This window comes from Strongylocentrotus purpuratus, unplaced genomic scaffold (genome assembly GCF_000002235.5).
Source record: "Strongylocentrotus purpuratus isolate Spur 01 unplaced genomic scaffold, Spur_5.0 spur5_scaffold_5, whole genome shotgun sequence".
Classification (NCBI taxonomy): Eukaryota; Metazoa; Echinodermata; class Echinoidea; order Camarodonta; family Strongylocentrotidae; genus Strongylocentrotus; species Strongylocentrotus purpuratus.
The window spans coordinates 19,287,321-19,359,409 of record NW_022145611.1 but is presented as its reverse complement, the minus strand read 5'-3'; the positions used below and the strand labels follow the sequence as shown (position 1 = coordinate 19,359,409).

The 72,089-nt window shown below is 37.8% G+C and overlaps 4 protein-coding genes across 5 annotated transcripts; 2 read left to right on the top strand and 2 right to left on the bottom strand.

Moving 5' to 3' along the window:
• Nucleotides 1-20,228: 20,228 nt before the first annotated feature.
• LOC582971 (barrier-to-autointegration factor) lies at nucleotides 20,229-28,139 on the bottom strand. 2 transcript variants are annotated; one of them, XM_782899.4, is made up of 3 exons: nucleotides 28,014-28,139; nucleotides 23,217-23,353; nucleotides 20,229-22,155 (listed from the first exon to the last, which is right to left on the bottom strand). In XM_782899.4, exons 2-3 carry the CDS (start codon nucleotides 23,343-23,345, stop codon nucleotides 22,009-22,011), a joined length of 276 nt encoding a protein of 91 aa, XP_787992.1. In that variant the 5' UTR covers nucleotides 23,346-23,353; nucleotides 28,014-28,139; the 3' UTR covers nucleotides 20,229-22,008. The 2 variants fall into 2 exon arrangements, with proteins under 2 accessions (XP_787992.1, XP_030855108.1); XM_030999248.1 differs by having other exon boundaries at nucleotides 22,009-22,155; nucleotides 23,217-23,356; nucleotides 28,014-28,121.
• A 3,366-nt stretch (nucleotides 28,140-31,505) lies between these two features.
• LOC579719 (ribosomal protein S6 kinase delta-1) lies at nucleotides 31,506-57,102 on the bottom strand. The gene is made up of 13 exons (XM_030998495.1): nucleotides 56,900-57,102; nucleotides 46,860-47,068; nucleotides 45,879-45,914; nucleotides 44,486-44,603; nucleotides 43,900-44,015; nucleotides 42,729-43,131; nucleotides 41,077-41,646; nucleotides 40,665-40,786; nucleotides 39,635-39,781; nucleotides 36,604-39,077; nucleotides 35,223-35,433; nucleotides 34,467-34,562; nucleotides 31,506-33,688 (listed from the first exon to the last, which is right to left on the bottom strand). The coding sequence occupies exons 2-13, from the start codon at nucleotides 46,959-46,961 to the stop codon at nucleotides 33,578-33,580; spliced, it is 4,506 nt and encodes a 1,501-aa protein (XP_030854355.1). The 5' UTR covers nucleotides 46,962-47,068; nucleotides 56,900-57,102; the 3' UTR covers nucleotides 31,506-33,577.
• Nucleotides 48,250-52,094, top strand: LOC579782 (3-oxo-5-alpha-steroid 4-dehydrogenase 1). The gene is made up of 5 exons (XM_003728361.3): nucleotides 48,250-48,703; nucleotides 49,764-49,930; nucleotides 50,493-50,594; nucleotides 51,171-51,321; nucleotides 51,734-52,094. The coding sequence occupies exons 1-5, from the start codon at nucleotides 48,381-48,383 to the stop codon at nucleotides 51,798-51,800; spliced, it is 810 nt and encodes a 269-aa protein (XP_003728409.2). The 5' UTR covers nucleotides 48,250-48,380; the 3' UTR covers nucleotides 51,801-52,094.
• Nucleotides 57,103-61,025: 3,923 nt separating the features above from the next.
• Nucleotides 61,026-67,285, top strand: LOC579901 (choline transporter-like protein 4). The gene is made up of 2 exons (XM_779993.5): nucleotides 61,026-62,190; nucleotides 64,967-67,285. Exons 1-2 carry the CDS (start codon nucleotides 61,569-61,571, stop codon nucleotides 66,517-66,519), a joined length of 2,175 nt encoding a protein of 724 aa, XP_785086.3. The 5' UTR covers nucleotides 61,026-61,568; the 3' UTR covers nucleotides 66,520-67,285.
• The last annotated feature ends 4,804 nt before the right edge of the window (nucleotides 67,286-72,089 follow it).

Genomic DNA, 72,089 nt, shown 5'->3' with positions numbered 1-72,089 from the left:
AATTGATATCAAAGTGACTTGGCACTGGTGGAATTAATAGATGAGTTTTTTGAACAATTTTGAGTCAAACTGAACGGGAAACAGTATTGATCAAAGAAATTGAGTCAGCTCTCCCATTTGAAAAAAAATGGGGAAAACAAGGAGAGAGAGAGAGAGAGAGAGAGACGTCATTAGAGAGAGAGAGATGGAGAGAAAGAGAAAGAGAGAGAGAGAGAGAGAGAGAGAGAGAGAATTAGTTTGATAATAGATAATACTGAAATGTTAGGGGTTAATTCTATATGATATGAAAAGATAATGATCATATTCGTGATAACAACGACAGGGCGGATCCAGCCGGTGGCAGGGGAGGGGGTCAAAGAGGGGGCCCAATTCGTGAGAGAATATTATATCGGCGAAACAGCAAGCCGGTGAATAAGCGGGGGGGGGGGGGGGGGGGGAGGTAAGGAGCACAATTTTTTGGGGTGGCCTTCGAAAAATTTAAAAAATCGCACCCCCCCTCCCCTTGAACGCCAGAGTAGGGGGCCCATCTCAAAAAAAGGTAAAATTTACGTGTTTTTAACTGTATTTTTTCCCAGGGGAGGTTCCACCACTGGACAACGATGCTGCTGCCGTTGATCATGATAATGATCATGATAATAATAATAATAAGAGGAACAACAACAACAAGAATAATAACAACTGCATGTAACTATGTAGACATGTTTACCCATCCCGAGTAATGCTCAATGTGCCTAGAACGTCCTACTACTACCAATCTGGCTTTAGCCTACCTGTCCATATAGGTGCAAAATGAATTTAAGGAATGGCAATCCGGTGATCTATCGATTTGACCACAACATAAATATCGAGAGAGAGAGAGAGAGAGAGAGAGAGAGAGAGAAGGGGGGGGGGGAGGAGGGGAGGTAGAAAATGAACCAGTTACGGTAATGGCCACACTAATCTTGTTGATCTTGACAGAGCCAGAAGTCAAAATCTACGATGAAAACTGTCGCTGCTAATAAAAATAAAAGTAAATAGTAATGTAATTTAGATAAAGGTTTGGGCATCACAATTTGCCCCCAAAAGTCAACTTTATGGGAGAAAAGATCACAGCTTTCACGCTAATATTTCCAGTATCTGGCAATTTATTAACGGAGCTCTTGGAAATCAAAGAAAATCTTTCTGTTGGGGCCATTCAAAAATCATTTACGCGGGACTAAAAATAAAAATGTACTTGCCTGATAATGAACATTTGACCACCGGCTATTATAAACAAATCCGATGGTGTTGGTAATGGTATCTGCCAACATGATGTTTGCTTGAAATATGTTATGCTGTTTCCAGAGTTTTCTGTTAAATAGGAACATCGCCAAAGTTATGGATGTTAGCATCAGAGCAATTCCGTTTATGACGAGTTTCACAACAGTAAAAGAGACATCCAGGTTCTCGGTAAATGGGGCGGTGTAGTTTGTCCTCATGTTAGCCATCACAGAAGATGATTGTGGATAGTCAATAATATTATGCCGTTCTTGTATATCACGTTTTGATATATCCTTTCTGAGCGCTTCCCGAAGACTTTGGATATTATTACCACAGGTCCACAGCTATAGCTGCCGCAACTGTAGCGCTCAGTGCATTCAAGGTATGAATCCTGCCAGGTACCCACTTATTACCACACCTGGGTCGAGTGTGGCATATGTGGCAAAAGGGATTCCAACGCAGTGGTTCACAGTCCACAACAACACCTCTACCTCTGTGAATGCGTTGAAGTTCTTCGCATCTCAAGTTGGAAGAAACTGACAGAGATGTCACAATCAATTTTTTTTGGCGCCAATTCGATGAGCAGAAAAATTAAGTCGCAGATACAATTGCAGCCACAGGTATTACATTTAACTCCTTACTGAATTAAACAAAAAATCCGACCTAAAAGGTAGATCATAAGGCTTATCCACGTTTGTTCACTTATTTCCCCTATACAAGCAATTGCTGCTTCGAAACGCTTTCAGTTCATAAGGTTTGCTTTAAAACAATTATTGTAAGAATATTCTATTTTATCACTGAAATAAAAATGTCTTTGCTTCCTCGAGTGATGACTGTCAAAGAGTAACTCCAATATCTCATATTTCTCTCTTCTCGCCAAAGGTGCTTTTTATAACTGACACGAGAATGGTTGCTCTGATGAGGGACGCAATTTTGATATGAATTTTTAATTTCCCGTTTATGATCTATTATTTATCGCTGTCAACAGAGCGTCCATACAGCTTTCATAAAGTAAATTACCGATGATTACCATTTAGTTGCGCGTTCTCACTATGTTGCCATTAGTATGGTTAGGTCTTATGCCCAGCAGTAATGAAACGACAATGCCAAAGAGGAAAATGACAAATTGTATTTAGGTTGCAATAATGTTTCGTTCATGGTTTATCTAAAAGTCTTCCTCAATCACAACTTATTGGTTCATGGGATAATAAATTATATGGTCCTGTCCTGTTTGCAGTGAAGAGCTCAAAAGGATCGAATATGAAGTATAAGCCCTCTAAATTGGTGCTGTCAAAGAGTCACTAAAAGAACGGGAGATATCAATATTAAAATTAATATCATTTAGAGACGACTTTAGTAAGTCAAAACTGGCGGCATGTGCCCCTTGTACAAACCAGTCTTCCATTCCTGAAGTACAACATCAAGAAAAGAATTGTGCTCCCTTTGAAATACAATTTTATTTAAAAATGCATCCACCTTGAAAAGGTGATATTTCTTTTCCTTTGTGCTTGTCAGAAATGTTTTGTTCCCTTCTTTAACGAAATCATGGATCCTCTCTTGATTTCTGTAGAGCTCGTGTAAATGAGCCGATGCTAATATAGATACGTGAAATCATTGCCTTCTTCGTACTTCCATGTACGTTAAGTATTTAAATTGTGTAACGTGTAAATCATCCCTCTTGCTGCATGTATGGACCTGTCACCTTCATACCAATTTGATTCGGTCCATTAATTCCATTCGAACCCATTGGTTCCATAACAATAGCTTACGTGAAAAACTGTTTTACACGACGCTCGATACGCATGTTTCCATTTATTTTCAGTTTTTAATTATGTAATGGTTTCATCCTTTTTCGGATAATATTATTTTTAAGGGAGGTGACGATAGTCAGGGTGGGGGAGGGGGGGGGGGTGTAAAATAGTCGACCAGCTACTGCATTCCCATTTCGTGTTTGTGTGGGTGCTTGCCATGTGATCATTTATAATTACACCGCACAATTAACATCAACCGCTTTACATGACACATTTTATATCACATCGCACCACCTTATATCGCCCACTTTACATAACACTTTACATCGCATACTTTACACATGGCAAACTTCACATCCTTCTCAATATATCATATATACATATGACACTTTAAATCACAAACTGTCGCATACTGTACATCATCAACTTTTCATCGCACACTTTAATCGCACTTTTTACATCACACACTTTAGATCGCACATTTTAGATCGAACACTTTATATCACACACACTTTAAAATAAGAGAATGGATCATTACAAAAGGTGATAAGAACAAAGATATGAGCTTCGAGCACAACCCATAATGTTTTTAATTTTCTGATGACGTTCTTATAGGGCAAATCCAACGATAAAATTGTTGATATGAAAGCAAGTCCAACGTAGATATGTTTATGCTCTCAACATTTCCTCAGCAGTTTAATCTTTAGACTCGATATCATGTAGTCAATAATTCATCACTTTTATGTTAAAGTTGTTGTTGTATATTGCATTTTAAATGAGTACCTTGATATTTGAGATTTGTGAGTTTATAATATTTATTTCATTTTATTTAATTTCTGCATTTTTCCAAATATAATATCTGAATAACAAAGAACATATAAACGTAAGGTATAATACGAATTATACAAACAATAGTAACTTCATGTCAAAATGTTATTAACATAATTATATACATATAATAACGAAAGTACTATCCGAATGAGGCTATCTGTGGAAAAAGTGCTGGAGACCGCAATCATAAGCGATTCTTGACTAGGATGACCGCCTCAAAAGAAAAATGTTATGGTGAAATTTGAAATGAATATGTGTTTTAAACGGTCTTTGTGTATGAGTGTGTTGTGTGAGTGTATTGTGTGTGCGTGTGTGTGTATTTATTTACAGCACCCTGCACTAATACATGTACAATAATTTATACAGTCATTAGTGTAGTAAATAAACAAATCATTTGTGATAACAAATAAATATAGTAGTGTAACATTGTAAATTAATGAGGATCAGAACGGATAGAAAGTATCCAATAAATAGTATGCATACTTCGATATACTGTGCTTGCCAAAAACAGAGAAGCAATGAGTTGAGTCTCCATAGACTGACGTAATATAACAGCAGGCCTAGATATTACACACAACCGGATGCTATATTTATATAAATAAAAGTATATACACTGTTGGTCATAAAGGTTAATGGAATGATTTCGACAATGATTTATTCGTGATAGATATAGATAATAATATACATTCTCAGATGTTATTTAATAATACTTTGCGAGTGTTTGTTTTACGTGATTGCTAAAGCATGTGTGAGTGCGACCATGCTTATCAACTAGTGGACCTACGGCCTTAAGTCATAACTGACATAAATGAGGATTAATGCTTCACACAATGGCACTAATATAGCACATCGACATGGTTTTGATCCTGGGGCCTCTCGGGCCATTGCTTTGCCACTGAATCATGACTGTACGCATTGGGGGCTCGCGTAGGGGGCAGCCCCAACAAATAATTTTTTTTTTTTAAATGCAATAAATTATTAATAATTCATTGGATTTCCCTCCGGTCCCCAACAGAAAATTTCCTCTGTACGGCCATGCATTATGGTTCAAGGCATGGACACACATGTGTATTTGTGTATGTTGTATATGTTGTGTATGTTGTATAGTTGTATAGTGCATAAACTTAAAAGAAATAGAAGGGAGATATAGAAAACACACGAGAGAGAGAGAGAGAGAGAGAGAAAGAGAGATGGGGGGAGGGGGTAGTAGGGGAAGGATAATATTGGTAATGAACATACCAAAAGAGCAAGAAAATGGATGAGGAAGGAGAAATGGAGATAGATATCAATCCAAAAAGTCATTCGGACATAGAGGGCAGTAGGTCTAAGCCTCTCTTCAATCTGATTGAGGTATAAGGTTTAATTTGGATGTCAATTTCATTTTTGTTATTTCAATTGAAGGTACATCCACAAAATAAGTCTACCAAAATAACACTATTCATTATTGCCACCTATTGCATATTTCAATTCAATTTCATTTTTGTTATTTCAATTGAAGGTACATCCACAAAATAGGGCTACCAAAATACGACTCTTAAAGAATAGCCATTCTTTTCTGGAAATATAAACTATATAAAACTCTGTACGTACACAAAGGAAAATAATGTGAGAATCGATTTGACATGCGTAGTATGTTTATACTTTCAAATATATATACTGTATATATATATATATATATACAATAAATATGAAATAAATAGCAACATATTTAATTTCTATTTCACTGAGTTTTCATTATTGCCACCTATTATATATTTATATTCAATTTCATTTTGGTTATTTCAATTGAAGGTACATCCACAAAATAAGGCTACCAAAATACGAGTCTTATGTATTAAAAGGATAGACATTCTTTTCTGGAAATATAAACTATATCAAACTTTGTACGTACACATAGGAAAAAAAAAGGTGAGAGTCGATTAGATATGCATAGTATGTTTATACATTCATATACATATGAATATAAAAACAATAAATATGAAATAAATTGCAATATATTGAATTTTAAATATTGTAATTTATGACTCACAATGGTTGACATGAAATTAGTTCACTCATTCTTGAATGTACATGTATAATCTCACGAGCGATCTTACACTGAGAGATGACGTCAAGTCCATGGATCTATAGTAATCAAAATAAGTCGATTTCTATTTCACTGAGTTTTCATTATTGCCATCTATTGTATTGTACACCTAAATACATATCTAATGACCCATCACAAGCTATGCTTATCGGGATTCGCGCCTTCTTCCTTGTAATACAAGTTCTTTAATTACATTTATGTTCCTACGTATGAATTGTATTGTTTGAACAGATGTCAAATATGTTGTAAAATTGAATGGAAGAAAATAAATGTTCATTTGAATCTTGAATCTATCAAATATTTTGTGTACGATACTTGGCACAGAAATCAACAACTGGGCAGCAGCTAAGAAATGAAGGAAAACAAAAAGCCCATTTCGTAAGTAACATAGTAATAGATATGAGTTCCTCCACCCAGATGTGCATATTAATTCAAGAGAAGAGATTAAACTTCTATAAAACTAATATTGGTGTTACATACTACACATGTAACAAACAATGTATAAAAATATAGGTAATTTTTTAAAAGAGAACGTTGAGTACATAAAATGGGTATACTTTGTGTGCAGTATTACATGATCATGTCGTGCCATTAAAATTAAACGAACGCTTGACTAAAAGCGTGCATAATACATGAATTTGAATGAGAAACAAGTTTATTTGACTGACTAAAAATGCAAATATGAATGCACAGATCATGAATTTGAACAATCAAATAGAAAAGGAGCGCTAAATTGCGCTAAATTGCTCTAAATTGAGTGCACGCGAAACGAATTGGATTGGGAAAGTTGCGAAATTGACTGGGAAAACCTATATTATCTTTATGATACATGACTGTATCACTCTGTCATTCAAAACCCGGGCTCAATACCTATGGGCTGAATCGTAGGTCTCTTATGCCTCAGTCACACCTTTGCGTATTTGGCTTGCGTATTGCTGCGTATTACCCGAACGCAGACAAAGGCAGCCATACCCAATAACGCGCAATAAAACGTGCTCACTACGTACTTAATACGCAGACTGGCGCATATGCCTGCGTTGGTCGCTCGCTAGTTTTAAAATTTTCTAAACTATCGCAAGCAAACGCAAGGTCATATTGCATACGAGTGGATACGAGTGGCAACCAGTGAATCCGAGCGATAACGTGGCTTAGCGCAGGTAAACGCAATCATACGCACCTCTCTTTCGGAGCACGTGTAGCTGCGTTTCCTGCACGATTTACCTCGCTTTAGCTCGTGTCCATACGCATGATTGCGCGTATTGTTGCGCTGTTGCTCGCACATCGCTCGCAGCAGCAAGAAAACCTTGCGATTGCCGCTCGCTACACTACGAGTCTAGCTCGTACGCCATTCGCCTTAGCTCGCAGTCGCAAGGTGCCGCACGTTTTAGCTCGCTATCACTGCGATTAGTTGCCTATGCGCTGCGTATAGGCAATATAAGGCGGGGCGCCTCACGGGTTGGAATCATACCGCAGTCAACATTTGAAGAATATAAAACGACTGAACAAGAAGATGCCGAAAGCCAAAGCGAAAAGGGGGTGACGACGAGGACGACACCAGTCAAGCCGCCTAGGTCCCATCGCCCCCGCCGGCCCCGGAGTCACCATCGCTGGGTGAACACGAGGAGACGAACGTGGCGAAGAAGCCGCGGAAAGACCTAGTCAACTTTTCAAGTGACCAAGAGAAGGAGCTTGCCTATAGCATGGTCCTAACGGTTGAAGGGGTTTGTCGGAAAGTGGTCAGCAGGCACTGAAATCGGTTGGTAAGAACGCAGAAAGCATTTTCCACCAATCTCCTTGCCCGGGCCGGTAGTGGTAAATTCTCTCTTGTCTAGCCATAGCCCTCCTTGCGTACGGCTTCATTAGCCATGTCGTCATGGCGAAGGTCACGTCTGCCACAAAGAAGTAGGGGTGTCTTCACCATCGTTGGACATTGGCTCTGGCAGAGGCACTACAAGGGTTTCAGATTCAAGGCGTTGTTTTAGTTCACACGAGTTGAAGAGCTCTGCATCAGAGGTTTCGTATCCGACATCTATTCACAAAAATGTTTACTTGGCCTCGACCAGGGCCATGAGTACAATAGAGTAGAAACCCTTGTAGTTGTAAAATATTGACCCACTATCCTCGGGGCACTTTTTTTCAACATACTTGCCATCCAAAGCACCAAGGTTTGAGGAGAATTCCAGCGGTCTTCGAAGCCCTGTGCGACTGCTTTTCATTCCTGTGGGCTGGTAGGTCACCTCACCAGGTCATCACCGTATTCCTCCATGATGGCAGTACATACCTCACGTACTATAAGTGAAATGGTATTGTGGGGGTACCCTGAAGCTATACATGAGTGTCTTGTACCTGTCACCCTGGCCATCTTCAGCACGGGCGAGAGGGCTTTCCTAAAGAAGGTGTCCCACTTACCCAGTCTTTCATGTAGTCTCTGCTCTAACTCTTTAAACATTTCAGAGGTTAGCCTCAAAACGTTCGTGAATGCCTCTTGGTCCTCGTCTTCCAGCTCTCTCATTAGTTGGTCGAATTGTCCCTGGTCCTTCCTCCGGTAGATCCAGGACCGCACCCAACAACTCCGAGGGATACTTCGTTGAAGCAGCTCATTCAGCAGCTTCCCTTGCTCATAATCTTCATTCGCCTCTCTTCTTCCAGCTGAACCAAAAGCTTAAAGACCGTCAATACTACTGGGCCAGAAGGGATTAGACCACACAACGAGGTTACTGACAGGTGGCTATCTCATTAACTCAGCTCTCAACTAACGTAAGAAACAGAGGATCATGGGGGACCAACAGGCACCGATTGGGGAAGTTTTCTATATAGCGGGAGCTAGTAGCTACAAGTAGGACAGTGGGGCTTTAAGTTTTTGCAAAGCAGAGCTCTGCTGCAGGGCCATTATTGTCATCAGATTTATTTTTCTTGTAGATGTAGAATCGTCAGAAGCTAAGATGTGTATGCCCAGTCCCGCAAAATGACTAGTATTTTTACATAATTATGCCGCAGCCCGAACGAGCTGGTACGCTGTAGCGCGAGCTGACACGCATCAGTACGAACAACAGACGAGCTAAAGCGAGCGAACACGCAACGAGACCAACTGGTGCGAGCGGCTATCGAACAGTAAACGAGCAGCAAACGAGCTACATACGCAACATGGCGAGCAAACTGCGTATTGAATCGTACTGCTATGAGCAACAGCGAGCTATAGCGTGGCATTAGGAAACCGTAGGCAGTCTTTGTACGAGCGGCATACGAGCTACCTACGAGCTAGATACGCAATAGTGTGACTGCTACCTTCAAATTTGCTGCGTATTGCTCGGCACGGCTGCGTATTGATATACCCTGCAGAGCGCAGCAATACGCAGCAACATACGCAAAGCTGTGACTGAGGCATCACACTTAAGGAACACGATGACCGAACGAAACTCTTTTAGTCGCCACCAGTATATGAGTGAATTTGATATTGTACCCAACATAACAGATATATCTATAGAGACCCTAATAACCACGATGATGTCTTCCGGACACCCGTGAGGTGATATACAAGGTCCAATACCCCGACTGTACCCATAGATATGAGAGTTGTACAATAAACCAGAGCAAATGTCTTGAGGATGCGTTTGTTCTCAGCCAACCGTTGCTCGGTGTGATGCATGCTCCTTGACACTCCGCGATAAATGGTGATGTAGAGAGCCCCTGTCACTACGAGAAGGCAAAAAATAGATAGTGCCTCAAAAATAATATATGTTGCAGTTGGGATGAAATTTGCGAATATAAACACAAACTCGAAGAGACGAGCCATGTTAAAATGCTGACTAGGATACATCGCGGTGTAGTAAGTATTGAGCGATTTCCAAAGGGATCCATGACGATGCTTATGTATCGATATGTCGCCACCAACAAGATGTTTACACACGAAACTGCCACCGGGAAAGACACCAGCGCATACAGAGAGCGATTCTAAAAGATGAGATAAATATAACAAATTAGTACCTATATGATCATCAAAGTGACTTGGAACTGGTGGAATTAATAGATGAGTTTTTTGAACGATTTTGAGTCAAACTTAACGGGAAACAGTATTGATCAAAGAAATTGAGTCAGCTCTCCCATTTGAAAAAATGGGGAAAACAAGGAGAACGAGAAACGTCATTAGAGAGAGAGAGAGAGAGAGAGAGGGAAGGAGAAAGAGAGAGAGATAGAATTAGTTTGATAATAGATAATACTGAAATGTTAGGGGCTAATTCTATATGATATGAAAAGATAATGATCATATTGGTGATAACAACGACAGGGCGGATCCAGCCGGCGGCAGGCGAGGGGGCCCAAAGAGGAAGCCCAATTCGTGAGAGAATATATAGCGGCGAAACAGCAAGTCGGTGAATAAGCGGGGGGGGGGGGGGGGGGGGGGGGGGGGGGGGGGGTAAGGAGCACATTTCTCCCGAAAATTTGAAAATCGTGCCAGCTGATAATTCGCTCAATGGAGGTGGGGGAGGGGGCCCATCTCCAACAATAGGTACAATTTACGTGTTTTTAACTGTATTTTTCCCAGGGGAGGATCCGCCACTGGACAACGATGCTGCTGCCGTTGATCATGATAATAATCATGATAATAATAAGAAGAAAACAACAACAACAACAATAATAACTAGAAATGCAATCGTGTAACAACGATGTGCGTGCAATGACGCCGTGTTTCTACGTGTCGAACGAAAGAGCTTCTCTCGGACTATCCAGAGCAATTTGTACGAAGTCTTTAGCTTCTGTAATATTGGAGACAGGTAGGGCGAAAGAAAGGCCTCAACAGTGACCTTGATGGGATGGTAGTGACTATGCCTACGATGTTTGAAAGAAATTGGGATAGGGGAAAGAACCTAGAAAGGGCTCGCAAGCACTGCGTGCAAAAACAAATGGGATTAGTTGCATGCGGCGTCATTGCAATCAAGATCGTTCTAGGGGTCAAAAGCGTGAACCCGATTTGCCCCATAGACAATGCGTGTGTAATGCATGGGCGGAAAACATACAGGATCTGTATTATGACCGGAGTTAAATTGTTTTTTCTCTCTCTCTTTATGTCTCTTTATGGGCCGTATATGGTATCATTGGAAAGAGAATTTCATGGTCGTTATTGTAAACTACTCTTTTTTTTCTATGATAATCCTATCGAAACATGTGATGTAAAATAGATTTAAAGGACAAAATGGCGTCTTAAATGGCCCCCTTGACCAATTTCAAAAAATCCGGCCACGAGGTGCCCTGCGTATTGCATCTCGGAATGTCATTGCAAATTTTCAAGGAAAAAAAAGATGTTTAGGGGGCGAAAAGTAGTCTGAAAAAATGACGTCATGGCCGATATTGTGTTATAATCGGGCGGAATTCGTAAAGTGATCGACCCTTGTTCAAATGCGATTTACTCACAATTTTCTGTGTAAACATATACCATACTTGGTATCATTCGAAAGGGCACTTCATTGCGGTCAGTTTGACACCATTGTCATCTGCACGCAATGTACTACACGCATTAAAGGCGCTATTACGTAATGCATAGCAAATTCATCATTTTTGGCGTTAACTTGCAACGAGGGCATTACAATTTATTTAACTTGGCAGACAGTTCGTCGCTGTTTTCACGAAGTGACGGTAGTGAAAAAAAATTGCATTCACTTTGCGTTACGATTTTCCTCACTACCGTCACTTCGTGAAAACAAGGACGAGTTGTCACGTATATGGATACATATGTGTGCCAAGTTTCATTGATGTAGGTATAAAGATCGCCATTTTAGAGCAAGTTGAAGTTATTTTGGAATTTTCTTGAAAATGGCGAAATTGGAGGGCATTTTTCTCAAAGTCGGTCAGTGTTAGGGTATATAATGTTGTATATGGCTGGAAAGGGCATATCTTCAAGTATCTAAATCCAAAAAAGGGTACGGGTCTGCCAAGCCATAATGGAAATACGGCCACAGAAAGACAGCCAATTCCCAGAACTTTAGAGGGCGCTATTTATGTTTTGCAAAGCCAATGTAGCGTGAAATTTGGCATGGCGATGTGCAATTATGAGATAAAGATACTGTGAGATTTAAATACAAAACGGAATTCATATGAGAAAGTTATGGCAGTTTTAGATTATTTAGGGGTCAATTTTTCAAGAACTTGAGAGATTTTTGACGGAGTCGGTTTCAGATTTGCATTTTGAGTACGAAGATGGCATTTTGAAGGTCAGGTTATACGTCGCAGATAAAAGAACATCTCTTAGACTATCTAGAGGAATTTGTTAGAAGTTTGTAGGATCTAAGATAGTGGAGATGGGAAGGAAGAAAGAAAGGCCTTAAAATGGACCAGAAACAGACAAAATGGCGCCTGGACGGTTATGCATGAGTGATTTCGAAAATCGAAGAATGTAGTGACCTTGATGAGATGTTAGAGACTATGCCTATGAAATTTGAAAGGAAACGGACATGAGAAAAGGGCATAATTAGTGATGACAAGCACTACGTGTAAAACGAATGGGATTTCAGGACGAAAAGGAAAATATTAATGGGGCAGAATGTGAACGAAAACAAGGCAATGACGAAGGTTCGTCATTGCAATAACAACTGCATGTAGCTATGTAGACATGTTTATCCATCCCGAGTAATGCTCAATGTGCCTAGAACGTACAACTACTATCAACCTGGCTTTAGCCCACCTGTCCTTAGGTGCAAAAATGAATTTAAGGAATAACAATCCGGTGACCTATCGATTTGACCACAACATAAATATGCTAGGATAGATATCGAGAGAGAGAGAGAGAGAGAGAGAGGGGGGGGGGGGGGGAGGGAGGTAGAAAATGAACCAGTTACGGTAATGGCCACACTAATCTTGTTGATCTTGATAGAGCCAGAACTCAAAATCTACGATGAAAAATGTAATTTAGATAAAGGTTTGGGTATCACAATTTGCCCCAAAAAGTCAACTTTAGGGGAGAAAAGATCACAGCTTTCACGCTAATATTTCCAGTATCTGTCAATGTATTAACGGAGCTCTTGGAAATCTGACGAAAATCTTTCGGTTGGGGCCATTCAAAAATCATTTACGCGGGACTAAAAATAAAAATGTACTTGCCCGTAAATGAATATTTGACCACCGGCTATTATATACAAATGCGATGGTGTTGGTAATGGTATCTGCCAGCATGATGTTTGCTTGAAATATGTTATGCTGTTTCCAGAGTTTTCTGTTAAATAGGAACATCGCCAAAGTTATGGATGTTAGCATCAGAGCAATTCCGTTTATGACTAGTTTCACAACAGTAAAAGAGACATCCAGGTTCTCGGTAAATGGGGCGGTGTAGTTTGTCCTCATGTCAGCCATCACAGAAGATGATTGTGGATAGTAAATAATAGTATGCCGTTCTTGTATATCACGTTATTTTATATCCTTTCTGAGCGCTTCCCAAAGACTTGGATATATATTACCACAGGTCCACAGCTATAGCTGCGGCAACTGTAACGCTCAGTGCATTCAAGATATGAATCCTGCCAGGTACCCACTTATTACCACACCTGGGTCGAGTGTGGCATATGTGGCAAAAGGGATTCCAACGCAGTGGTTCACAGTCCACAACAACACCTCTACCTCTGTGAATGCGTTGAAGTTCTTCGCATCTCAAGTTGGAAGAAACTGACAGAGATGTCACAATCAATTTCTGTTCACAATCATTTTTTTTTGGCGACAATTCGATGAGCAGAAAAATTAGGTCGTAGATACAATTGCAGCCACAGGTATTACATTTAACTCCTTACTGAATTAAACAAAAAATCAAATCTAAAAGGTAGATCATAAGGCTTATCCACGTTTGTTCACTAATCTGTAAGCAACTACTGCTGCGAATCGCTAAATCAGTTCATAAGGTTTGCTTTAAAACGATTGTAAGAATATTCTATTTTATCACTGAAATAAAAATGTCTTTGCTTCCTCGAGTGACGACTGTCAAAGAGTAACTCCAATATCTCATACTTTTCTCTTCTCGCCAAAGTTGCTATTAAAAAAAAAAGATAACATAACTGACACGAGAACGGTTGCTCTGATGTGGGACGCAATTTTGATATGAATTTTTAATTCCCCGTTTATAATCTATAATGTATCGCTCTCCACAGAGCGTGCATACAACTTTCATCAAGTAACTTTATACCGATGATTACCATTCAATCGTGCGTTCTCACCATGGTTAGTTTCCATTGAAATGGCTAGGTCCAGCAGTAATAAAACGACAATGCCAAAGGTTGCAACTATTGCATGTTTCGTTCATGAGAAGGCTCCAAACTGGTGGTAGAGCTTTGGTTTTCTAAAAGTCTTCCTCAATCACAAATTCACAACTTATTGGTTCCAGTGATAATGAATTATAATTATGGTCCTGTCCTGTTTGTAGTGAAGAGCTTTAAAGGATCGAATATGAAGTATAAGCCCTCTGAATAGTTGCTTTTTAAGAGCCACTAAAGAACGGGAGATATCAACATTATAACTAATATCATTTAGAGGCGACTCCAGGAAGTCGAAAAAACCGGCTGTGCCCCTTGTAAAAAACAATCTTCCATACCTAAAGTACAACATCAAGACAAAAATTGTGCTCCCTTTGAAATAAAATTTTATTTAAAAATGCTTCCACCTTAAAAAGGTGATATTTTTTCCTTTGTGTTTGTCAGAGATGTTTTGTAATGTTCCCATCTTTAACAAAATCATGGATTCTCTACTCGGATATCTGTAGAGCTTTTGTCAATGAGCCGATGTTAATAGAAACGTGTAATCATTGCCTTCTTCGTACTTCCAGGTACGTTGAGTATTCCTTCTAAATTGTGTACCGTGTGAATCATCCCTCTTGCTGCATGTATGGACCACATAAATCAATTTGTTTCGAACCATTAGTCCCATTCGAACCCATTGGTTCCATAATAGCTTTCGTTGAAAACAGTTTTACATGGCGCTCGATGTACGCATGTTTCCATTTATTTTCAATATTTAATCATGTCATAATAATAATAATAATAATAATAATATTTTAAAGTCCACTCCAAATTTTATTAAACCGAAAATGGAAATTCTTTTTGCCCAATTGATCGTGAGCCCGGCAGGCACTGGGCAGCGCCAGATCGACGTTGCTCTATCCCTTATTGTTGAACGCCAAACAAGGTAGCAGCAACTCCCGTCTTTTAACGTCTTTTTGGTATATGACGCGGCTGGTTGTGAGGCGGACGCTCTACTGACTGAGCCAACACACCGGTGTTTTCCTATAATTATTATTTCTAAATAGCTGGTTGTGGTCGGGGTGGGGTAGGGTGGGGGGGGGGGGGGGGGGGGGAGAAGAGTCGACCAGCTACTGCATTCCCACTTCATATTTGAATGGGTGCTAGATGTGACCATTTTACATTACACCGCACACTCTACATCAAAAGCTTAATTAACTTGAGTTCTGGTAAAAAAAAAGAAAATGAATTCTCACAGAATCTAACGAAACTTACACTGAATGTTCAAGATTACAAATAAATATCATGTGCCAAACAATTTTGGAAGAGTATACTGGCTGAGTAATGCATGAGCATAGAAAGATAAGGAAATCAGGGTAGTACTAGCCCCGACACCATGTGTGTTGTCCCATATACATCTTTCTGTGTAAGTGATTTTTACTTTACCAAGACTCTGCCAAATTTATGATGATTTGATGACTCCAGAACCTTGCGTTACACACCATTACTTACATGCTATATGATCAACTTTTCTGATCCATTCCACACCTTTTCTTTCACAATGCAATCGCATTACCAGAAATCAAGTTTATCTTTAACGGCGCATACTTTACATCTCACACGTTACAAGGCACATTTTACATGACACACTTTACATGACACACTTTACATCATATCGCACACTTTAAATAACACACTTTACAAGGCATACTTTACATGACACACTTTACATCTCATACTTTACAAGGCACACTGTACATGACACACTTTACATCGTATCGCACACTTAAAATAACACACTCTACATATCGCATACTTTACATTGCTCTCATCGTATTTGCATCTAACACTTTACATAATACGCTTTACATCAAATACTAGGCCAATATCGCATACTTTACATCATCCACTTTACATCACATACGTTACAACACACACGTTACATCACACACTTTAGATCGCCCCACTTGCCTTAAAAAGAATCGAGTGAGGTAAAGGTAATCTTCTTCTCAATATAAAACAAGTTATACGAGCAATTTTCGATACCCTAAAAATGGGTGGTGATTGTACTTGCATGCCCACTTCACTCTTCCTAGCTTCCTTAAAAAATGAGGAGCTAGTATACAGTTCAACCCTGTAACTTATATGTTAGTACTGAATAATATATCATGATAATAATTTTGTTTACCACGGGAAACCTCGTCAGCTTCAATGCTGTTCTTCCTGAGGCCCCTGCAATTATAACTACCCTAGCAATTTCCAGGGACCCATTTACACTTGGGTGGAGAGTGGCAAATTTTAATTAATTTCTTGCCAAAGGACGTTAGTGCCGGGCTGGGATTCGAACCCTCAACCCTTAGATTGAGAGTCAAGTGAATCAACTACTATACCACGACACACCCACAACTCTCCCTGAACGATTTTAGACGGTGAGGAAACTATTGAAGCTTTGAAATTAGATATTATAAACTCAGCTAAATAAATAATTACTCCTGACACTTTTTACTTTAACTCGATAGATGTATCATGAAATTTAAAGTAATTCAATTATAATATTCATAGCAGTCGGTACTAGAACAAAATTGGATGTTACGCTTCGTGATTTAATACAATGTCGAAGAATCTTTTGTTCATGACTTTCACAGACAAATAATTTGTCATTAAAATTCAATGTAATTTCATACATTTGAGTTGCAAGTTATAAGTCTGTGTATACATCAACGAAATAAGTAAGAAGTTGCTTCGTATTTCTTAACACAAATCACTTTAGAAAGATATCCTACTTTAAAACAATATTTCTCTATCGAAACATATTCCATTTTCTACAAACAACCAATCAAGCATTCTGTTCGGGTGGAGTGTTTAGCAAAAGCATCACAGCGCCCCAATTGTAACTTATTTATTGTATTTTTATATCGAAATACAATTCATACTACGTCAAACTTTTTAATTTGTCTTTCCTTGTTCGCTTTACTTCTCGTCAAATTGATAAATCCTGATGATTCCTGCATGGCAATGATCACTACCGAATCTATCATATCACAATATGTAGTGTATACTGATGACAAAACAAGATTTTGCCATAACAAAAATGCTTTTTTTTTTTTTGTGCTCGTATGTACTAAATATTTAAAGTTTTAAATTACCAACACTACTTCACGAGTAAACAGAAGTGGTAAGGAAAATTCGAATCTAATTACGATAAGAACGGGAAGCATAATCATGATTTAATAATTAATATTTGAAACTCCGTTCCCTTTTTTTCATTTTTACTAATCACACTATTCCATTATCGTGATCAGAGTCATCTTCACGTCACTTAGCTTTTCAGAATGAACAAAAATAGGGCAGATAGTGACAATTGTGAAACATTGGAACCACCTGTAATACACTGTCGCTCATAAAGTTAGAACATTTTTTGTTTACCCCAATTTATGAAATTATTTTGACAATGAATTATTCCTAATAGATCTAGATAATATAGGTTTTCCCGGCCAATTTCGTCAAAGCGGCGATCAATTTCACTAACTTGCATTCATGTTCGAGCGAATTTTCACCACTCGTTGCTCCCCTGTTTCATTTTTAAACTTTTTGCATTAAATTTCGTTTCGAGTCACCGAATTTTCGAAACAAGCACATTCAAATTAACGTTTGGTTCAGTCAATTTGGAAATGCGTTAGCGTCATTCAATTTCGCCAAAGTTGAGTGGGAGGACAATTCTTTGGCGAATTGCGGTTTCATTTTCGTCTATGGGCAACCTCTTTCACAATCGGGTCATTCAAATTAAAACTAGACCTCATAATTATTGTATGAGGCTCGATGTTTATTCGGATATTCATTTTTTCATGTTCATTTGTTTATTCTTTTTTTCTTTAGCAGTCACGCAAAAAAAAAAACTCACAAATTATTAGTCAATAAAATCTGAGAATGTAATATATTGTCTAGACCTATTAGGAATAAATCATTGTCAAAATCATTCCATAAAATTGGGGTTAAAACAAAATTATTCCACCATTATGACCAGCAGTGTATGTAACTTGATAGATGTTTCATGAAATTTAAAGTATTTCAGTAATTCAATTATAATATTCATAGCAGTCGGTACCAGGCGCGTACGCAGGATTTTTTCAAGGGGGGGGGGGGGGGGGGGGGTTTAACATTTATAAATCGGGCCGAAAATTTCGTAACGACTCAGCCCACCGCTGAATAAGCGGGGGGGGGGGGGGGGGGCGGGGGTAAGAGGACACCTTCTTTTTTTTTTTTGACCTCGAAATTTGAAAATTTGACATTTTGCTCCGTTGGGGGGGGGGTAGGGTCACCTGTTTTGGTCAGTCATGGGGATTATTATTATTATTATTTTATTTTTTTTAATAATTAAAAAAAAAAAAAAAAAAAAAAAAAATCCAAAAGGGGGGGGGGGGGGGGGGGGGGGGGGGTTTTAGGTTTTTTTTTTTTTTTTTTTTTTTTTTTTTTTGGGGGGGGGGGGGTTTATACACATAAAAATACCAAAGGGGGGGGTTAACCCCCCAAACCCCCCCCCCCCCCCCCCCCCCCCCCCCCCCCCCCCCCCCCCCCCCCCCCCCCCCCTGCGTACGCGCCTGGTCGGTACTATATGGAAACAAATTGGATGTCACGTTTCGTAATTTAATGCAATGTTTACCTGTGTATTATTCGCTTTTTCGAAGAATCTTTTGTTCATGACTTCCACAGACAAATAATTTGTCATTAAAATTCAATGTAATTTCATACATTTGAGTTGCAAGTTATACGTCTGTATACATCAACAAAATAGGTAAGAAGATTATTCAAATGTATAGTATGCTTCGTATTTCTTAACACAAATCACTTTAGAAAAATATCCTACTTAAAACAATATTTCTTTATCAAAAAATATTCCATTTTCTACAAACAACCAATCAAGCATACCGTTTGGGTGGAGTGTTTAGCAAAAGCACCACAGCGCCCCAATTGTAACTTATTTATTGTATTTTTATATCGAAATACAATTCATACCACGTCAAACCTTTTTAATTTTTCTTTCCTTGTTCGCTTTACTTCTCGCAAAATTGATAAATCCTGATGATTCCTGCATGGCAATGATCACTACCGAATCTATCATATCACAAATTATGTAGTGCATACTGATGACAAAACAAGATTTTTGCCATAACATTTTTTTTCTTCTTTTGGTGCTCGTATGTACTAAATATTGAAAGTTTTAAATTACCAACAGTATTTCACGAGTAGACAGAAGTGGTAAGGAAAATACGAATCTAATTACGATGAGAACGGGTAGCATAATCATGATTTAATAATTCATGTTTGAAAGTCCGTAACCTTTTTCATTTTCCTAATTATATTATTCCATTTTCGTGATCATAGACATCTCCACGTCACTTAGCTTTTCAGAATGTACGAACATTAGGGCAGATACTGACAATATTATGGAACACTCGAACCACCTGTAATAAATTACGATTACCAAATCCACGAACATAATCCTTGAAAAGATCATTCAAATATAAATATGCTAAGTTAAATGCTGGTAAATCTTTCATCCTTAGTCTACGTTTTGCTACGGTGACAAAGGTTCGTACGAACGATAATTTCGTACAAATCTCGCTGTTTTTCCATTGTCTGAAAATCGTTCGTACGGCGTACGTAATGGAATTTGTCGTGTTATAGTGGTTCATTAATCCACATTTGCCAATAGCCATCCAGGTGTTATCAGGCGTAATGGTAATTGCAGGACACGCAGTATTAATGACATGTCCATGTATACACATCCTTTTACCGTCATTCACATTTTTACACATCTCATACAATGATATTTCTCCCAAAAACTCTTTCACTCACTCTGCTTACTTCAGACCAGCTACAAAGAAAAATCAATATATTCTGTAGCACCATGCAACTTTTGAGGAAATCATGTTCACTCATGTATAAATCAATTATAAATGAAATATTCTTCAAATGTCAAGTCCAGCTCATTTCAATATATCCTCATACTATTTGTAATCGTCTTCATTTTAAGTTTTTGGCTTTGAGTTGATTTAACATCACAAGTAGATAAGAAATTGTAACGCAATAACGACAGGTGGCAACAAATGATTAATTTACATATAAAAAAATTAACATGTTATTAAGCAATTATGTATAAGCATACAATGTTTAAAATAGTGAGGAAGACACAACCAAGACTCCCTTTCTACAAATAGAAGTGATTAGATTATGGTGCACAATAATGGATAATTCCTATTGACATACATGTAACAATAAAGCATAAACATGTGCATACTTTTTCTATCCATCAAAAAATGATATTTAATTACTTCATGATATTTATATTGTATGTTCTCTATTAGCTACCAAACAAGGGCATCTTAAATTATTTGATTGGATAAACAAGACAACATAAGTCCAATCAATAAAGTCCTTAATTTTGATTAAAACTGAAGACAGGGTCCTAGAATGACGGTAAAGAAGAGTGGGGGTGGTTGTGCCGCCCTTTTACCACACTTAATTACAAACATGTACATTTATTACGTAAATCATGACCTGGGGAGATTCAAACATTATCAATAGTCAACACGAATTTGTCACATTATGTTATTCATGTGAAAATATGGAGGTTTGCAAGCAATAATACAAGATAGGTACAATCAAAATAAAGGGGTGTGCTTGATTACATTACTATTTTCTTCTTTATATATCAATAACAAAACTTGTGCAATGTTGCTAACGAGTAGTAGCCATTTAAAACAAAAAATGTATTATATCTACTAATGGTGCAGTCTAATGTATTGAGAACTTTTCCAGGAAAGTGGTAATTTTAAATTCTGGCAAACACCCCTGCTACACATGGTGAAGAAATCAATATGGTTCAAAATACATGCTCTAAAATGGAGACTATTTATCAAGTTTAAACTTCAAGGGTAGGGACATATCTTTATTAAAATTCAGTCATTAATGCAAACAGAAGAAACAAAAAACATGATATGAATAGATAATGAAAAGCAACACTCCCACAAAATGAAATGAATGTACATCATTTTATAAACACGATTCTATTCATAGGAGATGGCAATAAAGAGGAAAAAAGCGAATCAAATATGACAAACCAAAAGGATCTTTTTATAGCAAGAGGAATAATCAGACAAATAAAATCTGCTTGGTACAATTTGCATATATACAAAAGACACCTTTTCCATTTGCTAAACATGGCAGCAGAATATTCTCCAATTTGCGACACGAGCCAAATTGCAGAACAATTCAAAAGCGATAAAATAGCCCACATACATGTACTTCATGATAAAATTGCACTATGGAAGAATATGAGGAGGGGATGATTACAAAGGCCGATAAGAACAAACATGAGCTTCTAGCACAACCCATAATGTTTTTGATTTTCTGGAGACATTCTTATAGGCTAAATCCAACTATAAAATTGTTAATATGAGAGCAAGTCCAAGGGATATGCTCTCAATATTCCCTCATAAGTTTAACCTTTAGACTTGAGTTGTTGTCATAATCTGCATTTTTAATGACCTTGATATTTGTTAGTTTACCATATTCACTTACAGCAAACGGCGCTAATAAGATGATTTATACAGTGATTAGTGTTCCAAATTAAAAAAACCTTTTGTGACCAAAAATATATAAAATGGTGCAACATTCTAACTTAATCATGATCAGAACCGAAATACGGTACCCAATAAAGAGTATGGATACTTCGATATACTGTGCATGCCAAAAACACAGTGTGATAATACTCTAAAATGGTAGATGGCCAAGAATTCAGAGCTGTTCAATTTGTTTTCCCCATGCTATATTCATTTACATTTCTGTGTCTGTCCAACACGTTTACCCTGATCATCATTTGGTGATTTGATCACAAGTAGTTGTCACACCAACTCTTTAAACATTTATAGCAATCTCCACCCTGTTTCTTGTTTGCTCCTGCTTCTTCCTTCAGCCATTGCATGAACATTTCTTCATCTTTCTTTAGCACCAAGAACTGTCCTAGGACAACGTAGGCCTGTGAATAGAAAGAAGGAGAGAAAGAGAGATAGATAGATTAATAGAGAGAGAGAGAGAGAGAGAAAGAGAGTGAGAGAGAGAGAGAGAGAGAGAAAAGAGAAAGAGGGGGGGGGGGGGGAAGGGGGATTGGGGAGAAAGAAAGAGGAAAGAGAGAAAAAATGATTTCACATGTCATATGATACACTTTCTAAATCATGGGTATGCATGAAACTAGTTATTGTGTGTGTTGTTTTGTTACAAGTGTGTATTTTTTTCTTCATCTTTTTCTTTTTCAAAGCAGCCAGGGATATGGGCAATGTATGATACATTGGTAAAATTCAGAGCTGGGTGCTCAGATGAACAATTCAAAAGAAATCTCATCCCTATGTATGACAATGACATCCACTTTATCTGGAAATGTATTGGTAAGAACTGATTTACTGATTTTCCTCACATTTCACAACAGATTCATGTATTTTTTGCATGTTTATGGAACAGGTGTGTAAACAATTTTAGACAATGTTCTATGATGAAAACAACACTCCAAGTTAAATGCCTGCAAATGGGAATAATGTTAATCAACTAATCACACACTTCTCTCTGGGATGAGACAGCTGTGTTTTACAATCAACTCCACTTGATTCTAACAAGTCTCTTTGCACAGTTTGCTTTCTTCAGTTTCATAACAATCTCATTTTGGGGCAAACTTAAGACATTCTACTAGAAGTACATGCACAAATCAGCCAAGGCTTTTCCCTTTTTGAATTTCAAAATATAACAATGCATTTTTTCCCTTCAGAACAAAGGTATGCTTGCTACCACATTCTGGCGACAACGCTTTCCATGCATGTGCTCCTCGACTCTGGAATGAGCTTCCATGTTTTATTCGATTAGCACCTTCGCTGGATGTCTTCCGAAAATGTCTCAAAACTCTCCTCTTTGACCATGATCAACAATAGATTCTTTGATAATTTTTATGTAAAGCGCTGTGAAACAACAGTTAGTTTGTAAGAGCGCTATAGAAATGACTTTATTGTATTGTATTTTATTGAGATTGTTTCAGGGCTTCACGCTTCTTACCTTATCAAAGCCTTTATCACAAAGTCTTCCACCAAGAACAGGTCCTATTCCAGCCATGTCTGTCACTTCCTTTTCTCCCATGGGCTCTGATACAAAGTCTCTGTGTTTCTGTGATGTTGATTGGGCCATGTTGCACTCTATTGCATGGAGAGAAAAATATGCATAAGGCAAATGTAAATTGTTAACAATCTGGTGTGAATGAAGGAAAGTAGTTGCTAGACAAAAACTTACAAAGAACTTAAGAATTACTATTATACTGCCTTTGTTTTTTCAAATGTGAAAACTATTATTATTGTTTAATGTAAAAGTTCACAATCTCATAATAAAACAGAATATAAGAAATAGCATGCTCAACATTGAACCCAAGTTTTAGCCCTTGCAAGTAAATTTGACGAAACAAATCAATGTACACACATGTAATACATGAGATTTTATGCAAACCCTGATTCCTATGCAGAGATGCCAACCTCTTGACAGTAAAAAAACAGACTGAGTATCCTAAAAAAAAAAAAAAAAAAGATTTTGGAGAGAAAAATCAGATTTTCATGAAAACTCAACACTACCAATGGCCGGTTGGCCCCGGGCCAGTAAAATTTCAGAAAAATGTGATACTGGTACAGTGTACGTACAGTCAAGTACAATGTTTGTAAACTTGTAAAGCAAAGTTTTTGTTGGGGCTGCAGGGGTTTACTTGTTCATATTTTAATGGGGTTCCATGGTTTTTATGGGTATTAAACAATTTTTTATTTATTTTTTTAAAATAAAAATTTAAAAAATTTAAAAAATTTAAAAAACTTTAAAAAAGTGATATCGTATTATCGTATTCCACTCTTATTATCGTACTAAATACGATTAAATAGTACTGGTTGGCACCTCTGCCTATGTAATGTATGAATTAGCCTTAATGTTTCATGACAATGACTATCCCTTTTTGCACTATCATCTTTTAAAGGGGGAGTCAACTCTGTCCCTGCTCCCTCTATTGGTCTTATAAATTATCTAGTATTAAAGTGACTCAGTAACATTGTTGAAGGTTGATGAAAAAATTGCTTAATTTGTGTATAAAATGTTACTTTATTAAGCTCATTCTATTGTACTAACCCTCTGACAATCTGACATGCAAAAAATCCTGACAAAAATCTCAAACCACAAAGATATCTATGGTTTTCTTTGAAAGAGTCACTGTGCAACACCCTCTTAACAGTGATTAACAGTAAATTCTTCCAACCATTTTTCCATGAAAAAAAGACATAAAACAGGCTACTAAAAATCTGTCAACACTTAAATGTCTGGAATGGTATGAAGAGCCACTTCATTGCTTTGTGACGATTTACATTCACCTTAAATGTAAATAAATTGTAATAATATAGTTGGGAGAATTAAGGAGTCGGTCAGATCAGTTTTTCCCAATTTGTATCATTAATAATGTCCATTTTCACTCAAATTTTCAGATTATCTTTAATTGTACATGTACATCTATCTACATGTAGGATTGAAGTCACCACCGTAGCACCATTATCTCTCATCTAAACAATGTTACTAAGTCCCTTTAATGCAAGCAGACAAATGAGTTCTAAAGACAAATTATCTAAAGTTTGAGCAATATCAGATCAAAAATAGAGTCTGAATAAATTCTGATAAATATTAAGTTTACTAGTTATGAATTTTTAAAGTTGCAATTATGGTGAGGTCTAGTACCCATCAGCATTTTTTTTTCTCCAGGGGGAGGGGTGTTGAGTAAAATCCCATCCTCCAATTCATACCCTATCAGAACATGAACAAATATTGGGAGTAAACCAGCCATTCTGAAGAGCAATAGCAGATTCAAAAATCAAAATAGGTACTTTTTTAACCACTTTTGGAAATTCTTGCAAAAGCGTGCGCGTACATCAATTTTGGAGTTAAATTAACGTCTTTGAGCTAAATTTAGGTCAATAATGGCTAAAAGTGATTTGAAATTGCTAAGAATAGTATCACTAAGTATCATTCAGAAATGAAAATGTATTTGAATGAAATATGGTCAATATTAAGAATTAACAAAATATAAATACTTGCAATATCAATCTTCAACAATGTTATGAAAAGAATATGTTCTTTTCTATTTATATATTTGTATATTGTCTTAATGACTCTTTAGAAATACATGTATGCAATTTATATTTTTTAATGTACATGTACATGCGTTTTCTACAACTTCATCTTTTACTTCTTTCTTCATGTTTCTCCTCTCCGTTTTCCTGACTTCAAGTTATATTCTGTTTTCTTATTTTTGCTGCCCAAGCAATCTTATGATATTAACTATATATATTCCAATATTGACATCAATTGTAATTGTATTTTATGTTTGAAATATGCAATGAGTGTTTTAATTGTACACATGACCAATTTACCCATTGGGCTGCGACACATTTTTTTAAAAATTACCTTGAATTGAATGGCGCCTCAGATGATACCACGCATTAGTAATTAAAAAATCCTTGTTAAGATCAATAATCATGCATGGACTCTAATATGCCACATGCCATGAAAGTTTCATGGTCATTCACCACGCCATTCATGAGATATCCATTCCACACACCACGTAACAAAATTCATAGCACAGAAAGAAAAGAAATCAATAGGTGCTCTGCCATGCGACAGATGACCTGCTCGAAATTGCTGAATAAGCAAAAGTTGTCTCTTAGATCATGCATATTCAGCAATCTCGGGCGAACAGCGCTCTTTATCATGAATATTCTTTGTTTTCCTTCTTTCATCTTCTCTTCTATCTTTTCATTTTCTCTTTCTGTCTTTCCTAATATTAGTCTTTGTTTCTCCTTCTATCACCTTTTCTTATTCTTGTTTTTATCGTTCTATACTTTTGTTCCTATCATTGCTTATGTTATTCTTTGTTTTTCTATTTCTCTTTCTGTCTTTCATTATGTTATTCTTTGTTTCTTCCTTCTATCATCTTCTCTTATGTTATTCTTTGTTTTCATTCTATCACTTTCTCTTTCTGTCTTTCCTTAATAATGTTATTCTTTGTTTTTTCTATCATTCATCTTCTCTTCTATCTTTCCATTTTCTTCTAGATCTAGAGTCTATTTGTAATTTTGTATCACTTTCTCTTTCTGTCTTTCCCTATCTTGTTTTTATCAAACTATCACTTTCTATGTCTTTCCTAGACCGAAAGCTTCAGTCTCTATAATCGTCGGTTGTTCCACTGAGACTACGTCTGGCTCCACTAGACCTCCGGTTATAGAGACAGAACGATCGCCTATGCCAGCCTGTGTTGAACTTATTCCGCTAGATTTTAGCCGCTAGGCCCCTCCCACAAACTTGCCACGGCCGTATTGTTATGCCCCCAAAATCCCCCAAAATGTCATTTTACCTCGTTCATTTCCAATTTTAAATTAGGCCTAGGCTATAATACATCGGTTCCACTTACTAACTTGATTGATATAATCCGTTTAATGGTCCCTTTTAAGGAAATTATCGGTCAAAATCGACATCCATGTTGAAAATCTTGCAAGCCGTGTTAAACTCTCGCTGCCGTCAATCTCATCCCTTCTAGTCTACGCCGAAGGCAAAATGATTATGAAGGAAAAACTGTGCGCCATCTACACGTTCGTAATGGCGTTATCACAGTTTTTCCTTCATAATCATTTTGCCTTCGGCGTAGACTAGAAGGGATGAGATTGACGGCAGCGAGAGTTTAACACGGCTTGCAAGATTTTCAACATGGATGTCGATTTTGACCGATAATTTCCTTAAAAGGGACCATTAAACGGATTATATCAATCAAGTTAGTAAGTGGAACCGATGTATTATAGCCTAGGTCTAATTTAAAATTGGAAATGAACGAGGTAAAATTACCTTTTGGGGGATTTTGGGGGCATATAACAATACGGCCGTGGCAAGTTTGTGGGAGGGGCCTAGCGGCTAAAATCTAGCGGAATAAGTTCAACACAGGCTGGCATAGGCAGTCGTTCAGTCTCTATAACCGGAGGTCTAGTGGAGCCAGACGTAGTCTCAGTGGAACAACCGACGATTATAGAGACTGGAGCTTTCGGTCTATGTCTTTCCTAGCTTATGTTCATGTCTTTTTCGTAGAGTCCGACCAAAAATGCAAAATGATATGAATATTGCAGAGTTTTAGAGGGGCTGTATCTTTTGATAGAAACATCGGTGAGTCTTGAAATTTGAAATGTATTATTCTGATTACATTTTTGATTCACAACAAAAAAAAATGGTGGAAAACGATCGAAAAATAGACTCTAGAGTCTAGGCCTAGTCTAGATCTAGATCCTGGCTCTAGACTAGGCCAAATTGAAGATTGAAAAATCGTCCAGACACCCTGACCCTAGTCTAGACTATTTCTATTAGATTATTATAGATCTAGAGTCTATGACTATATAGAGTCTAGATCTAGATCTAATTATATATTTAACAGTGCTAAATTGACAAATTCAAACTGATTGTAAACTTCTCCAATACCCCAATGTGCATGTGCGGGACATGATAATAAATTGTGCATTGAATGTCAGCGAGCTACGACGCCTACATCATGACACGCATCGCGTACGCGTCGGATCACGATGCGTCGGCGCTCCCTGGAGTTTTACCTACGCAAAATAACACACATGGGAATGGACACTGTTAAACTAAAAAGCCACGTTTAAGATTTAGGTCTAGATCTATTTATACTTTAGATAATTAATAGTTAACACATATGAAACAACGGCACTCACAACATTAAAAATAAACTTCTTTAAAAAATGGCTATATTACTGTGTTTATACAATTACATTCACTTACCGAGATGACGTTGCTAAACCAAATTCAAAAATCCCTTTTCTGACTGTTTCCGCCTTTTTCTCTCATTGAAATAAGCGACCAATAAAGGACCAATGCAGTACCAATAACGGGGGATACAGTGTCTCTAAAACGCCCAATAAAAAGGGAAAATAAAATGTTGAACGTCTCGGATGTAGAGACTAGATTAAACCGTCTAGGATTCAGGCCAAGGCTCAAACCGGCATAAAGGGGCTCTCATGTTTAACTAGGAAATTGACAAAATGTTTTTTTTATATTCAAAAGCTTTTGAACCTATCGCATGACATTTTAAATCTGAAACCTGTAGTGTGACATAATTATACAGTGCGTCCCAGAAAAAACGAAACCGAGAATTATCGATGTTTTATCATAACTTAATCACATTTATAATTGATAAATGACACATATTTGGAAAGCTTAGATCCTCCTCTTTCATTTGATGTAACTCATAAAATACATATATCAAGCATGAGTGATTAAAAGCAATTTGAAAAGAGGAAACCAAAAAGTCATTTGGCGAACGGTACCTGAAATGAAAATCACATTTCTAGAAAGTTGCGTTTCTGCCCTTTCATATGACACCTCAATCAGGACAAATAAGCAAGGAATAACAAAGTTCTGTTTGTTTAAAGTAGTGCTTGCATTTCCATAATTTTATCAAACGAATTCGTTTTCACTGGGTGCCTGTTTTTTTCTACAGCAGGCAGCCAGTGAAAACGAATTCGTTTAGTTAAATTACGGAAATGCAAGCATTACTTTAAACCAATAGAACTTTGTTATTCCTGGCTCACTTTTCCTGATTGAGGTGTCATAATATGAAAAGGCAGAAAATGAACTTTCTAGGAACGTGATTTTTACTTTGAAATTCAGATACCGCCCGCCAAATGACTTTTTGATACCCTCTCTTCAAGTTGATTTTAATCACTCATGCGTGAAATATGCATCATATGAGTTGCATGAAATGAAAGAGTATGATCTAAGCTTTAATAATATGTGTCAATTATCAATTATAATTGTAATCAAACATCGATAATACTCGGTTTCGTTTTTTCTGGGACGCACTATATATTTGATATCCTGCATCAACAATTTATTGGTGTTTGTTTGGTTAAAAGTGTGTCACATGGTCAAAAATAAACACACTATTTTCCCAAGCCGTGAATACTACCTCAACTAAATGTACTATTTACGGCTGGGCAAAATTTAACTTTTTAAAATTAAAATTGCAAAATGTTAACATGTTCAAAAAAATTGATGATAATTTGCGGTCTAATTTGATGAATTTGATATGTATGCCCATACACCCAGACACTGTCATGACAGATTTGCGTACCTGAATTGACCACTTTTTACAGTTGAAATGAAGAAAAAAAACACGTATTTAATGGAAATAATTGAATAAGTGCAGTAATTTTGACCATTTCGGACATCTTAGATTTCAAGGAAAAAGTGTGAGAACCCCTTCTGTAGAGATAAGGCAGGATTTCCGCCCGTTATGTCGTCTGGATCGAGACGGGAGAGGATTTTATTGACATTCACAGTCATTGTCCAAAACCACACATCCACTTAAGAAAAATGAAACTACATAAAAGGGAGCTCTATGTGTATAGTAAATTATTCTTTTAATACAAAATATATTGCATGAGAGATGTAATTGTTTTTAAGCAAAAAATACATTCCACAATAAAATGCAATAAAAAACAATGGCTCTCGAGTGAATAAACAAGTGAACCAATATTCCATTAAACACATTAAGATAAACTTGAGTTCTGGTAAAAAAAGAAAATGAATTCTCACAGAATCTAACGAAACTTACACTGAATCTTCAAGATTACAAATAAATGTCATGTGCCAAACAATTTTGGAAGAAGATGTATACTGGCTGAGTAATGAGCTTAGAAAGATAAGGAAATCAGGGTAGTACTAGCCCCGACACCATATGTGTTGTCCCATATACATCTTTCTCTGTAAGTGATTGTTACTTTACCAAGGCTCTGCCAAATTTATGATGATTTTGATAACTCCAGAACCTTGCATTACACACCATTACTTACATGCTATGTGATCAACGTTTCTGATCCATTCCACACCTTTTCTTTCACAATGCAATCGCATTACCAGAACTCAAGTTTATCTTTAAGCAATATCAGTAAGACGGTCCTGTCGTTTGAAATCATACATAAATAATGCGACTGAAACGACTACAAAAATAATGATACATAAATCTATCTCATTTCCCTCCTAGATAAAAAGAGACTATTTTTCCTTTTTCAAATCTATAATGTACCAGGTTTTCATAGAAGATTATTATTTAAAAAGTATTGCGGTGAAAGCTTATGTCAGCACTGAGGCGGCAGGATAACTTGGTGAAAATGTAAACACACACACTCACAATTCAAATGTTAGTTGGAAATATTGCATGGGTAGGTTTGTAATGTTTATATTTCATATTAAAACACCAATGCCTCGCACACAAAAATACAATCTGGATTACATATGACTTACATTAGCGAATTCAACTCATGGTGACTTAATTTTCAGTCTTTCATAGCTATACTTCAATAAATATATATTTCAAGGTATACTTCAATTTTTTAAAGTAGGATAACAGCAAGCATTCAATGTATAAAACATTTATAATTATCCAATTTCCTTTCAATACCAAAGCTGCCAAATAAAAGTGCTCTAGCCATTCAGAGAACGTCTTCCTACCTGGTGCCCAGATTACCAGATATTATACCTGCATGGCTAATTGTATAGAGTTGTCTTTTCTGCAGAATGAGATATAAACTCACAATATATTTTGATCGATTAATATTGTGAAAGTACATGTACAAAACAATAACTGAGATAATTATAGATACTAATATTTCTGACTCGTTGAGGTTATACATAAAATAAATATAAACCAGAAGTGTGTATACAAAAAAGTCATATAAAAAGGTGTCACACATTGAAAGCCCACATTTTTCTGAACATTTTGATATCAAATACTCATACTCATTACGTCTTTGTGTTACTGAACCCTCGATTTGTTGTAAATGTTTATAATTGATTTGTAATGTTTTGTTGGAAACATGAATAAATTGAAATGGAAAAAAAAGTGAACTGAAGATACTGGAAAATACTGATGTAAGCTGTGTTATAGCATATGCAATATCTTTAACGCATCAATTTTACACGAATCCATTTTTATTCTCCAACAAGTAAGTCCTTTGAACAATTACTTTACTCAGAAAATGCAAACCCAAATTAAGAATAACCCTGGTACACGAGGAAGACCTAGAAACAAGAAGGGAGATAATGTGAGGGAATGAGGAAGGGAGAAAGACAGAAAGGTAGGTGAGGTGGGATGGGGGGGGGGGGGAGTAAACAGAGAAGGCAGAATCACATACATGTATAACTAGAAAAAAAAGACGCATTACATATTTAGAAAGAAACAAATCATTTCACAAAATGTAATGAAAAGTAATATTTTGATAATTTTCCTCTTATATGAATAAAGTTCATATCAGCTTCAATTTGTAACAAGTTTATTCTATCATCTCTTCTAATGTACAATAGTGAATGTATAGTAAATGTAGGAAACATGCAAAAATATATCACAAAGTCTACATATTTTGGAGTAAAATTATTTACATCAGCCCTAATATGATAACATGCAACAAATCATTTGTGAAAACACATAAAGACGAGGTATTCTCTTCACCTTACAGTAACATTATCTGGATAATAACACTTGAGTTTTTCCCTTTGCTTTGTTTAAAGACTTTTGGGGATAAAAGGGGTGAATATTTCGGACAGAAAAGACAAAAGTGTAACCATCAGCCTCAGTTTTGTAGTTCCAGCTTATTTTATTAACAACAAATAGAATTTCTTTCTCATGCAGTCTGATTTATTGCACAAAACTATTTCAGAATCCTCTCCGACCAACATAATTCATATAAGGCGACTCTTTCTTGGGTGTGAACATGTTACCTCTAGAGAAATAAAATCTTACATTAGATGGTATGACATGCATTTGAAATGACCAACATGCATCAAAATCGATTCTCAAAAATAAGAGCAAAATACTATGAGAAGAAAAAAAAAAAGAAAGAAAAGCCAGTGATAATTTTGGCAAGTAAGAAATACTAGTGAGCGAAGTTAATTAGGAATTATTCATGTAATAAAATGTGTTGACAAAACGAAACTAAAATCATAAAATAATAATACAATAAATCAAACAAAAATGTCACCAGTACTGATTAACTTCATACTGGTCAATTTTCAACAATGCAAGTGTGTAAGTACTGTAGTTGGGTTTTTGTTGGGGGGGGGGGGGGATTGAATTGTTGTGCACTCTCACTCACATTACTTCATAACTTCCAGTGTAAACAAGTAAACACAAACTCTTTCTTATGTTACATTGGTTAGAAATGTTTAGTTACTTCTGTTGTTTTAATAGATTAGTGTTACATAACGTCATCTGAGCAGCAGCAGACCAATATTTTTGGCCTATTTGGGACTCACCATGCAAGGCCTGCTGGTGTGACCAGCTGTCAACAATTATCTGTTGATACCTGAACTGGCTATTGTTCGCAATCGCACAATATATTACATACTTGTACAACACAAACCAAAAAACACTCTTGTTTAAATTTTCGTTGATATCTGAGATGTACTCTTTTTCTTGTAGTCATGTCAACAATCATACACACATCAATGTTTTACAAATAAAATCATGCAATATGTCAAATAATACTTGCGCACACACATATTTGATGGCAGTCTGATTACTCATTGCCATGTTTCCAGCACATGGCTATTCTAGGCATATATTATCTGTTTATGAATTCAGCATTGGGTAGAACAATCTTTGAAAAAAAACATGGGTTTCAAAATGAAAAAATGGCTTTGAACATCATCAATAGTAACATGTGCAAAGGCAGGTTCAATGACACTATCATTTTCACAAACGACTGTTTCTCTAGGAATGTTTCCATCTTGAGCCAACTGCTTTACACATAAACATTTCATAAGCAGACAGGCACAATTGTAAGGATAGGGAAAGAGCAGCATTATAGACAAGATAGATAGATAGAGATATAGCTATGTGATAGATAGAGAATGAAAAAACAACAACATATACATATATTTGGCAGGCACTTGATAACATATTTAATTTATGATTCCTTTCTCTTCAATCTATGGAAATGTATGGAGGAGAAGGCAGAGGAAGAAGAATCTGTCTGCCTATCAGCCCAGTAGGATGATAACATCTGTTCACAGCTAGAAAGGCATTAACTCTGTACTTAAAAATGAGTAAATGCCCTTCTGGCTCCTAACAGACAACATACGCTGCAGAGACATTAACACTGGGATTTATTTGTCACAGATTAGGGTTAGGGTTAAAGTTGTGGTTGGGTCTAGGTTATGTTTAGGCTTAAGTTTAGTATTGGGTCTAGGATTATGGTTAAGAATTAAAGTTAGTGTTAGAAAATGACCATGTAGCAATCTTCTCTGGAACATGTGTCATTGGTCTCCGATAGCCTTGGAGACATCCTTTAGCCCAGGAGATTGGACCAGTTCACTCCTTTAAAGAAGGGATGAGCTTTGACCTCATCCGCCCCTGACTGACCTCCACCAAGGCGCTCCAGAGGATTCACCTGTAAAAGCTGCAGATTGGGACGAAAGCAGAAGTTAAGAGGGAATTAAGATTGTTGAATTGAATTGAATTGAATTGAATTTAATTGATTTAGTTTTTCAGCAATTCCGTGATGTCATTGTTAACCTATCATGAACTGATGCTTACAGGGGACCAATCACCTAAAAGAATTATGGAAAATTAGTATGTCTAAAAATCAAACCTCCCAAAACTATCCAGCTCTCTATGGAGTAGCAGTTAATACAGAGCATGGAGGAAATAAAGGATAACATAAAATGATACTCAAATGGTACTTAGCTTCTCAGCACATGCATGCGGCACCTATAGTTTTTAACAGTATTGTATGCCTTTTGCAGGCCCAAAATGCAAATTTGCATTAATGCAATAATAAAATACCAATGGTATATAAAAGAAAGCATCTTTAGAAAACTCCCCTCCAAATATAAAACTAGAAACTGGAATTTTTTTTTTTTTTTTTTTTTTGGGGGGGGGGGGGGGGGGGAATGGACTGGTAGATTGCAAATTGCGTTTCAGGTGGCTCCCAAATTATCGATTTAGAATGGAGCACCAAGTGTTACACTTGTAATCTGTGAAAAATCAATGTTCCTGTAATAAATTAAAAATTTTACAAACTGGTTTACTTCTCGAAACTGGTCACAGGACTGGTTTTGACAAATAAAATGATTGGTCAAATTGATTTCATATAAAAATTATGGATTTCTATGTATTCTCAACTGTTACACTTAGTGCTTCATTATCGCCATTCAACAACGGTCAGACAGACTCACTTGTGTAAGGAGATTTTTAGCTTCTGGAGAGATGTGATCAGGAATAAAGAGCTGTGTATGGCTACTGATTCCACTAGGGTGACAGCTGTACAATGACTGGATGTGAATAAAAGACCAAAAAATACATTCAGCATTCACATTCACTCAAAGCACAAGGCAACATGTTCCAAAGGAGCCAGAGAGAGCAAGACTAGTTCAATTCACAAACATTATGAAATAAGATTGAATTGAATTGAATTTATTCATTCACCACCATTGAAAACATTGAAACAAAAGATATTTAAATGTACAATGACAATGTCAATATAATATAAATATAAACCCGACATAAATTAAAATACATGTTCTACAGCAATATACATTATAAAAATATAAAAAATAGTTACAAGTAATTTAGTGTCAAGAGTAAAACAATAAATACCTACTTACAATGGGTTTGTGATTGATGGTAAATGAAATAGAATTAAAAAATAGCTCATGTGCTAGTCGAGCCTGACTCTCATTATCTAAAGCCTAAAATAAAGTTTATAGAAAAATACATGATGGGTTTCCATATCCTATAAATAAGATTTGTGTAAAATATTACAATTAAAAAAACGAGACTGGTTGCTATATACACTACAACTGTATAATTAATAGGCTATAATTCATGGTTTTCACCTAAGAGTAATCAAGATCGCGAAAGAGTAAGATAGCTAGATATGATAATTTCTTCAATTTTCCCAGAAAGAACAGGACATAAATAACTGTACACACCTGACCGGTGAGTAATTCAAACAAGATGGTCCCATAGCTCCACCAATCACACGCCGGTCCAACCCCAAAGATGCTCCCTGCCTCAGGAGCGGTGTACATGTTGGTCAGTGCCTTGAGGTTCATCTCCTGACATACCCACTTCCACTGACTGAAGTACGTCAGTCGAATGTGACCACCTTCTGCTAAGAGGATGTTGTCGGGATTGAGATCTCTGTCAAGGAAAGATAATTGCTGCTATTTTGAAGGAGGGTATCACTGTGACGTGGACCCCTTTCTCACTCACTTTGCTGGATTGATCTAAACTACACCGATCCACTGGATCATACGGTTCATTTGGTTTCACACTCATCATAATTTTTACCCCGATTAACACGTTATGCCATATCAACAGAAACTGTTCCTGTTGATATGATAGCAAGAGTCATTTTTGCGCGTGATCCAAATGTATATGGCGGCCTGTAAGTCATGGTTTGATTTGTTTCCATCACAAAATTACTATTTATATTTATAAACATCTTTCCCTTTCTTATTCTTTATTTACTGTTCTATCAACCTTTATTCGATCTCTCCTTATGTTATTCTGTTTTCATCATTCTATCATTTTGTTTCTATCTATCCTTATTCTCTGTTTTTATTCTTGTACTGTAATCTCTTTCTCTCTTTCATTACGCTCCCGCCAAAACACATTCACTTCCGGTTGTAGTACGCTTCCTGGCACGGTTTTGTTTCACACTGCATGCTAGATCAGTCTTGGTCGGTCTAGGAACAAACTGGGTCAGAAGATCACTTCCTGGCACGGTTGTGCATATCATTAGACCGATCTAGTGTAGATCGGCCCAGGAAGTGAGTGAGAAAGTGGTCATAAACTTCATTTACAAGGCCACATGTAAGTCATTTTTACTTTTTCACAAAATAATGATAATCACAGCAGAATTAACATGAATATCCCAGTACAAAAAGTACAAAACTAATAAGAAGTTCTATTTTGTCAATTGATTATGCTGCAAAGTAACCCTTGGTTGAATTCTTGAAAAAAAATTGCATTAAGAAAGAACTATAAGACTTGAGACTATTAGGTCCAGAAAGAAAAGCATGCCATAAATAGAAAGGAGGGGCAAGTAGAATTTGCTCAACTCTCTTTCAGGGTAAGCATGATGGTTTCCTTGTCTCCTGTTTGAATTTCTTTCCAGGACATTACTACGGTAATTGTTTGAAGAGATTGTAAACTTGCAGTAAATAATTCTACTTGATTAAACCATTTAACATATAACCTGACTAAACTTACAACTGTAATGACAGGGATTTTCATGTTTCATCAACAACAATGTTTATTTGATATGGTTGACCGTCAAATCAACAAGACTGAATATTTCCTCCATACCTGCATATGATGCCAGCAGCATGAAGGGTGGCCAAAGCAAAGAGGATTTCTGATGCCCAGATGCGGACACAGGATTCAGGCAGAGTTGCGGCACTGCTTTCTGCTCTGGATCGCCTCACATCATCCAGATGAGAAAACAACCTTGAAAGCGATGGCAAAGAAGTATCCTGCATGCCTAAGTGTTCCCCTTTAAGAGTGGACGTCCTTGAGTTTGTTGGTGTTGTGTTTGCTTCTCCTACCGATCCATCCTCTCCACCATATATGTTGTCCTCCATTGCTTCCCCACTTTGGCATAATGCATAAGCACTGTCTGTTGACACTGCTGATGTACTACTGAGAACAGCTTTGACATCAGGAGCAGTTACAATGTTACAGCATTGAGAAGCAATCTCAGGGTTTGAGTTGATTGGTTTGAAAGTGTGCTGAGGGGTCGACTGGGCGGAAATTGTTGATGAGCTCGGAAAGTCCTTCATTACACCTGTGCAGGGTAATTTTGCATCTGATGGATTGACACTCACATACGTCATCGAAGAATTGGAGTCTGTCCTATTGGTAATGACGAGCTGATTGTCATTATCAAATGGATTGATGTGTAAATTCATATCCTTTTGGTTGGCGTGAGAAAGATTTCCTCCTCTCTTCGAATCAGTATTCTGCATTTCCTTCTCAATTTCCTCTGATGTTGCTCCATCTGGATTCTGTCTCGGTTGCCCTAAGGTGTCCACTTCATTTTGGTCTCCTGAACTCATGTCTAATCTGTTGTCTCCTTGAATATAAATGTCAGCCATATTAGGATCCTCCTTTACATCAAACACATCACCAATTCTGTCATCATCATCATCTCTTGGAATGTCTTTTGGCACATCTGGCAAAGTAAAAACACCAGGAGCATCATGCTCTGCAGTTTCCTTCCCGTCAAAGTCTAAGGACTTAATCTCAGTTTCTTTTGATTCTGTACTGGTATCAAAGCCAAACCCTTTTGTGTCTGTTACGTCACCATCAAAGAAGGAATTCCAATCATTTCCTTCCCGAGATTGAGACTCTCCACCCATGGAAACTGTCCTTTTTGTGTCTCTACTCAAAAAATTCTTTCCTAATGGTTCATTCACAAGTGTGTTGAACATGCTTGCACTATGCATAAATGGAGGGTGAGGACGAGGTTCACCACTAAATGTGTCCTTGGGGTCATGTCTGCTTGCTTTTTCAGATAAGGACTGGCTCCTTTTCTTTGGTGATTGAGAGCCAGAGTCAAAGAAATCTGCTAGATCAACACCAGGTACCATCTCTTTTTCATTGAATACTCCAAAAGCCCTGGTGTCCAAGAAAGCTTGGGAGCTCTCCACGGTACTGTCATAGGATGTATGGGAAGTTGATTTTGTATTAGTCACAATTTCTTCCATGATGTTGCTTTTGTCCGAAAAAGTTGGCATGTTTTCTTGTCGAGGCACTTCATGTGAAAGTGAATTATCTAAAATAAACTCAGCTTCTTCTTTGCGCATCTGTTCAACTTCTTGGACCACTGCAAGTGCCTCAGCAATGACCCTGGCAGGGTCAAGGTCCTGTTTCTGTGTCTCAGGCTTCACTCTAAGGTCAACTGAACCAGTTTCATCAAGAACAGCATCTTCTACTAGGTGTCCAATCGTAGAAGACGAGTCAAAGCCGAACGCTGATGAATCGCCCATCTCACCAATGCTGTATTCGTTAGGGCTATCAATGCTGTCGATGCTAAAGAGGGCCATTGATGCAGGTGGAGCATTAGAAACAGTTTCTCTTTGATCAGGGATGTCTACTTTACAAGGTGTGGATCCAAAGACATCACCTTGGTTAAACATCTCTGTCTCCTCATTGGTGTCACTCAGAAACAGACTGTCATCTTGATCTGTTCTAACGTTGTCACCACATTCATCATAGTTTGAACTCTGAGTAACAAGATCATTCAAGTTTGAATCAGACAGCCTCTGCGGGATGGTCTCGCCATCTCCCAATGGTCCCCCACCAGTCACGTATTCTCCACATGCATCAAGTAAGTTCACATAACTACTAGAAATCTCTGGTAAAGTTACGAGCTTCCCTTCCATGCTGCTAACTGAAGCAGCATCAGGATCACCCGGGATGGCATCCTTAGGCATATCCTCCAACTGAGAGACATCTTCTGTAAAAGCTTCTGCAACGATGAAGACATCATCCTTCAACCCTCTTCCGCTGCGTGTGCTCCCTGACCTAGAGCGCTGGGACTGTCGACTGACGGTGCTACTCTTCAAGCTGTTGGCAAGCTCATGTTTCCCAGTTGCTTCTCTTTGCTGCTGGAGGTACGGGCTTGCATAGTTCCAGAGTTTTCCCCCGGTAGCATGCTCAAGCAGGAGGAAGATTGAGCTCTCTGTTTCAAAGTAGCGGTACAGTCGCACCATGTACGGACAGTAGGCAGGCACTCGAGTTATCATCTTGGTGTTGGGTACACAGCATTTGCTGAGGGACTGCGATAAAAAAGAGGAAGTACAAATTCATTGAACAAAACATTATGATTTATGCACGTCTAAGATTTGCAACAAAGCAGAGAGCTGACATACAACTATTTTATTTAATAGATTTCCCTGGTCTGTATGCTCTAATGATCCATATTTTCAGACTCTTGAATTTTATTTTTTCATGAAATACATGTTCATGTTTCAATAACTGATTTTGAAGGCTGTTTTACTTGCCTTCATTTCTGAACAAAGCGTTTTTATTGAAAAAGTCCCTCTATTCAGAATATCTTATTATTACATTAGAAGTACATGTACCTAAGTTGTCCTTCATGAGAGTCAGCAGGCTGTATGGTATGGGCAGTGGACAGCACAAGAAGTACATTTATTAAAGTTTGAATGAATAGGAAAGAAGTACAATAATCAAAATATATACTGCTGGAGATATTGCGAAAAAGACATCAATTGTTACAATTTGTTACAATTTCACAGAGCTAATTTCCCAAAATGAAGGTTTATCAACACATTTTGCATTATAAACAAAAAATAAGTCCTCCAAAAAGACTTACTTTGATGATGAAGGTCTGGTACGTTGACATATCAAGTACAAGTAGAACAGAATTGATGCATCCAAGGACCTTGTAGGATTTCAGCTCATCAATGTTTCCACGTAAATGTGCTGATGAGGGATCCACTTCCATTGCCATCTTTTCAGACTACGGGAAATGAACGGTAGAACGGACAAAACAAAATAAAAATTCATAGCATGAATTTTGGTGAACTTAATCCATTGTCTAATGGAAACAGGTGGTTCCTGTATTAGACCTATTGGGAATATAAGAATTCAGTAGTCAACACTTTAACTGCTAATCTCCTGTTATGAAATGTTATATGTACCTTATATTTTTATCCTACACTGTACACAAGGATTTTGATAAATAAGATCTACTTCAACAAAGAGGAGATGCCTGTGTTTGGCATTTACTAAAATGTATACATTGCTATCTGTATGTAAGATGCCTGGTCTGAGTAATAATTCTGCTTTCTTGTTTGTAATGTACAGCATAATTTTGAAGTTTCCTGGAGGTAAAACATTTTTAGTTGATAAAAGAAACATTAATTAATTTGAAAACAAATCTAATCAGTTCATTGGCTCTGCAGAAATCCATCAATCGGTTCTTGAGATAACGCGATCACAAGCTGTTTTTGCATACATAATGAGCACTGTGACCTTTGACCTTGTGACCCCCAAATCTATTCAATTCATCCTCTCTGCAAGATACATACATAACCAAAGTTTGGCAGGAATCCATCAATGGGTTCTTCAGATAACAAGAACGGGACGTACGTACATATGTACGGACGGACTGACAACCCGAAAACATAATAATTTTTGTGCATGTATGAAACTTTCATGGGTTTCAAGAGCGGTGGCGAATGCCACAAATTAACTGGTTCTTGATTTTGAATTTTCGCCTACAGCAAGATCCATACCACAGCAGCAGCATCCTTAAAAACTAGCTAGAATCTTATATCAAGAAAGTTACTGGTTTACAGTAGCTGGTTGTAGTACATAACCATGAATTGTACAATATTTACCTCCCATCTTCTTGCATTGGATGCTTCTACCGACAAGTATTTGTTGTAGATATCTTCAGCCTTCATGAGATATTGAGCTGTCTTTCGCCTTACAGCCTCTCTTCTTGTCTTGCTTTTGTCAGCTGAATTATAAATTTATAAAAAAAATTGTTTCAAAATTTGGCAACATAATCTAAAACAAATTATTTTTTCAAAGACTTTTCCATAGATTTTACTTTCAGTCCACAAACTTATCATTCCCTCACACATTTTTTACATGTTCAAGATTTAAATTAAATCTTTAAGGTGAAAGGAATAAAAAAGAAAATGATAAACAGAAAGACATATATGACGTATTACAAAATTTCAAATATTTATCTTTTTCAACTTTTGATCATGTTCTGTGAACATGCTTAATACAAAGCTAACTTACCGACAACTCCTTTCAGCAAGATGGCTACACCTGCTTTGTATGCATCAAAAGAAGCCTGATAGTTGCCAACACTCTCATTATCCAGGGCCATACTGATCTTACCAGCCGCCTGATACAGATAATCATCCTCACCGCTAACGTCCCACTTAGAGATGCTATCATCGGAAACATGCCTGATGTGGTCGCCCGTGGCAACGCTTCGACTGTCTGTGATACCGGTGGAATTAGCATCTTCATCAGCAGCCTGCTGAGCACGGAGTGAGTTCAGGTACGCCCTGGCCAAAGAGTTGTGGCTGTTGCGATTTGCAGTCATACCACCAGAGGTGGAAACAGAGCTAGAGGAAAGGGCAGAATCGGAGGAGGACGACTGGAGTGATGGAGGCACTGTGACCGTGATTCCGCTATCAGTTGAGTCATTAGTAACAACACTGCTTGCTGGGGTAGTAAGCGCATCCTGATGGTCTGATGCAAGTTCAGGAGAGTCTCGACTGAGTTCGGCACAGATGTCCATCGCTTGGAAGAGCCAGCTGTTAGAGTGGGGCAACGTTCCAGGCTCTGTGCTTCCTGGTTCTGGAAAAAAGTTCAAATCGATTTATATGAATGTATGTGTCATCCTGTAAAAAGAAAAGTTTATCTTTATATTATCAAACTTTTTCATTGATGAACACCAATACTTTTGAACAGGATTAGCTTCCTATTTTCGATTTTAAAGAGAAATTCCTTTGATACCACCACAAATCATAATGCTAACCAGTACTCATAAAATATACATACATCTAACTCAGCCTTCAAACTCTTACACAATACCCCAGTGACCAGAAACTGACTCCTAATGCCTGGATTACATTTGGCCTGCGATTAGTCTATGGAGCCCGTATCATGCTTGTATCCCCTTTTCCGTGCGGCCTCTGTGCGGTGGCAGGAGGCGGCCGTGAGATTTTCCCACCGATTCACGGGCTCCGCAGCCTTTACGATTTTGTTTCGCGAGAAGTTAAACAAATTTGAAAAAATCGTAAGCCCGTAGCCTGTATACATGTCGTAGGTGGCAGTGCACAATCCCCGCACGGGCATCGCCCGGAGGCTTCGCACTGATTGTGCAGCAAACGTACGATTTTTCGGTGAACATGGGGGCAAAGAAAATCGTACGGAGATTGTAGACTCATGGGGCGTTCGCACGGCAATTGCACAGCTATCGCAAGGTTGCTGTACGGTCAGCGCGCCTTCTCCGCGCATCCTTTGCACGGAAGCTGCACGGGCTTCGTATGATTTCCGTGCGGAGGCTGCGGAGACTGCACGGCTACTGCATGCAAATTGCACGATTTCCGTACTATCTCCGAGCAGCCTCTGTACGGATTTGCCCCGGCCTGCCCCCGAGGGCCAAATACAATAAATGGCTCGATGCTCGTAGATAATGTAAACACACACATCGTAGCCCGGAGTCTCCTACGATGTCTACGAAAAATCGTAGACTAATTTATCGTACGGCGCCCGGGGCAAATGTAATCCAGGCATAACGGACAATAATTTACAAGATCTTGGACATTACGGGTAATTGAGTTTTTCTTTGGTCTATTGTAGATCTGGTACATGTGTTGGTCTTGGAGCATTAAGAAATTGGAGACAGGCTCTGATCAATGCTGAACGTTTCTCACCTGAAGGTGAAAGCGGATCAAAGAATGTCAGTTCTTCTAGCTGTGGCAGTGGTGTACTGGGCATCGAGTCCTCGCTACATGTTGTTCTTTCATCCTCGCTGTCATCATATCCCTCTCCTCCTCCTCCTTCTGAGTCCTCCCCTCTCTGTTCCTCATCCTCTTGCTGCCGGTGTAGCCAAACCCCCCCTAGTTCAACCCCTTGTGCGGGAACGGATTGAGACAGAGATGCCCCTCCTTGATTCTCCTCACCTTCCCCCTCCATTCTAGGAATGGAAGCTGCCATGGCTCGACTACTAAGAGGTTGGTTGGGGAAGCTTCCATTATCAGATGTGGGGTTTAGAACTTGAGGTGTTAAGATTGGGTTATCGGATGAAACTTTTCTCCTTGTCACAGTCTCTCCTCCCTGAAATAAGCATGACACAGACAAAAGATGGCAATTATCATGTATCTTTATTTTGATTAATTATAAGAAGTTGTACAATGGAAATGCTGGAGTTCAGAAATGGATATCATTCCAAGTCGCTAGTGCTCTTTGGTGAGACATAAATCCTCAATTACCAAGTCACTCACATAGGACTTGAAGTAACATGTTCACTTGTTTATGTACAGAAATTATACTTATACTTGAAAATAAAAAGTCGATAAAAATAAATAATGTTTTGTTCTGTCCACAAATGATTACCCAAACTGTCCCTGCTGGTACCACAACTTTGGGGGTATTTGAGATAATCCCAAAAATACATGTGCTTGGAAAATGCAAGCCACGCCGAGCTACCAAGCCCCACGCACATAATACACACAGGCATGTACACATAGGGATCAATACAGTTCATCACAAGCACTCGCACAAATACATGCAGTATATTACACGACATGTTCGTTCACAGAGCTGGCACACAACAATCATAGTCTAGTCATAATAAATGCATTTCAAAATGAGAACACAGAAACGAAGAGATGGAAATAAGATATGTTTTATTATTTACACATCTGACAACAATTTTTTTTCTTCCATTAATGTTGTAATTCCATGACTTTCCATGATCCTTTTATCAAAACATAGATTTTCCATGACTTACAAGGCCTGGAAAAAAACCAAGCCAAATTTCATGACTTTCCAGGTTTTCCAGGGCCTGTACAAACCCTGTCATGAGATTGGTTAATTACTTACCTTGAAAAATTCAACAAAATGTGTTGACTTGGCAAGAGGAGGTACTTTAACAGTGAATTCCAAAAGTCTCAGTGCACTTTGCCTTCTTTCTTCAATTGTCTTTTCGTCAAACCTCCCTAAAATGAAATAAAAAATTCACGATAAACATAATATCAGATTTACCAGAACATATCTTGAACATAAACTAAAGAATTGCTATGGAAAGATATCCTAACACAATAACTTACTGTTCTTTAAATCATTGATTTGTACAATAAAATCTACTCTTGCTGCCACTTCTAAAGATCCCCTGCCTTCAAAGCCTGCATTTAGCTTCCTTCGATTCCTATAGTAAATGAATCTGTGAAACAAAGACCGGTGCCACTTCTAATGATCCCCTGCCTACAAAGCCTACATTTTGTTTCCTTTGATTCCTATAGTAAATGAATCCGCGAAACGGAGGCCACTTATTTATGAAGAGTACTTATCCTGTCTCTATTGAGCTTTTTTTTTATAGCTACAAGTATGGTTGTTACTGAACTAAATATAAGCTTTATGTTTGAAATAAACTAGAATAAGAACTATTCCCAAGTAAAGTCGTACTTACCAAAGAAGCGAGCCTTGGCAAAGTCTGGGAATTTTTCTGGTCTCCGTAGATGGTAGTGGAGAAGGGACAGAGCTTGGTGGAGTTTCTTAAAGTCATTATAACGCTTCCAAACAGCAACCTGAGAAAGAAAATATGTCACAGAAGCATGAGGCATTTATATTCTACTTTAATTCATCTTTTCGACTATACAGAGCATCAGGAAATGAAATGTGTCAGAACTATAAAAGAAAAATAAATTACATCGCAGGTCTGCAACAATATTTATCCTACAACACATATAAGAAACCATAACAGTGACTGAAAATGTAAATGAAAGTCGCTTTTTAATATCAATTTCATAAATAGTATATTAATTTCAAGTTTCATAAACTGTTTTTTATGTATTGTTAAAGTTCCAACTTCACACTTACCGGTATACATTTTTTTCAATTCATTTTATTCCATTTGTCATATAAAAACATACATAATTATAACATTGATATTTAAAGATAAGTAAAGAACATACAAACAACATAACGAAAGATGAACACAAAATACAATTATATATATATATATATATATATATATATACAAATGAGGAAACCTGCAAGAAAGAAGATTAAGTGTATGTGGTGCTGGTCCCTTACCTTACGACATAATAAATAATTTACCCTTATCTAACATTTTACACCTTACATCATGTTACTGTAACGAGTCAAACAATAAGGACACAGGATTCAAGAATCGCATTTGGTTCCATATTTATTGACAGGTTCAAATTAAACATCTATTTCTGTATAGATCTCTCAATATAGGTCCTGCAAAGGACACAATCAAATTCAACATGGAGTCTTACATGTACAAGAACCGATCCTTTCTCAGAGCCCACCAAAACATGTCTCTCTCTCTACCAACATGACCAAGGAGCTAACACTCCTTCCTTGCATTCTAACTCAAAAAGTATTCAAACAATGTTAGAATGTCCAAATAACAATGAAGCCTTACACTAGTTGCAGACCTACACCTGAATGGTATACACTATTCAATTCAACCACTGTACCTTGTGTATTAAAGCCATGACTTAAACAATGATAAACACTTCAATGAGCATGCATGGGCATGAATATATAAATCAAAGTACATTGACAGTGTATACAGAGAAGGTATGCATTAATCTGCTCCCTTCATAAACACCTGTAATCATATCACTGCATATACACAATTCTATACTTATCATTAGGCCTTGAGAATCATGACTCAAAAATGCTTTCATTTTAACAACAAAAATAAGCTTTAAAAAAAAGGGGGAAAAAAATTAAGACACCACAAAAAGTGTAACATAGACCCTATACAATTCCTTTGAAAATCTAAAATTAATTTCTGTTACTTAAACTGCAAAAATGTATAGGTTTACCTCAATGACTTCCTCTGCTTTGTCCAATCTAAATGCCTGTTGATAACGCAGGAAAAAGGATAATAAAAAAAAGTTGAGAATTTTATGGGATGATTTTTTTTTTTTTTTAAAGTTCTACTTCTAGATCTAGATGAAGATTTAGAAGAAGTTTTTTTAATTTGTTTAATTGTTTGAGCATCACATGTATTAATAGGACACAGTTTTTAATATTTCATTTTGACAATGGCCAACACCCAAGAATCCGCAACTCTCGATGAAACTTTACATCTCTTCCTGAAATCAATTTGGCATAATCCATTTCATTATAGATCTAGAGTCTAGACATAGATCTAGAAGTGGTCTACATTTATACAATTGTAAAAAATGGTGGGGTAAAAGAAAACAAAAAGGAGGAAGAGAAGGTGAAAGAGAAGGAGGAGGGGCAGGAGGGGCAGGAGGAGAGAAAGGAGGAGAGAAAGAAGGAGAGAAAGGAGGAGAGAAAGAAGGAGAGAAAGGAGGAGAGAAAGAAGGAGAGAAAGGAGGAGGAGGAGGAGGAGGAGGAGGAGGAGGAGGAGGAGGAGGAGGAGGAGGAGGAACTTAATTTAATTACTGAGAATTGTCAAGAACACATCAAGTTCAAGTTCAAGCATAAACAATAACAGGTTGAAAGTGCAACCAACAGATATACCTTCAAATCCAAGGGGCAAGTAAAAATGTCAAGCTCCAATTCAAAGAAACTAACGTAACAGAGTCAGAGTGAAGTATTTGTTTTTGTATCCAGATCCAGATTACAGCGCCGTATATGCATAGATCTAGACTACGTCAGTACGTGCATTAGCGCGGCGGAAGTCAACTCAGAAATGAAATGACATGAAACACGACGGATGGGACCGAGAAGAACAAATATTTTACTTTGCTGCGTTTTGTTATTGTCTGTTAACATAATCATGGATATATTTTCATGCACAGCTTTACAGATTTCAGTCCGTCTTTAATTCTTACCCTGTATGTGACTTTGTAAACAGTAAAACCTTTCTCATGCTTGGTAGGCTCGGTGACGTTGAAACTCCTGATCCAAGTCTCCTTTTTCGTGGAGGTAGCCATTTCACCTTATATAGGCTACTTTCTCACTGCACAAACGTTGGTGGACGTGGATACAGAACAGGCATCAAGGAGGAGGCATCACGCGGCATCCCTTCAATTCGCAACACCTAAATGAATAATTAGAATAATTTCATTTTGCGGGGCATATTATTTTTTCGATTAAGTTGTGCAAAGTCGTGCACCCATTTCTCTTTCTCGTAACATTTCTCTTTCTCTTTCTCTAAAGATTTTCAAGGAAAGGTCTCCGACGTCTATATAACTAAGGAAATGCTTTTTCAGCAGTGGTGTCCGACTGAAACAGGTCCGAGGGTGGAAGATCTTGATGTGAGATTTGCAGTCGTAAGATGAAAACAAAATGATATATATACCGACATAGAATTTAAAAAAAAGGATAAATAGAAATGCATTTGAAATGAGAATCAAAATTGGTGAAACAGACTGTAAGGTCGTTGGGAACAAAACTTTCACTCTCTCTCTTTCTTGATCTATCCCTCTCTCATGACTTCCAAGTTGTTATCCTAAATATCATTTTCCTGTCATGTTCCATGTCTGTAGGCGAAATTCTAGTTGTATTAGCTTATATCTCCTTTTGTTTTCTTCGATTGGTGTTCTCTATGACTCATCTTGTAGCTCTTTTAGTCTGACTATTATAGGTCTCACATTTTATTTTATTTATAGTACCCCTGATATTACTATCATTATTATTTTTTTGTTCACTATATATACGGTCACTCATTGTTATTATTATCCTTATTATTATTGATATGATGTAAATGAAGTGAAAAACAACATGTTTTTACACTTAATGAAAACTAATTTCATGTTAATAAGTATAGTAGCAGGAAAGGAAACTGAAAATCGCTGGAGAGGAAATTAAAGAGGTCGATGATGTCACTTTTGTTGGGGTTCGCATTGATAGACATTTGTCTTGGAATAGTTATTCATATTTTTGGGGGGTAAATCAGTGTATTAGAAAGTTGGACTTGATGCTATTTAGATTGCGACATTTGCGTTCTCGATCTGATACGATTAAATAAAACATCATTATCTTCATCATCGTCGTCATCTTCATCATCATCATCATCATCATCATCATCATCATCATCATCATCATCAAATCATCATCATTTAACCCATTGCTTACTGGAACCTGGTGGTCCATGTGTAAAGCCTATGGGAATAAGATAATTTAGTATTCAACGGGTAAATAGGCGTATGAATAAGCATTGATCTAACATGATGCAGGAGATGCATCATATCCACCTTCTACAGTAGAAAACGAAATGCTGCTAAAACTGCGGCTGCTACGTTTCTGTGTGCATGTTATCAGGATCAGGACAGGGTTAATAATTGATGGGATACTCTTCCATCACAAATTTTGTTCATCATCATCCAAAGCCGAGTCTTTTTTAATCCAAAATGTCTTGTGTAGGTTTCCTAGAGCCGATTATTGGAAGAATAGGAGGAAATGAGCCGGCTTTCCTGGACATGATGGCGTATTTTATGATGTTCTGCGGGTTTCTTGCAGGAGCGGTATTGTCAGCGGGTATACGCACACCTTACGGCCGATACACCAGTCCAAAGTTCGGCTGGGGATTGGAGAGCCGCACCGCCTGGTTCATTCAAGAGCTACCCTCGTTCGCTGTTCCAGTTCTCTTGATTCTGTTTTGTAACAACCAGTACAGCTCGACTCTACCAAATACTATTCTTGTTGGCTATTATTTAGTGCATTATTTCCAAAGGTACTAACTATATGATGAGTATAGACTATGATCTAAAATACAAAGTTTTGGTATGGTATATGGATTAGTATATGGCCTTATGGGGTCAAAATTTGGTTCAAGTGCACATATTGGAAGCATATGCGATTTTACAATATTCAATGATCGTTGCCGTGGTAATTGAAATTGAGTCTAAAGTAATGATATTGTAAATAATAAACTCTTTATGTTGTATAGCTCCCTCTCAAGACATATTACTTTAGCTTTAAAACAATGTTTCTCGCCTACAATCGATTAATTTGCTATTCCCGTTGGAAATTATATATCTGGGCCGGTATTCAATTCAATACTTAGCACAAGTAAGAAATTTACTAAGTAAATGGCTAAGTTAAGTAATTTACTTATCTCGTATTCAAATCACATTTTAGACTTATACTTACGTAAGACTTACGTAAAATACTGATAAGCATTGCGATGTCACACAGTCAATCAAAAGTAACGCGCGATTGATGTAAAATTGATGCATTGCAATAAATGCGAGCTGACATAATTGTGCGCAGATTATAATACTGCATAAGAAAACCATATGCCTGCCAATCAAGGCCTCCAAATAATTGGCTTAAGTCTGGTATGGAGTTGGCTTAGATTTAGGGTAAAATACTTAGCCAAAAGTGTGAATTGAATACCAAAATTGGCTAAGTATTTTATCTAAGCCAAATAATAAGTAAAAAGCTTAAATTTTGTACCGGTACTTATACGGGCCCAGAACTGCATATTCTGAGATTTTCATGATTGCAGCTACCATGGAAGAAATGACCTTGGCGTAGGCGGTATTTGAAATGTTTGAAATTTACCGGGAGCACCAGTAAATTTTGATTATTCAATTTCTCGAAAGCAGAAGTGTTTTAGGGGGCTGAACTTTCTATTGCTTATGTTACATCCACATGGACGTCAAAATATATCAAAATTGTAAAGAATTACTATCCATCCAATTTTCAAAATTTCCCAAAACTTTGCATTACCTTTAACGTCCCTTCTTTGTCTCCTAATCTTCTTTTCTTTCCAATTATCTAATGAATAGGACTTTTCTATTTTCCCTGCTAATACGTGGAGGGAAAGTGACACCGCTCGTCCCGTTTGTGCTAGCCACCATCTTTTGCTGTTATAATGGTTTCATGCAGGGTCGATATCTTACGCAGTATGCTGTGTACAGCCAAGACTGGATGAAGGACCCACGATTCATCTTAGGTAAGGATTCTCTGCAAGCCAGCTATATAAGTGTAAATGTCCAGCTACCGGTAGTCATTTAGAAATCACAACATAGAATTAAAAAATAAAAGCTATTCGGTGAGGCTAAGATATTTATCGATGTAAGTAAGCTACTTGATGTTACAGTTTTATGGAAAGACTCTAAATCTAATTCTTGTGGATTAATAAAAGCCATGACATATATAATACAGTTATTTAAAATGCTCTGAATACATAATTTTATAGCACATTTTGGGAGTAAATGATCATAGAACTGAATATATCTTGAAAATAACCAATTTATCTATTTTATGGACTACATCGGACAAGTGAAGTCTATCTGCAATGTGTTCAAAAGTTTCATTAGATGGGAATTTTTTTCTTCTAACATGTTAAGTCTGCAAGAGAGATGAGGAATATAATGATGCATTCTTCATTCCAAAAAGGATCCCCCCCCCCTTTCTTCTAGGGATGTGGTTTTTAGACACGAGTTGTCTTTGGTTATGTATTGGCACAGATCAATCATATAGGTTATAAATTTTGTTCTTCTTTTTCCCTCTAGGATCACTTTTGTTCATGACTGGGATGGCAATCAACATTCATTCTGACTACATTCTGAGGAATCTACGAAAACCTGGAGAGACGGGATACAAAATACCATGTGGTAATGCTAATCTCTCCTCACACCCCCCCCCCCCAATTTCCATCACACTAAGGAAGTCAAAGAAAGAAAAAAATATATATCCAGTATAAAACATCAATTATAAATTGCAAGCTTCAGCGCATTCATGTTGGTATATGTTACCTACACTTCATTGTGTGTGTATAACGTTTGATATTAGCATTCTAAGACTATTCTTGATGTTGAATTTAAGAAAAACGAGGGATGCATCATGTAAAAAGAAAGGACTTTCATGTTATAGTAAATTCACAGAAACTGTTTAGTCTTAATACATTATATTTCAGATTGTGATGCATATTACATAATGGGAAAATGTTAGTACATTACATTTAAAATATTGAAGAGCTGTATTGTTGCCTAGCAACCAGATAGTGACTGACTCGTGGTAACACATGGCATATGAAGTTGCAGTAATGTTAACATGTTACAGCAGTGTTCTTTTTCTTCCATTATTGTGTCCATTAATATCAATTGCAAAGCAGGAGCATGTGGTTCTACTGACGTATATATGTATTGTGAACAATGTAGTCTATCTCTGTCTTTATGCTCTTTTCCTAGGTGGCATGTTTGACTATGTCTCTGGAGCCAACTTCTTTGGTGAGATAGTTGAATGGATCGGGTTTAGTATAGCCTGCTGGTCTCTACAGGGTCTTGCATTTGCATTCTTCACTTTCTGTGTAGTCTCACCAAGAGCGTGGCAACATCATCTGTAAGTTAATTTATTTACTACTAAATTCTCTACTTCCCATAGGTGTGATACAGGGAGCATCCAGTTTTGGTGGGCAACGGGGTAATGGTCGAGTGATTTTTTTTTCATGAGAATTAAATCTTGAAGAAATGGAGTAATGTATCATTCTGTATAGCGTTGTGATTGCATGTTTATTTATTTTCCTTATTTCCTTCTTTTTTAAGATGATTTATTGTGTTGTAATTACTATGTATATCTCCATTGACCCCATCAAAGTCCTCATTCTCTTAAGGAATCCTTCCATTTAATGAATAAATGTTAACTTTGATTTTACATTCAATTGATATCAGAAGCTAATAAATGTGCCTTGAATCTTGATCTTTTATCTGAAATATGATTTTCCTATGTTGTTATATGCTTGTCTTTTCTGTAGGTATTATCTAGAGAAGTTTGAGGACTATCCCAAGTCCAGGAAAGCAGTCATACCATTCATCCTCTGAAGAAGTCTGGTCTGAAGACTACATCAAGTTTTCCACGTCAGCTGCAATTCATAATGAATATATTCTGCGTTCAGAGAAAATATAGTTACAATCAATGAGAATCATTAATATGCAGTAGATGGGTTGTATGGACCATCAGAACATGAACAACCAAACAAAAACATCCTGGATATTGATATTGGTGAAAAGTAGGACACAGTAATGACATAGCAGTTATATGTAGGATAAGGGTCCAATTTGTAAGGAAATATTTAGCAGCGACGCAGCCAGCCAGCAAAAATAGGGGGGTGGGGGGGGGGGGCAGGGCTCAAATTAATTTTTTGTCCACGGGGCTTTTATTCGGAGCAACCTTATTTACATTCTTTATTTACTTTTAGTCTTTACCATATCCTTCCAAAACACGGGCAGATCTAGCTTTCTGCTAAGGGTGGGGGAGGGGGGGGGGGTAACCCAAATATTTTGAACCCTCGTAAGTGATGTTTTCCTGGCATCTACTAACATGCGGAGCATCGTCCACGAGCCGAAAATGGGGGGAGGCGATTTTTTTTTTTTTTTAGTGCTTTTTTGAACCCCCCCTAGTGATGTTTTCCTGGCATTTACTGACATCTACTAATACTGTGTAGGTCTGGACACATGGTAGCATTTTTCTATGCACATCACATTTTCACTTGGCAGCCCAAGGGGGCCGGGGGGGGGGGGGGGGGGGGGGGGTAAACCGCCTAGATCCACCCCTGCAAAACATCTTTGGTCTTCTTCTTCTTCTCAATATTGATTCACTGGTCGAGTTACATTATTTGCTGGTCTCTTAGAATCACCAGATTTCAGAGGATTCACACTTTTCACAACGAAAAACTTCTCCATGTTTCAGTCCTTGCGCGATCGTCTCAAGCTCCAGCAGATATTGGGCTTCAGCGTGCACACAGGTACTACCGGCATAGTATAGCATCTGCTGACGGCCGCACTAGCTGCACTGCGAGCTTACATTGTGTGTATCGGTAATACTCATAAAGATTGGAGAGGAAGCGCCATCTAAGTTCCATTTCATTGGTTTAAGGTTTGAAAATTTAAACTCAATATTGTGTTAAAGTTATATCAGAAAAGATAATCTTTATTTTATAATTCCACGGGGCGATTTTTCATTTTGCAATCGCCCCCGTGAGCAACCTGACGGGGTCGAATAGGGAGCTCATCGCCCATCGCCATTGTGTAAAAGGCATTGTGGATCCGCGCCTGTGTCTTCTACCTAAATCAGAACCATTGAAAGAGATCTTGCAATATGGTAATACGTTTCATGATTGTGCATGCAACCAAAGAAGTATCAAGATCAGCCATTCCAATCTTTTTAAATGATGATTATTTATACTTCTGGTACTTTAGTTACATTGATGCAGTCAAGACCTGGGGTCCCATACTACAGTGTATGGTCAAAAGACAGAGACTAATTGGAAACTTTAACCCATTTCCTATGGGAACCGGGTAGTCTCTGTGTTGAGCCTATAGCAATCAGAGAATACAGCAGTCAATGACTTTATTAGTAAATCTCTTGGTGAAGTATGAGAGTGAGACATTGAAACCCTGAGACTAGTCTCAACTACTCTGCAGGCACAGACTCTATTTGCCAGAGATACACAATTCCTTAAAAGCTGTGACTCATTACACTGAAGGTTTATCTGATAGGTGATGTAACTTGAAAATAATTTGTTAGCATGCTCCAAGCTCCTTCAGACCTATGTCGTAGCTGGCGCTGTTGCTGATGCAGTATGGTGATATGGTAGAATGGAATCACATGTTGAAAAAAAGAGTATGTTGTTCTAATTCACAGAGAGTAAAGGGGGCTACCGGTATGCAATGCAGTGTACAGTCTTGCAGTTCAGACCCTGTGTTGTTAGCTATGGCAGACCAACTTGTGCCCCTAACCTAGGTCTTGACTACATCATTCTTGACTGTGTAAAATATATGTTTGGTAATGTGGTGCCAAAGAATATCCATTTCCATGTACTGATATTGTATGAGATAGAGAACTGTACTTTTTAGCTAGTTTGCAGAGTCCTGATAATGATGTTCTTCAGTAGATTTGATTGACATATCTTTAAAATAATTATTTAGCATCAACAAAAAGTCAACTAAATCATGTGATATCATATTCTTTGCTACTGGGACAAGGATATGAGATAAATTATTATTAAACAGAAATGTCAGGTTTACTATAAGAATGATCAGGGCAATACTTTTTTAAAAAGATTTTTATATAGTGGTTCATTATGAGATTATCAATTGAAAGGAAATTTGGCTGGGGGGGGGGGGGGGGTTACAGGTTAAAATTTTTCATCAGATAAGTGAGTAATTGTATGATCAAACAATTGTGGGATGGCCTAGCATTACCATTGTGGTATTGAAATAAGATTTTCTCATTATAAGCAGAGGAGGCATTGTTGCCTTTCATTTTCCAGTGGTACATGTCACCCAATTTTGACTAGACTTCATAATGATTCGCTCAATCAATTAAGGCACCTGCTGTAATGTAAAGAAAAATATTTTATGTTAGTCAGTGATAAGTTTTGATATTATATTTCATACTGGTAATTTCTCAGAATTTCATCGTTGAAAATCATGTGGAGCATTTCAAATATGGGCTCAGTTTCCATTGCTGAATGTAATGTGTTTCAAAATCACTGTTATTCCATTCAGCATTATAAAAGCTTATCAATATCCCCCCCCCCTTTTTTCCCCCATCTCTCTCTTTCTCTCTCCGTGTCAGCCTATCATGATAAATTTACCTGCCACATATAGGAATAGAGTTATGAGTGATTATTAATATAATGATGCATCATGTTTGGTCGTTGAAGAGAAGTGACCACATTTGATTTATTATTCCATATCGTATATTTTGCTTGGGGGTATTAGTTCAATCAAGAATCTTAAGCGATGCTTGGTTGACAATTTGGAGGATGCACTTTTTGCAATGATAAATTAGTTTTTGAAATATTGTACAAAGATTTTCATTTTCAACTTGGGAATGTGAAATTGATCTGTGTGATGCTTTCGAACGGCGATATTCTATATACCAAACCTAGATGTTTAAAAAAAAAAAAAATCAGTATTTGTGATGTTTCAGCTGTTTTATACATGAATTGAAAACTGAATGGTGTGATTTAATTCGGACTATTTGCAATGAGTTATTTTGATTTGTGAGTGTGATTGTGAATAAAAATGTGATTTAAGAAATTATAATTGGAGTTGTTTGTTTTGTCCTCATCCTTTATTGTTGTATGATATCAAGGCATATTATACATTTCAGAGCGTCTTTCTTCAAAACATGAAGAATGATAATATTGAAGATTTTTTTTTTTAAAGAGAGCTTGCCTCAAACACCAAGAGCAACGGGTGTTTACATCTATCTACAGTACAATGCTTTGCTCTTAAATGTTGAGAAAATCATCTAAAGTGACCTATCTTGAGTCTTATCCAGGTGGGAATGTCGTCTTCACAAGGTTAATTCTCCCACCCACCCCACCCCCTCTCTCACTCACTCTCACTCTCTCTCTCACTCTCTCACTCTCACTCTCTCTCTCTCTCTCTCTCTCTCTCTCTCTCTCTCTCTTCCTGTTATGCAATGGGGGGGGGTACGCTCCTGGCTACGTCAATGTACGTGTAGCTAGACTGTATTCTAAACATATATGACGCAAGCCATTCTCGACCACATCGATTTTAAGTACATGAACATATCAAATTATACCCGCACATTTTCTTTTAACTATTAAACGTCCATCCGTCTTCCTGTGGCATGCGAGCAACGCAGTCATCTCAAAAGCTCTCAGAAAAGAAAGAAAAAAGGCTTGAAATCGATCAAAGTCTGACTGGGTTTGGTGTTGGAAATTTTGATTTCAATTTCAGCATCAATCATCTATCATCCACAGACGAAAATTGTCAGTGACGACAAATAAGCTGAAATATTCTGATAGATATAATAATTTTTGCGATTTTCCCAACAACGATCTTTGCAGACAGAAACTAGTAACAGTAACTAGCGCTGATGCATATCAGGTCACCATTTACTCTTGGGTGGAGAGTGGCAAATGTATATTAATGTCCTAAAACACAAATCCTCCATAAATTACCCAAATCTAAAGCTGTTCGTGTTCACCAACTGTAATCTACTTTTCACTCAAGCAAACAAGTCACCGCTTTCGTGATGGTACATGATTAGTTTTTTGTATTAATAAAAACATACAAACATTGTTACAGAATGTAATAAGGGTGACGAGAACTTGTCTTTAAAGATAAAAGAGGACTGGATGTAGTGCATGAGGTCAACAACAAAGCTAAGTCTGGACAAAGGTTTCTACGTTAATTTGTAGCTTAAATGATTGGAGTAAATATTTTTTATATTTTTTATATTTATGTTTTATTAAATATTCAAAATCACATTTTTACAAACAATCATAGGAGTAATTACGTTTATACCATAAGATAATACAATGAAAAGCTAATGTCATAACTCAACCGCGTGGGGGGGGGGGGGGGGGGTTGGAGTAAATCTTGCTTCATTGTACTCCATACCATCCCATTCCGTGAAAACTGAGGAATAATGACACAAAATAATGACACAAAATAAAGTATCATAAAATCAAATCATATTTCATAGCAATAATACAGTCTCTTGGAGAAACTCATAAATGTACGTTGTGTTATGCTTTATAACCTATCAAAATAACATCAGTTACTAGTGTAGTTCATCTGCATTATGGCTTTACACAAATTACAAACTCTCAACTAGACTTTACTACAGCTTGAATAAACAACGAACTAGACAATATTAAATTCAAAATCTCTACTTAGTGCTTCAGCACTCTCATATTAACCTTCATAGTATTTAGCAGTATCTTCACTTTTATTCATGTTCTTAATACAAGGTCAAATGTACATACATCAACAACATAGGCTTGTATTTCTTTCATAAATGATGATGTACATTACCCACTAATAACATCAACATCTCTCAGTATACCGAGAGATATGAAGTCCATAACACTCACACTAATTTACACTTTATGTTTTGACAATTCATAAAAATACATTAAATATACAAGAAAACTAACCTCTTTGCCTGCCCATATGACAATAATATGGCTCAAATCCCCCTGATGCGCTGGCAAAAAGGGGATCCTTGATCCTCACAACACAACCAAATTCATGCTGACTTAAGGGTGTGTATCAAGTGCACAGCAATAGATGGTGCTATGCAAGACACATTGCCTGAGGAAGTGCTATTACATAATATGCATGTAGTCATGTCATGCATCAATGGAACAGTAAACAAATTACTTGAGTGATAAAGCAATTTCAAGTGCAATGTCACAACAAGAACCAATCAACCCCCACCCCCCCCCCCCCGAACAACAACAAAAGAAAAAAAAGAAAAAGAACATTGCTATTTTTCACAGTTTCCGTTCGAAGTTCAACAAATCAATTAAAAAACATGAAGCCCTCTATTAGTCATTCAAATGAAATATTCATTGAGACAATTACAATTGAATATAAAACGCAGAAATATTACCAAAAAAATGTATAGACATTTGTTTAGAAGGGATTCAAAATACACATATTTACAAACTGTGATGTTTTGTGTAGACAAAGAATTTAAAAAAAATTGATTCTAATTTTAGGGATAAATATATGTTCCAGTGCTAAAATTACAGGACGCAATTCTATTTCATATGCCTTTAACTTGCCTTATTCTATGTATGATACGATTATTAACGCGAAGCCAATGAAGATCAGTGATGTGAGGGGAGACATGGACAAATTTTGGTTTACAATGAATGAGCTGTCCTGATTTATTTTGGAGGAGTTAAAGGGAGTTAAGATCTTAAAAGGTGGGCTGACATTCAAAGTTGGTCCTTTTGATGCACAGTGCTGCATAGAACTCATATTTTGTTATTCAAACATCAAAATATTTGTTTCTTAGAAATGTTTAAATATTGTAAAGAATAACTTTCTCAGACCTGCTGAGCTCCACCCTGAAAAATCCTCCAGATCTCATTCATCTTGTGACATCATCTGTCCAGGGGGTAATTGTCCTAGAACCCTTCCTTATTCTACTGAGGTTATGTTAGTAGAGATTAACAGATTTGGATACAAATTATTGAAAGCATGATTTGACATATGTATATGCTTGTCAAACTCAAAGGCAACACCTACCCGACAGGCGTTTTCCTGTCACCTTCCTAGAACGAGAACACGCTTTGCTCAAATACCTTTATATATTCAGGTCACACGTTCTGGACTTCTCTCGATTCTGTGATTAAAAGGTCTGTAAGTGTTCATGTTTTCAAAAGAAATTGAAATGTCATTACTTGAATACATAATCATTTCTGATTCCTGACTATTTTTTTCTCCAAGCAGTATATTTTTGTTGATTAGAATGAGTAAATAACGGTATGGCCATGCCAACTATGTATATATTCTACTCATATTGAGAACAAACTACATTGTAATAATTATTGTTTTAATAAGCCGCAGATATATTCCCTTCCATTTTCCTTGTCTTTTGGAGTTAATTATGAGTATCGGTTCATGTATCCCTGTAATCTCTCTGTTTTAGCGTGTATTTGTATTTTATAAACTTTAATTAATCTAGTTTAAGGAGCATATCCACACCAAGCTCTGCTTTTCCATAGGCTCCGCCACTATATCTCTTAAGTTCAACTGAAAGACAATTTTCTGAATAGTGTTTACAGGGATTGTACATGTATGTACATGTATATTATAATCATTTTCGATATGTTATTACTCCTTGTAAAATGAGATATTGTGGAAACCGATAAACGCTCTATCCATCTGCGAACAGATAGTATAGGTGAAATGACACTTAAACCACTTGTCATGCACTGAGCATATTGCATTTTTTTGTCATGAAGTGGTATGTTTATCGAGTTCCGATCGCAAACAAACTACTTACATACTTTCCAAGTTGAAGTATCTTAGGGCATATGGCGTGATTTTCAATTCAGTTACAAAAACACGGAAACCTTTAAAGAATGTACCGATGAACTTTTGTTTTACTAATGTAAAAGTTTAAATATGTTTTTTGAGGATATAAGACCGAAGCAGAAAGTCTAAAATGTGTACAAACTTCATACTATTTATGAAGTGTGATTCACACACCTTCCAAGTAAAAGCTATGACACAATGGTCTTTTTAATCAAAACATGACATTCCATGCACAGCCCATTAAAACATTGTCGATATTTTGAACCACCGTTTAGGCGTTTACACTTTCAAGTTTTGGTGAGTATTTTCAGTTCTGTGTCCGTTGCTGTGGCTTATTGATCGCGAGCAGAGTCACATATGCACCCCTCTTCCCAACATTATCGACCAAACCTTAAACGAAATACCTATCCGGGTTGATTTTTCGTAGTTCCTTACCGGCTATACGTGTAATACCAGATGTGTTTGTGAAGTGAAGTGACGATGCAAACAATGATCTTGGTGAGATTACTCGGAAATATAATTTCAGAATTTGGGGCTAAAATAACATTGTTCCGGGATCGTTATCATTTCCACCCATAACTTACATTCCGGATGTATAACTAGTTTTTTTCTTCTTCTTCAATATTATAGTCATTAATGTAGAAGAAGATTTCTTTTTTTGTTGTTTTTTTGTGTTGGGGGGGGGGGGGGGTTGGGTGGGGGTGTTTGCTGGAAATCCGATGATGAGCATGGCAATTCATTTGTACTCTAGGGAGAGGAATGAGAATCATTTGTATTTGCAGTTTGCGCCCGTTATTTACGATTGTCATTGGCTGAACAAACATCATCTTAATAAGTACTGATAACTTTGATCATGCAGAAATTTTTTTTTTTTAATTAAAAAAAAACCGGTTCATGTTTAGGCTCAAATTTTTTCATTTTTTTTAAAGAAAAAAAAGCCTCGTTTTCAGCTTTCTTAGACGTGAGCAAGACTCTAAAAAGAAGTTAGCTGGAATATGTCAACATAGGCTATGATAATATCTTGAAAGGATTTCCCGAGGAAAACAAAATAATCTCGTGGGTATGACGTATTGTGGATTGGCATCCGACAGTAGCTAATTATGTGGGGAGGGAGATATCGGGGGAGATATACGAAGTTGCATATGTACGGAAGCGTTAAAGTGCCATTCTACTTGACGACATGACGAGATATTTCATCTTGTCAAGTCGACTTAATATCCATATCATGTCGACATGTAAAGATATTTAACCTACCATGTCGACTTATCAACTTTTATTAGTCGACATGGCGAAATAAATTATCTTGCCAAGTCGACTTCACAAAAATTTCATGTCGTCATGGCGACATAAGTTATCTTACCAAGTCGACTTCTAAAAAAATACATGTCGTCATGGCGACATATATTATCTTACCAAGTCGACTACCCAAAAAGTAATGTCGACATGGCGAAATAAATTATCTTGCCAAGTCGACTTCACAAAAAAGTTCATCTCGTATTAGCGACATAAATTATCTCACCAAGTCGACTTCCCAAAAAGTATATGTTGTCATGGCGAGATATGTAGTGTGACGAAGACCAAATACATGATTGCACTTAACTGTGATTCTTAAAACTGACTCCACGTGATCATTTATGTCGCCAAGACGACATCTACTGTTATTAAGTCGACTCGGTAACATATTTTATCTCGCCATGACAGCATGTACTTCTTACGAAGTCGACTTGGCAAGATATTTTTATTTCGCCATGACGACATATACTTCTTGGGAAGTCGACTTGGTAAGATAATTCATGTCATCATGACGACATACTTTCTGAGAAGTCGACTTGGCAAGATAATTTATTTCGCTATGACGACAGATACTTTTTGGGAAGTCGACTTGGTAAGATAATTTATGTCGCCATGACGACATGAACTTTATGCGAAGTCAACTTGGCAAGATAACTTATGTCGCCATGACGACATGAACTTTTTGTGAAGTCGACTTGGCAACATAATTTATTTCGCCATGTCGACTAATAAAAGTTGATAAGTCAACATGGTAAGTTAAATATTTGTACATGTCGACATGATATGAATATTAAGTCAACTTGACAAGATGGAATATCTCGTCATGTCGTCAAGTAGAATGGCACTTTAACGCTTCCGTAGACCACTATCTTAACGCCACAATGCCAGACTGGTACAAAGCAGGGATAAATAAAACTGAAGGGAATCATGTTGCACGGTTTCGTTCCATAGATCATGTTGATTGTTTACTAATTGGTCGCTTGAAAGCGGCTGAAGTTCATGATTGTTTCGTGCCAGATAATCAGCAACTGCTTTCATGATTGTCACTCGGATGATTTGTGCTGCTGGGCTGCCATTAAGCCTTTTCGACGTGTATAATACAAGCCACTTATAGTGTCAGTATTCCAGTATTGTTGCCTCGTCAGGGAGTGGTAACTTGATCTGCGTTATTGGATATCATCCAACTTTGATGTGCATTCGTGCTGTCATCGAAACCGTGCGCTGAACTCTATCCTTTCCTCTCTGCCCTCACAACGACTTTGTTTCTCCGTCAGTTAATACCATTGCGTATTGTTATTGTACTGCCGGTAGGTTGGTATCAGCATTACGTTTGTAGCTCCTTGATCTGCAACTTTCAACTAGGCTTACACAGATCATGTCTAGCTGATGCTAATTTGATTTAACAACACTGAAATTGGAACGAGTTGCTTAAAAAGTAGAAATAAATTGAACACTCTTGACAACTACGGAAACACTTCAAGAATGGGACTCGGGGAGAAGAAACGAGTAGATGCCGAAGACCAGGAACATAGTGAAGGAAAAGGAAAGAAATACGGCAAGTCCCGTTCCCATGATCCCACCTTCAATGGACCAATCGAGAACCGTAGCTGTACGGATGTCATCTGCTGTCTTATCTTCCTTGCCTTCCTCGGGGGTCAGGGTTACATTGCCTACATGGCCTTCACGACGGGTGACCCCAGCACCATCATCTACCCTACCGACTCTCAGGGTGACATCTGCGGTGTTGCTGCAGGAAAGACTAACCTGACTAGCCTGTTCTTCTTCGACTGGCTGGCCTGCTTCTCCTACTCTACGCTCATCACCTTCCAGTGTTCCACCCCTCAGGTGTGCGTCGAAAACTGTCCCACTGAGACCTACTCCATCTGGACCAAGTACATTTTGGAATTGGACTCATCTAAACCCGTCGGGGTCGATTGGAGTCACTTCGTCTGCCAATACGGGGTGGACCCGGAGAATGAGGTTATGAATAACGGTCGTACCATTCGGGATCTTCTTAACGAGGAGCTGTGTGCATCGTACTACGTGCAAAGCGAACCCTTGTTCGGAAGATGTTTGCCAGACTTCCTTGTGGCAAATGTGACAGGTAATTCACCTCTTGACTCTTGACTGTAGACACATAAAATATAAAATTAATATTATTTTATATTAACCCAGTTCATTTATTGTTTATATAAAGTTTCATTGTACATCACTCATCTATTTTTGTCCATTGGTTGTCTGCCAATCCACTATGCATTGTCATAACCGGTAGCCCTTCCGTTGTCATCATAACTAACTTCTGATCAGTATGCTTATCTCTTCGATTTTGCAATTCCCCAAACTTTCTATTTATTGTAATTATTTTTATATATACAAATCTGTCTTAAAATTTCAATAGTTACTCCTTTCTCCACTCTGCCACCCTATAGCAAAGAACATAAAATACAATTCTTTACACTGAAATGATTGGAATGCAAAATACAGAACCATTTTTGTGTGTGTCTATGATTGTTTAGTAAAAGCATCACAATGACAAGTATCACTGTCTTTATCGTGTTAACAACATACACTGTGGATTCGAATCAAATATATAATTTTGTTGAGGTATCATTGCAGTCCTTTAAAAAGTGTGAACTTTCTTGCACGATTTTTCACTGCGAATAATCAAAAACATCTACAAAAAAAACACAACCCCAAAACAGTCGAAAATAATGATAAGTTGTTAATGGTTACATTATTGGAATATTCAATGTAAAAATATTGAGGTTAAAAAGCAAAAAAACAAAATAATAATTACTTGTAATATAATGTTTATCATTTTGGTTTATATCTCCATATAATAGGGCTATCAGGAATCAAGTGACAAAATAGCCATATTATAATGAGGATAATGCATCCATTGATCATAAAACTATAAAACACCAATGAAAATGCCCATGTTGCATGCATTATACATAGTGCATGAATTCACAACATCCTGCTTTCAACGATACACGGACTTCATAATCATATATATATTTTTTATGTTTTTGTAAAACTCTTATCTCTTCGGAAGTTTAGATAAGATCTGAGGGATCAGCTGTTTATTGGCAATGGATACGGTTTCATGTAGAATAGACAAAGCAATATTTTATTTTAATTCCTAAATCATCTCGAGTGTAGTAGCCAAGTTTTGCTTCGCCGCAATTATCTGCAGCGATGACTGAGCGAATACAACAAAGGTTGTATAGTACCCAATTCCATTCCAGTGGAAAAAGAGACAGATTAAAAATAAAGAATAAAGGTTAATACAAAATGAAATGTAGGTTCGCGTCAAAATTATTCACAATGAAAAAGTATCGGTCATTAAAGAAAAAGGTTTGCAAGCCATTTAATCATTTACTTTGACAATTCTATTCATACAGACTTTTCTTTCTCTGACAACCCTACCTAAAAGGATATAGTGCTAATATAATTGGAATTTGCGAGGCTTTTACGATTTTTGTTTATCATTACCAAATTTATTGGAAACGATCTCATGGCGAAATATTGTGCTGTGATCAAAGTACGGTGTCAGGAGTCTTCTATTACGTAATCGTTTATGAGCATTGGCTCAAAATTGTAAACACTAAGTCATAAAACTAAAAGGATCTCCTAACATTATTGATTTCCTCATAGAGCCAGCATGTAAAGAACCAAGAGAACCAAGTTCTTATTTTTTTTAAAGATGCAATATAGCAATGTATTTCCTCCAATCGACGAGTGTACTTTATTTCAACGAAAACCTACGAAATTGATATACATGTAATTATCTTACCCAAACATATGCATGATTGTTCGCAGTAATTAAATCTTAGTTTTTACTTTTTCCCGCAAGAAAATAATTCCGTACTTTTTTCTGAATCAAAGAACACTGTACCAGGGATGATAAGGTATAAACATGAAAAGAATTTATTGATAACGCGTTGAACCGGGATTCTGTGAATCAGAAAATCTCTCTTTTCTTTCTTTTTCACAGAGTTACCCTACATAGACTATTTTGTACGCAGGTATAACGAGGGGTCACGAAATGCTAAATTCGAAAACAGATTAAAATATGGAAGATTTCTTGAAACAATGAAAGACACGAACTAATCTGAATGGTTTCTCTTTCCCGTATTCATCTACTCCTGGAAAAAGGTCTTTATCTAACCACTGCATGTCAATGGGCCATTGCCACCCAACACAAATCAATGTTTACCCTCAATTAAAATCGAGACAATTAATATAAACAGTTTTATATCCTAATACTGTATTTACATACCGCAAAATTTATCTTAAATAAAGATAACCTTTCATACTTTGCAGGGGAGTGCCTTAATTGCACTAAAGATATATCCTAGAGAGTAGAGACTGAGAAACTTGGGAAATTCCCATACGTGAACGTTGCCCCCCCCCCCCTGGGCGTTAACACCGGGTTAATTAGTGGCTTTGAAGTATTTAGGAAAAACCAGTATGTCTCTTTCATTTAGTCTATGTTGCATATAGGCTTCTTTAAATGACAAATATCTCGCAGTTTATTTTCTTTTCCCCGTAACATTTTACTCCTTTATTTTCCTTGTATTATAAGCCTTCTGTAAACAAATCAACTGTTATTAATGCATAAATAGACTGTCTGAATTAGTACGATTGGTGTTTGGGTTAATCACTGCCCAATATGTATATTCCAGAAGAAAACAAATGTTGCTCATTTTTTATTTTAAAAGCATTACCGATAGATTCGCTATCTGCTGACACTGAATATAGTGTTAAATTGAATATTAATACTTAAATTTAAAAACAAATATTGTTCTTTGTGGTAACGTGATACTGTCGAAAGTCATTAAAACGTCGATATTTCGTGTTCTTTTAATTTCTTGCAGACATGCCATCTGAGACACCGAACGGACGTAACATCACCGCAGAGAACGTAGACGTCTTCGCCAGGTTCATCCACTATATACAACAGTCAGAACAGATTCAGAGTGTCGTCGACGATTTCAAGTCGACCTGGCCATACATCGTAGGGGCTCTCTGCATCGTCGTCCTCTTGTCGTTCTTCATTCTCATCCTCATGCGATGGTTGATGGACGTGGTGGTGTTTGGATCCATCCTGTGTCTCTTCGCGTTGCTAGCAGTGGGCATGTACTACTGCTATGACACCTGGTTATGTTACAGGGACGGAGAAGTGAAATGTTATTCCATGCCCATAGACGATCCTTTCAATCTCTTCAGCTATCTCCAGTCTGAGAACACATGGCTAGCTTTCGCCATTATCTTGACCGTGATTGCCGCCATCCTGCTACTACTGTGCCTGGTCTTATTCAGCCGGTTCCGACTTGCAGCCAAATTGCTAGGTGAGGCAAGCAATGCGGTGGGCATGATGTTAAGCACACTGGCGTGGCCTCTATTACCGTTTGTCTTTCAGTTTGGCTACGTGGCGTTCTGGGCTTTTGTAGCCGTCTACTTGGCATCTGCTGGTGTTGCTGTGTTCGAGGTGTCCAATGCTCCAAGTGATTCCCCAGTGACGAATGGAACGACTTGTGATCAAATGACGTTCAACGCTTCACTGTACGCCCCCGCGAACTGTCATTTCGTCAGCTATGGCTTGCCGTCATACACCATCTACCTTCAGATCTATGGAGTAGTAGGATTGTGGTGGATGCTTAACTTCTTCATTGCTTTAGGAGAGGTGACTTTAGCAGGAGCCTTTGCCTCGTACTACTGGGCTTTTACGAAGCCCCGAGATATTCCAAGCCTCCCGCTTGCCTATTCTTTCTGGCGAGCCATTCGTTATCACCTGGGCTCTATGGCTTTCGGCGCTCTCATCATCACCATTGTCCAGCTCATTCGAGCCCTCCTCGAACTGGTCGAAGAAAGGACCAAAGATGCCAGTAACGTCGTGACTAAATTCATATTCTGCTGTTGCAAATGTGGATTTTGGTGTCTGGAGAAGTTCCTGCGTTTCATCAGTAAGAATGCCTACATCGAGATTGCCGTCTATGGGCGCAATTTCTGCTCTTCGGCTTCAAGCGCCTTCAATCTCCTCATGCGAAACATCGTACGCGTAAGCGTTCTAAATGGTGTGACCGGTTTTATGCTCTTCCTCCTGAAATCTTCTATCGTTGTAGGCATCACGGTCGGTGCGTTCTACTTCTTTCAGCTCCAGGTGACGTCGGGAGGTAACACGTTTTACGTCGTCCCGGAAATCAACAACGTCTGGGTGCCGATCACCGCTATTGCGTTCGTATCCTTCTTCATCACGACGGCATTCTTCGGGGTTTACGACATGGCCGTCGATACCCTCTTTCTTTCTTTCCTCGAGGATTTGGAGAGGAATGATGGATCTCCAGAGAAGCCTTACTACATGTCCAATGGTCTCATGGACTTGGTTGGCAAGCATAACAAGAAGCAAAAGAAACACAAGAACGACTGAACGTTTTACGGATAATTTTAAGTGACTATTAACAACATAATATTGACAATAAATATGAGCTTTATTTGGCTCAAGTGTCGTGTCAAAGGAAGTGTCTTGGTTTGAAAATACCAGGATAATTGTGAAATAATATATAATATAAAAATGTAAATTTTCCAAAGTGAAAAAAAACAAACAACAACAATCGATGTCGTAGCTTTTCATAGCGCAAATAAAGGAAATTCCGTGGTTAATTTACTTGACTTTCCATCAAAGGATCGAATATGCGAATCCCAGTCCGGCACTTCCACGGTTGCCATTTTCACCCAGGTGTATCGTTTCTCTATATGCTAGAGCGCTACACATTTGAGCAATATTGTAACGGACCAGCCCGTTACAGGTAGTTATCTTGCAGAAAACGCAGAGGGCAGTAAGCTTTTGGGGCGTAAGGGCTCAGAGCGCAATTACGGACGCACCATGCGTAAAGCAGCTCTCAGAGCGTCTCAGAAGCTATAAATAGCAGTATTGAGCGGAGGTTTCGTCATTTCGACGCTGGCTCTCGTCTTGGTCAGATAGCGAACTCTTCGCTTTGCTCCAACTGAGCTAAACTAAGGAAAAGGATTAGAAGCGAGAAACAGAGTTCCTACAAAAGGCAATCCCTGCCTTAACTACTTGTTGAGATTAATCCAGGTAATCGGTGACGGTGTTAACTATGATAACATGTTGGAGAAGTTGACTTATGTTTGTATTAATAAAGTATACAGTTAAACAATCCATCGTTTCATAACGTGTAATTAGTTGAGTCTCCATAGACTGATGTAATATAACACTCTCATAGAGAATACACGTCCAGCTATCCAAAACATCTCTCATCTCCACACTCATATACTTTGGGAAAACGGAGCCACGTCCGGGCCTCTAAACTTCAAGCCAAATAGAAACCGCTCGCATTATTCAGGATGGCAAATTCTTCGTCAGATGACGGTGATAGAGGCAAGGGACAGGCCAGCCCTCCAGCATCCAGGACCCGTTCTAGGATGGAGGGCCATAACGATATTCTTAGATTTTAATATTGTTGGAGTTCATGGTTCAGATTTGTTTTTGATTTTTTTTTTTTTTACTAATGTCAAAGTTTAAATATGTTTTTTGAGGATATAAGACCGAAGCAGAAAGTCTAAAAATGTGTACAAACTTCATACTTCTCAAGGAGTGTGATTCACACATTCCAAGTAAAAGCTATGACACAATGGTCTTTTTAATCAAAACATGACATCCCATGCACAGCCAGGGGCGTCGCTAGACCTTTTTCAGTGGGGGGGGGGGGGGGGGTGTAGAGGCCAACGATTACCGACAAAACTAGCCACCAATTACCGACAAAATTAAATGTCCCAATATCTACAAATTTAACCCTATAAACCCGGGGCCGAAGGCTAAATTGTTTTTCCTATGGTCTATCTATAGTACTTGCGTATGCGCAAATGATCATTTTCCTCGACGACATAAATATACGAATTATTTCGTCAACTTAGTCAACATCATAGCTATATATTTTAATGCAGGCGCGAAGCTAGGATCTTATTTTAGGGAGGGGCCGTGGTGAGCGAGCGAATCACTTAAAGAGCGCTCTTTAGGGAGGTGTCGGTATAAGGCCTCCCGCGCGAAGCGCGGAAGCTTAGACTTTTCCTTAAATTATTAGGAAAAGAAGACGATTTATTGTACCGATCTTGACTGTTAATCCTTGTCTGAATGAAATTCCCCCCGCCTCCCGCGCGAAGCGCGAAAGCTTTGGCGTTTCATTAATTTATGAGAAAAAGCAGACGATTCGGTGTTCTGTTCTCGCACTTAATCCTTATCTGAATTCAGTTCTCCTCCTCCCGCGCAAAGCGCGGAAGCTTTGACGTTTCATAAATTATAAGGAAAAGAAGACGATTTATTGTACCGATCTTGACTGTTAATCCTTGTCTGAATAAAATTCCCCCCCTCCTCCCGGCGAAGCGCGAAAGCTTTGACGTTTCATTAAATTATGAGAAAAAGCAGACGATTCGGTGTTCTGTTCTCGACTCTTATATCTTATCTGAATTCAGTTCTCCCCCTCCCGCGCAAAGCGCGGAAGCTTTGACGTTTTATAAATTATGAGAAAAAGCAGACGATTCGGTGTACTATTCTCGACTCTTAATCCTTATCTGAATTCATCTTAATCCTTATCTGAATTCAGATCTGCCCCTCCCGCGCGAAGCGCGGAAATTATGGCGTTTCATTAAATTATTAGACGATTCGTAGAACAGTGCTTGACTCTTAATCCTTGTCTGAATTCAGTTTCTCCCCCTCCAGCGCGAAGCGCCGAAGCTTTGACGTATCATTAAATTATGAGAAGAAGCAGACGATTCGGTGTCGGCCTACTGTTCTCGACTCTTAATCCTTATTTTAATTCAGTTTTCCCCGCGCAAAAGTTTTGACGTTTCGTTAAATTATTAGAGAAAGAAGACGATTCGTTGTACCGTTTTCGACTTTTAATAAGCCCAAATTGTCTGAATTCAGTTTCCCCCTTTAGCGCGAAGCGCGGAAGCTTTGACGTTTCCTTAAATTATGAGAGAAAGAAGACGATTCGTTGTACCGTTTTCGACTTTTAATAAGCCCAAATTGTCTGAATTCAGTTTCCCCCTTTAGCGCGAGGCGCGGAAGCTTTGACGTTTCCTTAAAATATGAGAGAAAGAAGACGATTCGTTGTACCGTTCTCGACTTTTCTACATGAAGTTTTCCCTTCCCCCACGAAGCGCGGAAATTTTTCTGTTTCATCAAAATATAGAGATAAAGACGATTCGTTGTACTGTTCTCGACTCTTAATCCTTATCTAAATTCAGTTTTTCCCTCTTGCGCGAAGCGCGGAAGCTTTGACGTTTCCTTAAATTATTAGAGAAAGCAGACAATTCGTTGTACCGTTCTCGACTCGTCTAAATGAAGTTTTCTCCTCCCGAGCCAAGCGCGGAAATTTTTGCGTTTCATCAAAATATGAGAAAGGAAGACGATTCGTCGTACCGTTGTTGACTCTTAATCCTTGTTTGAATTTAGTTTCCCCGAAAATTTTAAACCTCTGATTTCTTTAGCTGATATTATAGGAAAGTGAAACTTCGGGTAAAATACAAGTATTGTAGTTATAGTCACTCTCAAAGTCGTCACAGCTGATAAAAGGTCACAGTTCGTAGGGAAAAAAACTTGTCGGCCGACCGACAATATACCGACTTCAAACTTCTGCATTGATATAGTACACAAGGATCGAGCAAGAATACCGACACAGCTGACCCGACACAGCACCATATATACCCGTGTCGTTCTTGCTTCCTTGACGAGACGACTCCACCCAACAACCCCCCCCCTTTCTTTTACTTCCACTCCTCCTTTCTCAGGCTCTTACCTCCCCCCTCCCCTCCCTCTCTCAGGCTCTTACCTCCCCCCTCTCTTCTCTCTTTCACCCTCCGTTTCTTTGTTTCCCTTTTCTCTTTTTTCTTCTTCTCTTTTTTTCTTTTCTTTCTTTTCTTTCTTTTCTTTTCTTTCTTCTCCTTTCTTTCCTTTCTTTTCCTTTCTTTCTTTTCTTTTCCTTTTTTTTTTCTTTCCCTTTCCCTCTCTTTTTTCCCCTCCCCCTTTTATCTTTTTTCCCGACGGCAGCGCAATTTTACCGACAATATCCTGACAGGTGGAGGGGTGTCGCACCCCCTACACCCCACCCGTCTGGCGACGCCCCTGTGCACAGCCCATTAAAACATTGACGATATTTTGAACCACCGTTTAGGCGTTTACACTTTCAAGTTTTGGTGAGTTTTTTCGGTTCTGTGGTCGTTGCTGTGGCTTATTGATCGCGAGCAGAGTCACATATGCACCCCTCTTCCCAACATTATTGGCCAAACCTTAAACGATATACCTATCCGCAGGCGCGGATCCAGGATTTCTTATGGGGGGGGGGCCCAAATTTAAAATTATGCTAGCCAAATATTGGTACGTAATGGTAATGGGCAATAAATTACGGTCAGATGAGCATATTTTGATACCTTATTTGTGACACTGGCAGGACACAAATTGGTGCTGGGTCCAGGGGCGAAGCCCTCAGAAGCTCAGGGTTTTTATACATTAAATTATCGTCAGATGAGCATATTTTATACCTTATTTGTGACACTGGCAGGTCATGATTTGACGTGGGGTCCAGCTGACGGAGCCCCCAGAAGCTCAGGGGTTTGGGGCAATAAATTACGGTCAGATGAGCATATTTGTATACCTTATATGTTACACTAGCAGGACACAAATTGGTGTGGGGTCCTGGGGAAGGAGCCCCCAGAAGCTCAGGGGTTTTATACATTAAATTACCGTCAGATGAGCATATTTTGATACCATATTTGTGACACTGGCAGGTTACGAATTGACGTGGTGTCCAGGGGGCGAAGCCCTCGGCCCCCCCCCCCCCCTCCTGGATCCGCCACTGCCTATCCGGGTTATTGTTCGTAGTTCCTTACTACGTGTCATACCAGTGTGTTTGTGAAGTGAAGATGCAAACAATGACCTCGGTGAGATTACTCGGAAATATAATTTCAGAATTTGGGGCTAAAATGACTTTGTTCCGGGATCGTTATCATTTCCACCCATAACTTACATTCCGGATGTATAACTATTTTTTAAATATTTTTTATTTTTATATAATTTTTTTTTGGGGGGTGGGGGGGGGGGGGGGGGGGGGGGGGTTTGGATGGGGGAGTCTGCTGTAAGTACGCATGTTTGCACCCCGTAGTTTACGATTGTCCTTGGCTGAATAAACATCATCTTATATACCGATTACTTTGCTTATGCAGAAATATTTATAAAAAACATTTTTAAAAACAGGTTCGTGTTAAACATAAGTCCAGGCTCAATTTTGTTCACAGTAACATTTTGAAGAAAAAAAAGCCTCGTTTTCAGCTCAGACGTGAGCAAGACTCTATAAAAAGAAATGAGCTGGAATGTCAACATAGCTAGGCTATGATAATATCTTGAAACTAAGGATTTTCCGAGGAAAAAAAAATAATCTCGTGGGTATGACGCATTGCTGATTGACATCCGGCAGTGGCATAATTATGTGGGGACTGGGGAGGGAGATATACGAAGTATCTTACATTCAGTTGTATATTATGTCTAATATAGCTCCCCTGTGTCATAAATGAAATCCAGAGTTTTTCGGAACTAGAGATAGATGCCATGTGTTGCGTCTGGCCAGATGAAAGGGGCTACCTGTAGATTTATACATGTTGTGGTGCATCCGGGGGGGGGGGGGGTGGAAGCATGATGGGTATAGACATGTGCAAATCCTATTATGCATGGATATCCCAACAATAATGAAAATTCTAAATAACTTCGTAGGGCGCTTCGGGTTTTTTTTTTACGTGTTGGAATTGTGCTTATTTGATGTGCGATAATCTGGTGGAGAAACGTTTACAGTGCACTCTCGTTATAAAGAACACCGATATAACAAAATTTCATTATAAAGAAGTAAAATCTCTGGTCCCATATGTGGGATTCCCTTTGTATTCTATTGTTTTTGCAACCCTGATACATGTATAAAGAAATTTGAT

What these genes read in the sequence shown, in the direction of transcription:
- LOC582971 (XM_782899.4), bottom strand. Translation starts at nt 23,345, where the DNA reads ATGGCCCAATCAACATCACAGAAACACAGAGACTTTGTATCAGAGCCC. An exon ending in GTGATAAAGGCTTTGATAAG is followed by an intron (nt 22,156 to 23,216) that starts GTAAGAAGCGTG and finishes TTCTATTCACAG; the next exon opens with GCCTACGTTGTCCTAGGACA.
- LOC579719 (XM_030998495.1), bottom strand. Translation starts at nt 46,961, where the DNA reads ATGGCTACCTCCACGAAAAAGGAGACTTGGATCAGGAGTTTCAACGTC. An exon ending in TTTACAAAGTCACATACAGG is followed by an intron (nt 45,915 to 46,859) that starts GTAAGAATTAAA and finishes CGTTATCAACAG; the next exon opens with GCATTTAGATTGGACAAAGC. An exon ending in ATTTTGTTGAATTTTTCAAG is followed by an intron (nt 43,132 to 43,899) that starts GTAAGTAATTAA and finishes TGCTTATTTCAG; the next exon opens with GGAGGAGAGACTGTGACAAG.
- LOC579782 (XM_003728361.3), top strand. Translation starts at nt 48,381, where the DNA reads ATGTCTTGTGTAGGTTTCCTAGAGCCGATTATTGGAAGAATAGGAGGA. An exon ending in TTAGTGCATTATTTCCAAAG is followed by an intron (nt 48,704 to 49,763) that starts GTACTAACTATA and finishes TCTAATGAATAG; the next exon opens with GACTTTTCTATTTTCCCTGC. An exon ending in AGAGCGTGGCAACATCATCT is followed by an intron (nt 51,322 to 51,733) that starts GTAAGTTAATTT and finishes TCTTTTCTGTAG; the next exon opens with GTATTATCTAGAGAAGTTTG.
- LOC579901 (XM_779993.5), top strand. Translation starts at nt 61,569, where the DNA reads ATGGGACTCGGGGAGAAGAAACGAGTAGATGCCGAAGACCAGGAACAT. An exon ending in CCTTGTGGCAAATGTGACAG is followed by an intron (nt 62,191 to 64,966) that starts GTAATTCACCTC and finishes AATTTCTTGCAG; the next exon opens with ACATGCCATCTGAGACACCG.